Below are 72089 nucleotides of genomic sequence, written 5' to 3'. Positions count from 1 at the left end.
ACAATTAAAGAGCTCATGGGCTCAGGGCAAAAACAAGGTCCCTGGTATCCTGACTCTTGGGCTGGGGCTTTCTTCATCATGCACTTGGATATCATGTTGCAAAATCCAACCAGTGTGCACGTGCTTGGGCATGCATACACAGGGCAGGCGCATATGCACCCAGGCAGTGCATGCAGGCGCATGCACATACATGCAGACATACTTGCGTGTGTGCACACACATGCACACACATGCACACACACACACACACACACACACACACTCCTAATTGTATTTTCCTTCCTTATCTTTTAGAAGGCTTCAAATAACGGTCATGAGCAACATGTTAAATGAACACCTAAAGTCGTGACTTAACTGTTCTCTGCTCTATGGAGTGGTTTAGAGGGAATGGCGCCCCTGGAGAACCTGGAGTCCAAAATGAGAGCTTGAGCTACACAGACCAATTACTCCAAACATCGGAAGCCCCAAATGGAGTCCCTGGCATTAATGAAGCCTGACATAGCATACTAAGAGTAACGGCAGGCCGCTTGCCATTTTTCTTCCCCAATACATCCCCACACTGTCTCCAGGGTTTCCTTTATGAGATATAAATATGATATATTGCCACCTGGCTCAAAAGACTTGAACTGCTTCCCATTTCCCAGATAAATCTAAGATCTTCAGCATGGCATGTAAGATGATCTGCCCTCTCTAGCCTTCTGCAGATACATAGCCTGCCCTCCCTCCTGACGCCTGAGCTTCCCAGAGGACTGCCTCGCGTGGACGCTGGAACAGGCTCCTCCAGCCCTCCCACCTGGCCTCTGGGGCTGGTCTCCATGCTGCTTCTCTGCAGCTGGGACTTCTGTCCGAGCAGCATTGACCTACCTGATACTACAGCTTGTATCACAGGGAGAGGCATCATTCTCCTTAATTTCCCATAGCAGAACTCAGAGCTCAGATGTTAAGAGGACATATTGAAGACCCAATAATCTAAGCAAACAGAGAGAATAATTTAGCAGCTTCTAGACATGGTAAGTCTAAGGCCCGCTGATACAAATCCGATCCCAAAATCCCCACTCAAGTCCTGCCTAACTTCCTCTTGTCAGAGCAATTCTACCTTTCCTCATCACGTTTTCCAGGCATGACCACACCTATGAGTTTAGACCTCAGGTAGATATGTGCCTTGATCTGCTCAGGCTGTTGTAACAGAATACCACAGAATGGTGGCTTATAAACAGAAATTTATTTCCCCCAGTTCTGAAGGCTAGGAAATTCAAGATCAATGCATGAGTGTCTGGTGAGGACCTGCTTCCTGATTCATGGATGCTTGTCTTCTCACTGTGTTCTCACAAATCCAATTCTTCATGACCTAATCACCTCAAAGTCTCACCTTTAATACCATTACACCGGGGGCTAGGATCTCAATGTATAAATTTGTGTGGGGGGAGGACACAGACATTCGGGCTGCACCAATAAAAAAATCTGCCTACTTCTAAGAATCTTGACTTTTCTACCCTCCCTACTTCTAAGAATCATGACATTTCTTAATCCAGGATGAGTGACAGTGGGATGACAGCACCATTTCCTTCTAAGCCATAAAAGTGCAATCTGACCATCATCCTCACCCTAAATAAAAAATATTACACTTGTTTTTGGTATATTTGCTAAAGTTTGGATTGTTCTTTCCCTGTAGCCTGTCTCATCAGCTCAACTCTCAAGTTCCTGCACTTGTCTCCTCCAGCCTGAGAGGTGTGTGGCCTGAGTGTCCCTGCACTCAGCAGGAAACAGGCCACCTATTCCAAAGTTCCCATTTTACAGATGAGAAAAATGAAGCTAGACTGTGTTTGCCGAAGGAATCCAGCAAGTGAGCGGCAAAGCCAGGACTAGAACTCAGGTCGTCCAAAGTCCAAAGCACTCTTTCTTTTAATATGTTCTTGCAATCTCAATAAAGAGACATTTTAATTTCATATGAATATGAATATACACATGAGCAGTCAGCAAATGAACAGATATGAAAACCCTGGGAAGCACTGAACATATGGAAAATGAATCTGGGTCACAATACTCCTTGGGGACCCATCATTCCTTGGCCACAAACACAATAACTGAAATAGGGAAGGTAAATTTCAATGGCAGAGGTACAATACATATTGTAATTGATTTAGAAGATGTATTTAGAGACTGTTAATAATGCATGTAAGATGCTGAATATTACTTTTCTCATTATAAATATTTAAGAGCACCTAGTTTTTAATAGCACAAGATATTACACAGTGATCAGCTTCTATAAATGACTGTACCCACGGATTACATGAAGCCCTAGGAAAGATATCATCTCCTGTACCTGAAATAATCATAAGAGTGGAAGTCTGCAATGGAAAAATAAAATCCATTCTGAAAGATTCCAGAGTTAAATAGTTTTAATTCACAATGAACTATTATCCCTTGCCACAAGAAGCTGTACAGACTCAGTTTATGTCACGGAAACATAAATTTTCCATGTGATCCCAAGGGTTAGTTTCCTGCTTTGCATCTTTAGTAGGGTTTTCATAACAACAATCAATTTGGAAATTTTTTTGTTTCTTTCAAAGTCTTTGAAGCCTTTGCCTCTTTTGAGATGCCAATTCAGGGGAAGGTTATAAAAGAAGAAGAAGAAGAAGAAGAAGAAGAAGAAAAGAACCCAGAAGAATTAGCAGCTATTGGAGTGCTACTTAGAACTAATTATAAAGTTTGATTGTGCAGTCTGGTCAATAGAGTTGGAGCAAATTCTGCTGCGTCATGGCAGAAACCATCCCCAACACTACCTGGATGAGCTCTTCCAGACAGTCACTGCTCTGAATGCCTAGTGATTAATCAAATCAAAAGACAGCTGTCCTGAAATTGATATATAGCAATGCTTCCCCTAGAAGTCAACCCCACACTGTCACCCTGTGGGAAGAAATACAGAGGATAGCAAAGGGCCAGACACAGAAGTCCAGCACACTTGACTTAAGATTATAGAACCACTATTTACCAGCAGAGTGGCCTGAAGCAAGTTACAAGTCCTCCCTAAACCTCGGTTTTCATATTCATGAACTGCAGGCAGTAACATCTATATTCCATAGCTGTTGGAAAGATCAGAATCAATACATGCCCTGTTGCCCAATGTCTGTATACACCAATTATGTTAGCTAGGATCAATGGGTCATCTTTTCTAGTCATCGATAACTAGGGTCATCAGGAAGGTTATTCACACCACCTGATGCACTCGGGTATCACGCACAAAGAAGAGATTTAAGTTTTTTATTATTCTGGAAATAAGGGTCTGTGTAACCAAGGATGCTTCGTTTATTTTATTTTTTTAATCTTCTTCCCTGATGAGAACAGTGTGGGGACCTTGAAGACTAAACTAGCCTGCCATGTCTCAGACACGCTGCCTGCCTACAGACTGTGGTATTACAAAGCCAAGGGCGTGATCTGAATAGAACTAAAGAGCTCCATGGGCCACGTAGAGGGTCAAACGAAAATACCAAACACACCATCTAAAGAGATCACCAAGCTGAGGGTGTTAGATATCAGCCGTATGGAAAGAAGAGATAAGACAGGGAGAAGTGTGTGAACTGGGGGTTAAATATGAGTCAGGAGCTGAGATGAGAAGAAGCTTCAGGGACTTGATAGCAGGTACCTGCAATAAAGTTTCTCACCTTCAATGAGAGTGTGCAGGTAGCAGCTAATGACATGACATAGACCAAAAAGATTTATTTGCTATGGGCTTCCTTTCAATATTTAGTTTTTCAAACAGAATGAAAATAATTACTTCATTCCTTACGTTACCAAGTGAAAAAAAAAAAAAGGAAGGAAGGAAGGAAAGAAGAAAGAACATGTATTCATACTACTCAGAAACGTGCCAGTCTTTTCTTCCTTCTCTTGAGGGGTGAGGATACCTCCAGATGCCCGACTATGGATAAATGACTCAGCACCACAGCACACCACCCAGAAACATGACATCAGCTCTTGGTTCAAATTCTGCTCTATAATCCTACTCCAAATGCTCAAACCCAGCCAGTTGCTCAATCCATAGACTCCTACGGGCTGATCTCGCTGAGGTACATCAGGAGCTAAGATCCACGCTTCAAGAAGGGAAGGGGCGTTGCAGCAGGTGTGTGTCTCCTGTAGGCCTAGGAAGAGAATTGACTTGACTTTACCATAGTCACCCTGGATTCCTAGTTAACATCACGTGACAAGACATAGTATCAACAATGAGAAGTTACCCCTGAGAATGAATGGCCCAAATCTACCGAGTTCCTCCTGCTCCCACTCTCTGCAGGACAAAGTCCGTACTCCTCCACCTGGCATTCTAGACCCTTCACCACCTGGCCCAGCCTTCCCTGCCCTTCTCTTTGCTTCCGCCCGGAACCATTCATTGTTTTCCACATGAGTAGGTGTTCTTGTACCCCAGTGCCTTTGCATAATCCTGCATCTGCCTGGAGCTTCAGACCAAACTCTTTTACCATCCAATTCGAAGGCCCATTCACTCCCACGTTCATTCAGCAAATGTTTATTGACAGCCTAATGTGAGCCGCTCTCTGTTGTTCTGGGCACTGGTAACACAGATATTACTCAGAAACAAGACACAATCAGTACACGGAGGAGCTAGAGGAGGGTAACGAGGTTTCCCACAGGAAGGGCCGTGTCCTCCCCTGGCTCCCAGGAAGACGTCATTGCTCTCTCATGTGAAGTCCAGCACACACCAAATTTGCAGCCCTGTCCAAACGCTTATTGCGCCAATTACCCGACTCAGACTGAATGAGCCACTTTTTGAGTCTCTGAGTAAAATAATCACCGTCAGGGTCATCTGTTGCTTCTGAGGAAAAGCAAGGGCCCATTCTCAAATACAACTTCCTACCATGAGGAATTAATCCTTGACTCTGGGCTCTATTTATTTAGGCACCTTATTTGAGTCATAGTTCACTTCCCACGAATCCCAAAGCCAAATCTATATTAAGTATTATTCTCATCTCATTTCTTTTATCTCCCTGTTGGGGTCCTTTCAAAGGTCTGTCAAGTCACTTCTGACCTGACTTTCTCTGCCTGTTCCTGCATTTCTGCCTCAGCTCATCTGAAGGGAAGTGCCACCAAGCCACCTGCATCTTAACGACCAGCACAAAGCAAGTAAGGCGTTTGTCTTGGGTGCAAAATTTAACAGGCATTGAACACCTCAGTAATGAAAATAAGTGATATTTGATTAAAAATGAATACAAAAACTTCCATGATGAACAAAATATCGAAATTTTCAATGAAGTCAGAATTGGTATTACTGATTTTCCTTTTGCCTCAGGCTCACATATGGCTCGGCAAGGTGTGTCTCCAGTGACAGAGTGACAGTGCCGCATGGATGCTTCGCACAGCTCCTGGGAGATGCAGGACACATGTGTCACCTGACTTCGGTTAAAGGACTTGCTATTAGCTTTGCCAAAACTTCTCTGGACAGCTCAGCAGTCTTGGACATTCCCACCCAAATGTCTGCTCTCCACTTACATAGAAGGCTATTTTCTTGGTCTGCCCTGGCTTGACCCATTTTTATACATGCATTCTCCATAATAAAATCCCTGTGTATTTAATCCTGCCTTGGCGTGTGCTTCCTAGAGAACACAGACTAACATAAAAGAGAAGGATTTCTTTTTCTCTGAATGACAAGATTGGGATAAAGTACCCAAGCATGGTCTGGCAACCTGCCCGCCCCATGAGGTCAGTAGTCTGCCTTCACTCCTTCATTACGAGGAGGCATTCCCGTGTTAGGACCCAAGTCCTGAAGGGTGTGTATGTGTGTGCGTGTGTGTGGGTGTGGGTGTGTGTGCACGCGTGTCAAGTCTTCCCTACACGTAACCTTTGGCCATGGTCATGGATGTCAGAGACTGCGGGTTCAGCCACAGAGGTATAGATTTTGCCAATGAATTGCTTCCAAGGAATGGGGCTGAGGCAGGAATTTGTGGTTGTCTGCTCACATCCAGTCCCTCCCCCTGCCTTCCAAGCAGTGTCCCCTGTAGTTTAGTCACCTACCCCTCCCCACTGACATCCTAGAGAAGGAAAGCCCAGCCCAGCTTCAGGAGTGGTTCTTGCCATGATTGACTTAGGAATAGACATGAGACTTGATACAGGGTCAATCTATGTGAGAAAAAGTTTATAGAGGGCTCTCTAGAAAAGTTCCTTTTTGTTCTGGAAAATACCCAGGAGTGGCCATCTATTCTTTTTCTAGACATTTCTGTATATGGATCGGAAGGCCAAAACTGCTGCAAGGAAAGCAACCCAAAGAGAAAAGGCAGAGCCGAGAGAGAAAGAGTGAAGCTGGAATCCCTGGTTGTGTTAATTCTAAGCCTGCCTTTCCTCTGGACATCCAGATATGGAAACCAATAAATGTATTTAATCCAAATGAAGTTAGATTTTACATGGCTTTTACCCAACAGCATTCTAAATATTATAAGGAACTTTATCATTCAAGAGAATTAAAACCCCTCCCTTTGGGCTAACATATAGGAAAACTCAATGGAAGTAAATATTTGGAGTTTTCAGTCTCTAGAAATCAGATCTAATAAGTGACTCAAGGAAGACTGGCATTGACTCTTTCCTTCAGAAGAATTGTTGTGGGAGAGTAAATGAAAAATAAAGAATGACATCTTGATTGAGCTAGAATAAGAATGCACCTTCATTAGGAGAAAGGTTGTGAGCTTTGACCCAGGCTGCATGGACACAAAAAGAGAGAAGAGACATGTCTGGATGGCACTTCTTTTAAAGACAGGAAAGGAGGCTGTACAATCATTACTCCATCAGCACGGGAGACTCAGATCCAGGGAGACCTTGCAGAGCAAAGGCTGTCTGGAGTTGAAGAGGGAAATACATCACACCTCTCTCATTTTCTGAGTTCCAAACCTGACTGAGAAACTGAAACATGTGTCAGTTCAGGATAAAAAAAAAAAAAAAAAAAAGATGAGCGTTATTGCCAGAGGCTGTGGTTTGGAGAACATAGCTTTAATCTTGGCCACATACAGTTACTGTTACATCCCCACCTTTCCACCCTACGCAGTGGAAGTTACTTGCCCCGGCACAGGTGGAGAAGCTACATAAATTCAGGTGTCCTTCTTCCTGCCCCTCCCTTCCCTTGCAGGGACAGAATCTGCCGCTTGAAAGTTTGTTACATGGAAGAACAGAGAAAAGCTGAAAATTCATTGCAGTCAAGCTAGAAAAAGAACAGAGAACAAGCCTGAGGAAGAACAAAGCTTGGACACTGGTAACAGTGTCATTTGTTATATTAATCTTTCCTAAATGAAAAAGATGGACCAATAATGTCAGACTCCCGACATGCCACGAGTGAGCTAAATCACTCTTCCCCACTCAGAGCAGTGTAGGGGATGACAAAAGGGGCTGTAAGTGCTGTTCTAACAAGGTGTCTGGGATCATTCCCTCATGGACACATGGGGACAGGGAAATACTCTCCCCCTAACAGGAGAAAAGAACTCACGACTCAATTCCAGAGGGAGCCCACATCCTGATGGCCCTGAAAACTGGCAAAGAAGCTCCGTAGCAAGGACAACTGGGCAACCGACCCTTTAAAACTAGAAGAGCTATACCAAGTAGAAGGTGAGAGTAAGTAAGATTGATCTGAAGAGTAAATGTTTCCTAGACCCAGAATTCATTCACTTATCTCATTGCAGGGGAACCTGCTCAACCACAAACAGAATTTATAGGGATATGTTGGGAAACCAGACATCGGGCTCAAAAAGGAAGTCCAGTTCTATATGTGGCAGAAGAAGAACATGGCCAATTAACAAAATAGGTCCACATTTATAAAACTCTGCAAAGCCTCTTGAAAGGAACAGGAGCAAAACAAAGAAACATGAAACATGGCAGGACAAGTAATGTCTGGGAAGACTGCTTCTGCTGCTATCGAAGGAACAGAAGTTACTCAAATGTGGACAATTCAAAGGCCGAAGGAAGACAAAGTTCAGAGGAACAGGTGGCAGAAGGATACATTTTACTGTCATTAGCCACGACATGCTAATGTTGGATTCGCTGAGTGTGACTGTCTGGCTGAGACAAATATGAGAACAAGACAGAACCTACCAGAGGGAGCTGAAGGCTTTCAGAGAGGGAAGTGGTAGCAGTGACCGCTATGGCACATGGTTGCAACTGGATTGGGGCAAAAGACAGAGTGGGCGGATGCAGGGCCTTGATGGTATCTGCTCAAAATGGGAAAGAGCCATTGGTCTTCAGGAAGATGGACCTGCTCTCTCTCCCAGGGGCGATGAGTCATGATTAGTTACACCACTGGTGGATTTCTCATTCCCGTCGGTTTAGTTTGGGGGTGGCCAGGTATCAAATTCTGATCAGTGACATGTAACCAGAAGTTCACTGGATAGACCTTCTAGAAAAGCTTTGCTTTCCTTCCAAAGGGGGATGGATTTGTCTAATATGGCTCTTTTACCTATTTCCCCTTCCCTTCTTCCTCCTGGGAATGCAGACGGCGTGTCATGAGGTGCAGTGGCCAGTGAGGAGAAAAGCCAACGTTCTCAAAATGGCAGAGAGGAAACGTGAAAGCAGCCTGACTCTTCAAGGACTCGCTGGGCAGTGTCCCAGGCCTAGATGCTGTGCTGTGTGAGGAAAACGAACAGTTGTATGCCACTTTAGTGTCTTGTTTGTTGGTTTTTGTACCTTGCAGCCCAATGCATGTCTAAATGGAGCCGAAATACTGATTATTTTGAATGCCCACCTACTATCAGCCCACATCTCCATTCCTAGAACCGGGCTGACCGGGAGAGCTGGTTCTGGGTCCCGAGCGTTCTGTTTCCTTGAAGTTTTCTTACTTGTGTAAAGACACTCCTCACTCAGACACTGCATTTTGTATTTTCTGACTCAACAATGGTGAGAGTCCTACTTCTCACCTCAAAACACGGCTGGTTAAACTGGTCTGCAGCTCAGAAGGTGGAGGGAGCAGCACTGCCCAGGTGATTCATCACCAGTGTCAACCCTCAGTGTCCTGGGATAACCAGATAAGCAAAAATAGAACACAAGGCATCATCTTAACATCTCAGCAAAGGTGTGACAAAGGACAAGGTAATAACAACTCTTAAACACCTAAGACACTCTGGGTTTGGTATCTTCATACAGTGCCAAGTATGTGCCAAGCTTTCCTATAGCCAAGGGCATTGCAGGCAACACATGAAACGAACAAAAAAAATCTTTGTCCTCATGTAGCTCACTTTCTAATCAGGGGAGGGAAACAAGGGTAGACAATAAACAACCAAAAAAGTTGTATGTTCACATACATAGATGAACACACACACACACACACACACACACACACACACACACATTCATATTAGAGGCCTTAAAGGGTGACAACACTGTGGAGAAAATGAGTCAGGAAGGGAGACAAGAAGTCCATTTAGACATGTCCCATGCTGGTGACCTCTTGGGCCTCAGCCTCCCCCTCTGTAAAATGAGAGGCTTGTTCCAAGTACCTTTCGTCACTGGCATTCTGAGACTATAACACACTCCACCTGCGTATGGACTGCCCCATTCTTAAGTGCTTTCACAAGACACTCTCTTGTGAGTGAACTGCCTTCCCACCAGCCTTTAATTCACTTTGTAGGTCACCTCTCCCCCGAGTGGCTCCTGTTAGCACCACTTTTTCCTTTACGGCACTAGTCACAGTTGCAGTTTTATATTTGTGTGATTAATTAATCACAGCGTATTAATTAAGTTCTGTCAGCCCCATTGAATGTCTAAGCTCACTGTTATATACCAATGGCTAACACGGAGCTCGGTGCCTAGAACACGCTCAATAGAACTAGGATTGAGCGAATGAATGAATGAATGAATGAATGAACAAATGCACTCTATCTTGTCTTCATTGCTTCAATTCTAAAGGCACTTGATGTTTTTCTTTCCTTCAGCATTCCTTCTTCAAGCTCTTCACTGATATTTTCCTAAGACCTCTTTTCAAAATGTATCCTTTCAAACCCAGAGAACCTAGATACATATTCATTCATTCTCTAGACAGAGTAACACTTTGTTTACATACTATGGGATATGTGAGCTGAGGTGGAGGTAATAAATTTGTATACAGTAAACTCTGAAGACGCCTCCTTGCAGGGACTAGAATGGATCCTGAGTGCATGCACACACGTGTGTGTGAGCGCACACACACACACACACACAAATACAGACTTCCTCTATAATTTATAAAGGGGAGTGTAAGTATAGATGCCAGATTTATGTCCCGCCTCAGGCACAGGGCGGTCTTTCTGCAACCTGGGGCCTCTGTCTGTGGCCTCCTTTATACACAGTATATCATCATAAGGGGCTGTCCTGAAATGTGGACCCCAGCCTGTGTGGAGACAATGTTTCTCTGAGAATAAACAGAAGCATTAAATGGCAGGGCACTGCCTGAAAGCATTACATATGGGGAGAAATAACAAAAGACTGGTCATTTGGCATCTGGTGTCATAAGGGCATCTAGCCAAAATCCGTCTGGCCTATTCAGACATATTTATTATTTATGCATCTTTTTGAAAATCCTTTATAATTCATGTAATTATGTATGCACCAAAGCAGTACATACTTCTCATTTCACAATGTGGGTTTGGCCATTTTCGACCAATTCTAGTCATACTGAAGAACCACTCTGGGTGTTGTTGTATTGAGGTGTCTGGACGTGGTAGCCCCTTCTTGGCTGTTACAGTTAAGCTCTGGGGTGCTGGGTGGGGGGACTCTGCTCCACCCAGCTCTCTTATAAGATGATGCTTTTATTCTGACAGGTGGGTTGCAATACAAAAGCAACTAGCCTCACATCTGGTAGAAAGGAGAAGCTCAGACCCTCATGGTTTTCTGACAACAAAAGCAAAAATCCAACAACCATAAACCCCCAAATCGTCTGTGCTATCATTCCCTGCTAACAAGAAAAACAGGGTGATGGAAAAGACAAACCTTTTTCTATCAGCAAGCTTTAAGAGGCAATCATTACAGAGAGCCTGATGTAAGGAACATGGAACAGTGGAAAGGATACTCTCTTCAGGAGCATTTTTATAGAACGTACCATATAGAAACATCATTTATTCAGTCATTTTTTATATGGCCCCTCAATAAAAGAAATGGGCATCCTCTTAAATAGCCATTCTGAAGACATTTTGACAAGTGTGACAGTAATGGTAGGGGACGGATCGCTTTTGGCGATCTGACTTGATACGGGATTAGCTTGCTGATAATGAAGTGGAAGGGACAAGGCCACACTGACCATCTTAAAGATGGTTTGCTTTCTTGGCAAGGCTGGTGACAGGAGTTGGTTCATAGCAGTTCTAGAGAAAGGGCTCAGGTGGGGATCTGGACTGGGCCTTCCCACAGGCAGTACCCACTCCACTAACTTCTTCCTCTTCTCTTTCCCTCTATTAGCTTTTGAACTCTTCCAGCATCATTGTTTTCAGCGTTTCCTTTGTCTAGGCACAAAATAACTCCTGAATGGATCACCAAGAAAAGGAGAGCACCGGCATGGATGCTGAAATCTTGCTCCAAAGCTGGAATGCTCCAGGGCCTTACCTGGCTCTATTCTTACGGACTGTTAACTTGGGTTACTGGGCCAAAGAAATCAAGTTTATCACATTTATTACAATCACAGACTCTCTCAAATTCTCACACAGAGCAATTTGCAATGTTTGAGTCTCAGTGGATCAGATAGACCCTGCAATGGGGAATTGTGTTCCTTAAAAAGATTCATTTGTTTCCCAACCCCTGGTTCCTGTGAAGGTGACTTTATTTGGAGACAGGGTCTTTGCAGATGTAATCAAGTCAAGATGAGATCAGACTGAATTAAGGTAGACTTTAATGCAATCCTGGTGTCCTTGTAAGAAGAGGGAAATTTGGACACAGAGACACGCAGGGAGGACGCCGTGTCAACATGGAGGCAAAGACTGGAGTGATGCATCTGTAAGCCAAAGAACACCAAGGATTGCTGGCAACCACAAGAAGCCAGAAAGAGGAAGGAAGGACCCTCCCCTAGAGCCCTTGGAAGAAGCACGGCTTTGCAGACACCTTCATTTCAGACTTCTAGATCCGTGAGCTGAGTAAAAAAATCTCCTGAGAAAGTAGATTTCAGTGTGTTAAGCCATTCAGTTTGTGCTTCTTTGTCACAGCAACCCTGGCAAGCCACAGGCCCTTAAAAGCCCCCTAAGTATAACCAGAGAGATGTGTCAATGGGAAAAAAAAAAAAAAAAAAAAACTGGAAGTGCCTGAGATTGGACAGGTTTTACTTTTTCCAAGACCATGAATGTTTACGTATCTGCACTATCTAGTAAATATAACATCACTAATAGTAGTAACGATATACGAGCGTTCTGAGGTTGGGAGACCTACACTCTTCCAAGTCCTGTCCACCTCAGAAGGGTGACCTCCTCACACTTCCCTTCACCAGAAGGGAACCAGGACAGTATGACCTACCTCTTACCTCTCAAGAGCGTCATGAAGATCTGTCTCCCTGTAATGCGTGTCTAAAAACTTGGAGCTTCTGGGAGGACTGTCACTAGCTAAATATAAAGTATGTTATTATCCCCCCAAACCTTGGCAATTCTTTGTCATTTTCCTTTGGAGAAGTAAATTATACTTACCCACAGCATTTCATTACCACCTGAACTGTCTGTCTGATATAAATTTAGAAACCTAAATTTATATAACACTGCAGCCAAAAGCATTAGAGTTAGGAGCCCAGGGCACCTGTAATATTGCTATTACAGAAAATAAATTTTGGCAATGTCTTGCATGCCTATTCAGTCTAAACTGTGAATCATCTCTGTTTAGAGAAGTGCCCTTCAAACTATTTTGTGGGATGGTTTGCCGATCCTTGCCTATATTCCCTACAACAGGTTATGCCAAGTAGATCTTACAGACTTCCTGAGAATTGCAGTACCATCTATCTGCACATTTGGGATCCCTTTGTTAATACCCTTATGAATAGCAAAGTCCTGTTTAGGGGAGACACATTTACCTGGATCAGACCTTGACTGGCTAAGGATGTACACAGAATGCGTGCTATACGGCTGAAACGCCCCATGGAGAGAGCAAGTAAACCTTTTAGCAGCACTCTGTGAGGAGCAGGCAGAATCAACCCAGTTAGGTTGCGTTCCTTTCTTTTAGGCTCACATGTGCGTTTTTCCCAACCCCTAATCTCTCTGAACAGAGATGTGGACCCAGATGATAATATCAATCCTGTGTTCAGTGCATGTGCTGTTGCCTCAGTTTCCTCATCTATAAAAGGGGGAAATAACGCCTACGTCATAGGATTGCTGTGAAGATGATATGAGCTAATTCTGTTAAAGAAGTTAACGTGGCTCCTGATACGTGGTGTGTGTTCGATAAAAGTTAGGTGTCAGGGGGAAAAGGAGGTAATGGAGGAGAACAAAGTAGTTTGAAGTCTCTAAGTTACCTCTGGACGCCAGTGAGACATGGCTAGAAGAAAAGAATGCAGCAGCAGTAACAAATTGGACTCAACTTTGGTTTTTCTGTTGAAGTCTCTGGACATATCAAAAATGTCAGTCAACTGATCAACAAGCCAGGCAATCATTCTTTCAACTGCGCCAATTGTCCCAAGTGAAAGACTGAATGGTCAGGGCCATGTGGTCTAAACATCACGCTGCAGCTTCCAGACCCATCATCCACTGTGGGAGCAGAATAATGGCCTCCCAAAGATGCCCATGTCCTCATTCCATTCCAGGAACTTGTGTATGTTATATTGTATGGCTAGGCAAATGAAGGGAATACATGGAATTAAGGTTGAAAATCATCTGATCTCAAAAGACAGAGAGTATCCTGGATCATCCAGGTGAGCCCAAGGTAATCACAGGGTTCCTTAAATATGGAAGAAGGAGGCATAAAAGTCAAGGTCAGAGTGATGCAATGTGAGAAAGACTTGATCAGTGTTTGCTGGCTTTGAAAAGGGAAGGGGCCATGAGTCAAGGAAAGCAGGAAGCCTCTAGAAGCTGGAAAATGTAAGGGATGGTTTATCCCCTAAAGCCTCTGTAAAGGAACTCAGTCCAACTGACATCGTGGTTTGAAACCAGTGAGACCCATTTTGGACTTCTGACTTCCAGAACTGTAAGACAATAATTTTGTGTTGCTTTAAGGCAATAAACTGGTGGTAATATGTTACAGAAGCCATAGGAAACTAATACACTCATCAATAATCAGACTGAACTATATCCCAGCCAACCCCGACTCCGGGGCTGTGCACCCTCAGCAAACCCAGGAATAGGTCATCAGAGAGTTATCCGCTTAAATGAGCAAACAGTAGACCTTCTAAGAGCAGCAGAGTTCTTGATGAGGTGGACCCTGGAGGGACAGAAGCTTGCACTCACAAGAACAAGCACTTGACCTATTCCTTGCCCCCTGGACTCTAGAGCCCCTTTCTCCCCGCCGACACCCCAGGAGCTCTCCTCTGCCCCTCCTCTGGAGGCTGCTCATACTTGTTGGAGTCACCCTCTCAGAGTAGGTGGCACAAATTCTGGGAACCTGAGCAGTGGGAGTGTTCCTGGGGTGAGTTTGAGTTCTGTGCCTGGGGACTCCCATATCACGGAAAGGCTCATCGAAAATCTTCTTAGTGAAGATTCAGAGGACACTTGAAGATACTCCCATTAATGCCAAACCCTCGTTTCAGATATTAGATAGGAGAATATGATACAAATTGCCAGGCAAATGTAGGCGTTGTCTGTATTGTTAAAGGCTTAACTACTATTAAGTGGCATTATTATAATAGCAGCATAGAATGTAGGGGAATTAAGGGGATCGTGTATTATATTAATTAGAAACAATTGATGCTTTTACTAATACCCTTAATTATTAAAATCTCTGTCTTGGGGGCAAAGAGCTCGCACGAGTCTGCATGGCATGCCCCAGGTCTGTACGCAGTCATTCTGCCTTAAAAGCAAGTCTACCTCACTTTATACAGGGATTCTATATAATTAATTGCAACTGACTTCAAGGGAACATTTTAGAATATTAAGAGGAGGGTTGGTCTTATGGGAAATTCAGAGGCATTTACATAGAAACACACTGAACTCGAATTCCTCTGTGATGAACACTCTTTCAGAACCTCTGCCTTCCTCCCACCCTTCACCCCTTATCCCTAACCCCACCCCATCCCACTGCATTCGCAAACTTTATAGTGACTATTGTACGATTGTTTTAGCATATTAACATACTGTTTGAATAAATCAACACAAATGGGCAGAGCGTGTATTGTCATACTGTCATTACATGGGCAATACTTATAAACTATCACGTCATGTTGAACATGAAAAATTACTCTTGTAATTTTAAACTTGACCCACTGGAGGAGAGTCAAAACAGCCCCCCAGAAAAAGGGCACCACTCCAGAGCTATGGCGGCCCCACGTGCCACCCAGCTGTCCCCGGGCTGAGGAGATTAATGTTTTGGACCAGTTCTAACCAGCTGGGGCATGCCACATACAGCCTGGTTGGGAAGACCTGGGATAAACAGTAAAAGGTAAGACAATGGCCAGCCAGCACGGCAGGGTGGTAATGCAGTGAGTTCTGCAGTCTCATCTAACCTCTGCCGTTTCCAGCTCCGGGGCCTTGGGCAAGTTACTTACCATTCTGTACCTCAGTTTCATTACTTGTAAAGTGAGAACGAGAGTCATAGTATCTACTTTATAAAGTTATGACAACTCCAGTTGTAAAATATGTAGGCCACTGCCTGTGTACAGTTGAGTCCTAAATGAATGTTCAGAGTCAAAAGGCCTGAGTTCAAGTCTGAATATGCTGTACGACCTTGAGAAAGTTGTTTTGTGTCTCCAGGCTACATGTGCATTGTCTGTAAGTGAGCAAATATTTGCAAACTGTTTCATGGTTAGAGCACCTCATCCCAGTTCTTCTGGGAGAGTCTTATGTGTGTTGTTCCAATGCCCGTGTCCATTTGCTCTGCAAGAAGTTCTGCAAAGTGTCCCAGTTTGTTGATAACTGTCATCTAAATATCTTTAGCATTTTAATGCCAGTGAATCAGGCAACCAGGAGCTCACGGTTGTCCCTGGAAGAGAGCTTTTTTGAGAGGGGTGGGGACAGAAGCCAAGCGCAGATAGTGTCACAGTAAAGGTACAGAGCTGGAGATAGAACCGAGAGGCTAGGTCTAGACGACCTCCACTGACTTGGAAAGAGACATAAAGGAGGAAAATGAGGCACAAACTAGAGGGGAATGTGGTCAAAGGACGAGTGGGCTGTTTGTGTTTGCTAAAATGGAGACGTGAGTGTGTTTATATGCTGAGAGCAAAGCGCCAGTGTAGAGAATGAGGCTCAGAAACAGGAGAGAAAATGGGTGATTAAGGGAGTGAAATGCCAGAGGTGGTGGAAGGGGAGTGTAGGATCTCAAATCCTCTCTCCAGGAACCAGTGAATTGTATATTGGCAACTGGATGACTTAATTGAGCTCTCTGATTTCAATGATGCCCACGAAGAGATAAGCACATGTTAAATTCTAGGCTATCCCCAGCTGATTTCTGTACTGCAGTTGGTGATGAAATAAAAGCAAAATGATAGAGATTGATTTCAGGCTTCTCAGGAGGCCTGGCTGGCACTGATAATGCAGCTGATGCTATAATTACTCTGGGAGTCCTTGGGCCAGAGCCTCTGGAACAGACTTCTGAGTAATCTTAGGGGACTGTCACTCATCCCAGGGCTTCAGCCATCACACCACCTCCAGGAAAACATGCTCACCAGACAGATCCCCCGTCCCTGAAGCCTGCAAGTCTCTTAATGGAGCACTTCTAAAAAGGATTCGATTAACAGGCACTGCTCCTACAAACATGAAGTCCAAGGTTGCTCTTCAAAATGCAGGTCCCATCATGTCCCTGCTGCTTCAGGGTCTCTCCAGCTCACGCTATCAGGAGAGGGGACCTGAGTCATCTCGCTCTGGCCACTACCGTCTTGAGCTTGGCAACTGGTAGCTCCAATGTCTCTTGCTGCTGCTTTTTCTCCACCCTTCCTGTACCTGCAGATCTGCATGGTCCGGAGCAACAAGGGATCCATTCATTCACTGATTTATTCATTCATTGATTTAGCCTCCCACAAAGTATGTGCCAGGCGCTGTGCTGGGCACTGGGGACTCAGGTGAAGAAGACATGAGTCCTCAAGGAGCTCAGTGTGCCATGTACAGATCCCTCTTCCCGGGGGTTCCGGAGTTGCCCAGGCCTACAGAACCACTAGCAATTTCCTGAAGCACACTGGGCCTGTTGCCCTCCTTGCCTTTCCACATGCTTTTGTCTCTGCTGGGAGTTCCTACAAGTCTTCAGACAGCCTCATCACTAGGACGTCTTGTACTTTACCTGCTCTCCAGCCAAGTGTATAACCCCCTCCTCATATCAGTTAGTTTTATGCTGCACATAATAGAAAAGCCAATATAGCTCATTCAAATAATGAATCGATGATTTGGTTCACAGAACTGTAAGTCCAGAGGAAGAGCAGGCTTCCTGCTTACCTGGATCCAGTGTGTCAGGTTGCTTCTCTGCTAGTCACTCAGCCGTGTTCTCCTCCATGTATTGAGTTCATTTTAATGCTCATAGAGGCAAAACAGCTATACTATTTTTCGGAGGATCAGAGAGAGTGGGAAGCTACTCCCCAAATTTTCCAACACATTTCCCCTCATGTCTCACTGACCTGAAATGGACCATAAGATCATTATGAAACCAACCCCCAGGGGCCGAAGTCAGCCATGCATTGATCAATGTAAGTCTGTGTAGCCCACACCAATTACTGTGGCAAAGCAATAAGACTTCCTTGATTAATAAGGCAAATCAGAGCCCATTCCTGGGGCTGAGAATGGAGGCAATCCTTGAAATTTCATGGCTGCCCTATAAAGGGAGGAATGCAGAGTGGATATCAGTTGATCGTTGCTTGATGACATGAGCACAACATGTCATTGGGAACATTCACTATTGCTGTGACCTTGACATGAGTGGCGAAGGTGACTTCTGGATGCAAAGTCTCCGCAAGATCCAGGCTCTTGAATTAGCCGTAAGCTGCTCTACTTGTTTGCTGGTTGATTGGCCTCTGATGATGGCCCATGTTGAAGAGCCCACGTTTGGTGTGTGCCATACACTGTTTTTCACAGAGCCAGGAGACAATCCCAGAATCATCCCACGTTCATCAACTCATTTTAGTATAAAGGTTAAAGGAAAGACTCTTTCTTATAATAGAAAGCAACACTTTCTCATTACGGATGGCTGGAGACAGGAGCATGGGATTTCCGGACAAGAATCTGTGAACGGTCAGGCGATGAGCAAGACCCTGGGTGTGCAGTCCAGCCTCAGCACTAGCCCAGGAGAGTGGGAGGCCTCCACAGCATGAAGGAGCTTCTAGAAGGAGCTCTGAGTCTAGAGAGGCCTTCATGTAGTGATGATGAAAGTACAGCCCCAGATTATCAGAACAGGAGGAACTCTGGGGGAAAAACTAAAGCCAAGTGAAATTAGGCAGCTCCTCCAAGATGATTTTCCTCAGGGACCAGTCTGGAGGAGTCATAGATGAAAAGAAAATAGGAATGTGATTTGGCAGAATCAGAATGTTGTGGGGGCCAGGCCTACAACAGATCTTTGAAACTTGGGGTTGGCACTAACAATGGATAATGATGCTCAAACAGCAGGTTGTTGGAGGTCATTTCTGAGGGAGTCAGAAATCTTAGGTTCAGACACAAGGCCAATTCTGGAAAAAATGTGGGTAGCAGGAATCGGAGGAATTCTGCCAAGTGGTTTGTCTTCTGCCCCTGCCAGGTTTTATTTTAGTCTGCATCTCTCTTTTGTCAGCTCTTGCAATGAAGGTATCTTCAGGGCGTTTTGGTTTGCAGTCCTGAAAGATTCCACCCAGCAAAGGGAGGAAGAAGGAGGTAGGTGGTAGAAATATTTGGTGCTTGTTTTGTGCTCGGCACTGCACCGTTGACTGTGTCTGTATGTGCCATTCCTCCTCTCCCTCTTTCACAAACACTCACAAGCACACACTTTAATTTTGTTATTGTTACGAGTATGTTGTCCTTGAGTCTGTCTGAGTATACGTATCACACTCCAAATCCTCTGAGCTTTTCTTAGCAAAAAGGAATGAAAAGAATGATCCCCTTGATTGTTTCATTGAAGAAGGGTGGCCATGGTCTCTGGCACCTAGAGAGGTTAGGCTTGATATTTCTCCCTTGTTCATCTCACAAACTATTTTGAGCATCTGCTGTGTACGAGTTATCAGTCAGACTGGAGCCACAGATAGTGGGCTACAAAAATGATTATCAAGCAGCAAGGAACAGATAAACTATATGCCTACTGAATTCAAACACATGAAAGAACATGATACGTGTCTTAAAATGAGCTTTGAGGATACCAAAGAGGGAGAGAGAGCACTTGTGACTTTTGTGAAAAGGGGTGGGTCTTTAGGACTACGTCTTTAATGATAGGCAGAGACGGTTGTAGATCCCTGGGGTGCAAAGGCCCCTGGGTACAATGTGCTGAGTGTGCCTGCCTGCTCCTGAAGAATGGCAATTTCTCTGGTTTGGACACAGAAGAATGCTGAGAAAGTGAGACATGCTGCCTTCAGAGAGATCAGACATTCACCATGCCAGCAGGTGACACCTGGCTCAAGAAACTCTTCAGCAAAAATAGGATCAAGTGTATTTTGCCTTGTTGGTTGAGAACTTTTACAGCCAGACTCTCTCTCAGCAGAAAACCCCTGAAGGTCCCCATCCCGTTCCATTCTGCTCATCACAGGCTTCCCACCAGCATCTGGCCAGCCCTCATGTAAGCAGGGCTTTGGATGCTTCCTTCCTCTGCACATCTCTGAACTGATGCCAGTCTTCATCTTACATCCTCACCCACGCCTTCATCCACTCTCCCTGGACCACTCCCGCCATGTCTCACCTCCCCTCCCTGCCCCGGCTGTCCACGCTGGCAGCCACACTTCCTACAGAAGCCAACGGAGTGACCTTTCTGAAAATCAGTCTTGGTTGCATCATTTCCCAACTCCAAGCCTTTTCAGGGTTCCCTATAGAACACAAATAACTAATTAACAAGTTCAGTGTGTTCTGATAGCAGGAGGAACAAAAGTAGAACATACAGAGTGGAAGTCTCAGAGGATTTCAGTCAAATGGATGTCTGGTCTGAATAATAGAGAATTATTAGGCAAAGGACCTCCAGGCAAAGGACAACCGATGGGGAAGAGCGTTCTAACCAGGGCTCAGCCGGTGGAAGGGGTCCGGGATTGGGAGTGGCACATGCAGGGGACCCCCTGCACTTAGGGCCAATGGGGACAAAGGTAAACAGTGCACCTGGGAAGGAAGCCAGGTTCCTGTACCACCTCCATTCCCCCCATTCCAAGATGGCAGTGGTTACAGCTTGTGAACAACTAGTAAGACCCGCCCGGGAGCGTTCCTTTCACCTCCTCGGGCCCCCATTCCTCTCGTTTCTTGAATCTGTGATTCTTAGAATCATATTCTTGCCCTATTTGGAGGAGATCAGTCCCCTCAGTGTTTCTATTTCAGGCCTATGGCCTCTTCTATATTTGATTACACGTTCCTCTAAGGTGGCGGCAGAGGGAAGGCTTTGGAGAAAGCGCTTTCCTTGAAGACGAGGGCATTCAGAGTGCAGAAAGCGAAATAAAGTTCCATTGCTTGGCAGACCCAGGCAGGTGAAAAACATTTCTAGGAGCCTGAAGCACAAGTGTCTGTGATTCATGGAGTAATGTCAAAGCCCGTCATATGAGCCTCCCATGAAAAGAATTGTAAGGGAACCTGAGCTCCAAGGACAATTGCTCTGTAATGGGTTTCAGCACTCAACGCCATGGGCTTTCAAGATTCAAAAGAAAAGATTAAACCCCAAGGGTATAGGAAAACAGTCTCCATCTATTTGTCAGAGAGAATGAGCCTGCCTGCACCTCCCACCCCATGCACAGCAACTTTCAAGAATGACCTTTACCCAAGTTTGGCAGGGCTTTTGTTCATGTTCACTCCAGCAGCTGTCTCGATATTTTAGTGATTCGATTCCACTTAATTTGGTTCAGTAGATTTCCATAAAGCCCCTATGCTGTGCAGGGTACTATGCTTGGGGCTGAGGAGACAAAAATGGATGACACATTCATTCAAACCCTCCAGGAGTTCAAATCCTAATCAAGAGAGACAGACATGTCACTGGATCACAGATGAATGGCTTTCTTTTAGGAATTTTCAAATCTAGTGTATGGGAAACACCCACGCTCCCTGCTCTAGGCCACACCAGCTGCCTTGAGTCCCAGTTCAGGAGTCACATCCTCCAGGGATGCAGCGTTCTGCGTGGGGGCAGCAAGGTGGGAATCTGTAGCCTGACTCCTCCTGAGTAGAGAAGGCTGAGGTGCTGTGTGAGGAGATTTCAGCCTATAAGGAACCTGAGGGAGGGGGATATTTGGGGACATGGTGACTCTTTTTGGCATCACTAACAAATTCCCGTGTCGCTACTTAGAACCTAAGGCCTTTTGAACCACTGTCCCGGTTTTTCTAACTTTGTAATCCCAAGAACTAAGGAAGACTCATCATCACCACGTTACAGATGAGGAAACGGAGGCCTGGAGGAGGGTGATAGACCCAGAGTTACCCAGCAAGATGTGCTGAAGCCAGAGATGACCTGGGCCTCTCCCCAGTGCCCCCCAGTTGTTTCCTCAGCTGGTCTCTGGAGTCGTCTAAACAGCAAGTTTTATCCCCTGGGACAGGACCTGGACCATAGTAAGCAGGTATGTGGTAGCTGGTCTCAGTACCAGATGAGGTAGGGAATCTTAAGCTTAGCAAAGAGTGACATGACACAGGTTTTCTGAGCACAGGTCAGTCCTCTGTGCACTGGCCTTCCCCAGATACCACAGGCATAGTCTTCCGGGCTGATGTGAAATCCAACATCACCAACCCGGGAGCACTTTTCCATTCACTGACAGCTACTCTTCCAGCCTACAAAGGGAGCACTCTTTCCATTTTTAATGAAGCCTCAATTTAAAAAAATTGCCAATATTTCCCAGCGCTTCAAGCAGCATCTCAGAGCATCTGGCAAGGAGAGAGAGGCTTGACTGATGTCCAAAGGAGAGATGTCCCCAAGCCCACAAACCCAGACACTCGGTTGTCTAGCGCACCTTACATCACTGCACCTTCACTTTGCAACACGTCTGAGCACTTGATGGCCTGCCCTCACAGCAACCAGACCTCGGTTCAGCATTCGTGAAACCTTTGCTATATGTTGGGCCCTTGACCGGATGCTGAAGATACAAAGATGACAACTACAGGTCCCACCTAGCCATCCTAAAATGCACTGGTAGCCTTACCGCCCACAGCGGGCTGATGAGTTCCTTGAGAACAGCAATCATGCCTCTGCCCTCCCTGGAATGTCTCCAGGGCCAGGCACCATCCTGGGCACACAGCAGTGGGCTCGGGGTTCTGAGCGCCCAACACCAGGTCACTCTGTGTCTGCAAGCCCAAGGTTGCCCCCTCAGGAGTGAGCGGCACCAGCATCACTCAGCAGGACAACAAGCAGGACAGAGACCAGCTCTCTGACCGGGAAGCATCATCAATTAAATGGAAACTGTGAGACCAGGTCAGAAATACAAGCTCCTTGAGCCTTGTTAGGCTGCAAACTCCTCTGGAGAGTTCCTTCATTTTCGAAATGTATTTCCCTGAATGCCCACCTGTCACAGCTCAACAGACAGCAGCCCTTATGCCCGGATCCTGTGCTCACACGCTCCCCATTACTCAACTCTGGGCCTTTTGGTGAAATACACTAAGGCTGTGGGGAAGGAGAGAGTGGTGACTGCCCTGCGTTGGGTCAGCTGCTCCGCTTAAGAAATAGGCCTCTTTTAAGCTTCAGCATGTATGCCTGGAACTCGATCCAGAATGCAATATCCAGACACTAGTCGTTGTTCCCCCTTTTTGGAACATAATCACTTACATGATTTCATGGTGTTTCACTTATTAGTTTCTATGCACACGTTTTTAATCTTAACAAAAATATATTCACCAAGATCCTATTTATATTGGATCATAAAATCTGCTAGGCACATTTGCATCCACAATTTTATTTCACCCTCACAACGCTTTGGTAAGATGGACAGAAGTATTCCTAATTTGTGGATGTGAACTAAAAGCCCAAGGAGATCAAGTGGCCTGCCGAGCGTCACACCCAGGAAAGGACAGACAGGAATTGAAACTTAGGTCTCTGGGCCTGTAGGCGACACCGACCTGCATGGGTACAGCCTTCCCCCACCCAAGTCCGCGTGCAGGTGCACAGACAGATCAGCACAGTCTCTATCAATTCACAGTGAATCAACACCACCCAAGAACATACGAATGACGCTGGACTTTCTGCAGATTCGCACGATTTATGGCAAGCCGAGGGACGAAGAGCACAGGATTTTGTCCCCGGCTGTTCCATTCATCCTTGGTCAAATTACCAGCCTCCCTGCGCTCTGTCTCCTCGTTCATAAAACGGGACAACCATGATCTCAACCTCACGGAGAGTTGTGGTTAGATATAAAGAAATTAAAACAGGTCAACCTAGGAAAACGGTGCTTGGGACATGGTTCAGATCACCAAACACAGGATGCTTTACCAGGCAGCAGACACAGTGCCAGCAGCTAACATATGGTAGCTGAACTTCGTCTAACAATACTGCAGAAAAGGTAGTATCACCCTTATGTTTCAGGTGAGGAAGTGATTTAAATCACTTGTCAAAAGTTACACGGCTGGGACAAAAAGGGAAGAACAATTTCACCTGTTCTATGCAAGAGAACCCCAATTTCAAAGAGGCTGAGACGAGCCCTCGAGTTCTAATTACCAGCAAACGGGACAGTGTATTCACGTGAGGACCCATGAGCATGAGCCGTCTCAGACCGAAACCCCCATGTCCTGCATTTTTGCTCTTCAGACAGTTCATGTTCTTAAGGCTTCTCTTGCAAATCTCAGTTAAAAAAAAAAAAAAAAAAAAAAAAAAAAAAGACTATTCTTCCAGCCCCAGCATAAAAGGGCCTCGGGAAGAATTTCCCGAGAGTCTCTACTTCTCTGTGATTGTTTTCTCGAAAGCCTCAGAGAGTTTGGGTAACTCGGCGCAAAAACGCTCCCGGGCTTCATCCGATACGAATTCTTCATTAGTAATGAAAGAGTCAGCAGGCCCTATTCGGTATGCTTACCTGAACATCTGGAACGAAAAGGCTTGTCGAATGCGTTCATTTTAATGTGCACATTTCAAAGTATGGATTTACGGCTATCTATCCTGTAAAGCCTCAAGCTGGTCCTCATCAAAAATTACAACCTTTGGAAATTGATTCAAATTCCTGCTCCCTTCCATCTGCTACACCATCATCATCAAAATAGGGCTATTGAGGACCTATCCTATCAGTTCTTTTTTATTGAGGTATAATTTACATACAATAAAATTTATTTTTTGAAGCATACAGATGAATGAGTATTGATGAATCAATACAGCAAACATTTTCACCCCAAAACGTTCCTCTGTGCCTTCTTGCAGAGACCCCTTTCCCCAACTCTGTGGTCCTGACAATCACTAATCTGATTCCTGTCACCACAGTTTTGCCATTTCTAGAATGTCATATAAATGGAGTCATGTCATATGTGGTCTTTCGTGTCGGCTTCTTTCATGTAGCATAATGCTTCTGAAATCCATCTTTGTTAGGCCCACTAGTTCGTAACCCTCACTGGGCTTATGAATCTCTTGGCGTATTTCAAAATTATTCAGATATGTAGGCTCATCCCCCAGATGATCAAATTCGTTTTATCTAGGGTAAGGGCCAGTTTCATTTTGAAAACTTCCAGGTGATTCTAGTGAGCATCCAGGTTTGAGAACCACCAGCCTAGACCATACCCCCAGCTGTTTTACATGCAAATACCAATCCTCACCGTGAACTTGAAAGGTCCCATTTTATAGGCGAGGAAAACAAGGCTTGGGAAGGTTAACTATCTTGCCCAAGATCATACAGTGGTTGGAAAAGTGTGATTCAAACTTGAGCCTTTTTCCAGCCCCCGCTCCTATTCCTTCCCCTGTATTGCTTCAGGCTAAGGAGAAAATCTCCCACTGTGACAAAGAATCAGTTCTTGCACTCAAAAGAGACCATGGAAAATTTTTACTTAAAAAAAAAAAAACAACAGAAAAACAGCTTCTGTTATTTGCCTGGAGGTGGGTGGAAAGCATCTAAACAATTTCCAGAGTATGATAACTATGCTTTATGCTTCAACAGTATAAAAATGGCTGAGCAGAAATTTACCAAACTTTCATGAGGAGAAAAGAAATCACCTATGAGCTCAGAACAAGCCTAATAAATTTCAACCCAAAGGGTGAGGTAAAGAATGCTACAGGTTCCTGAGACACAGACTAGTAATAAAAATGACCGTAATATCATCTGTGATGATAACTACAGTGCAGGCGGTACCGTCAGACAAGCAGGCTGGCCTGGCAGGTCAGACGGGCTGGAAGAAAAGTTCCTGCCAGCCTTTGGTTTCTCTATATACATTGCTATCTAGGCTTGTCTGGGAAGAAGTTTCTTTCTGTGGTTGTCAGAGAGAATACTGAGCCCCATAGACATTTGAGAATGAAGAGTAATCTCTGCCTAGTGAGCTACCAGCCCAGGAACCATAGTTTTCAAAGTAGATTATTCAAATTATTTGAAACTGGAAACAGTCATCTTTAATCACCTTTGCACGAGTGTGTGGCCAGCGCAAGGCTAGGCGCTAAGGATGAAGTTGAAAGTTTGGCTCTTTTATACGTGATACTATGTACAGGATGATACACCAGCATTGTTTTTTTTAACCAGAGAAATGTCAACAAATGTCTGTTTTAATAAGTGAACAATCCCATCGTGACTGACTCATTCGTGGTTGCAACATGTCTACACTTCCCACAAGAGCCCTGAGAACCACTGAGCTCATCAGCAGGGGTGGCAGGAGCTCAGATGCGAAATTGTCTGTGACGCCCACCGACAGCCAGGGAGATGGCACTGTGCTCTTCAGCCCCACCCCGTGGAAGACCTGAAGGGCTCGTGAAAAGTCCAGCCCCCTGAGCCATCCCCCAGAGACGGTGCCAAGTAGGAGCTGGATGGGACTGTGTATTAGTGTCGCAGAGTGGCTGTAACAAAATACCACAGTGTGCCTTAAACAATAGAAACTTACCGTCTCACAGTTGTGGAGGCCGGAAGTCCAAGATCAATGTGTCAGCCGGGTTGGTCCCTTCTGAGGCTGTGAGGAAAAGTCCTTTCCAGGGTTCTCTCCTTCCTGCTGGGGGTTTGCTGGCGATCTTTGGCTTCTGCTGCATCTATGCCTTCATCTTCACACGGTATTCTCCCTGGGTGCGTCCAAATCTTCCCTTTATGACACCAGTCATATTGCATTAGAGCCCACCCTAATCAAGCATGATCCTATCCTAACTTAACTAATGATATCTACAAGGACCCTATTTCCAAATAAGGTCACATGTGAGGTACTAGGGATAAAGACTTCAACACAGGAGTTTGGGAGGGACACAATTCAACTCATAACAGGCTGGGACTGTACTTTCAAACAATTGCTCAGGTGAGCTTATCAGCCTAGTTAGAGATCCACTAACTTGCAGTGGAGACATCACCCTCTGATATACCCATGCCCTTCACATAGGTAAAAAAATAAAAATTCTTTTCCACCTAACTCCCTTCTTATTCCCCAAATACCTCATCTTTGTTTCCTTAAACCCGCTTTCTCAGACCAAAAGACAAAGCAGAGATTTAGAGGAGGTTATCACAAAGAGGGAACACACTTGACTGGGCACCAAAGGGCCATCTTTTCTACCTCCCCACTGGTGACCAGAGTAGGAGCCAAAGATTACTTTTGCCGAGAGAGTATCTCATGTTAGATGATGTTCAAAGTCTGTGAATGTTTGTTCTTGTCCCTAAAGATGTTTGCTATTCCAAACACCAAATAAAATTGGACATCAGTAAATAACATGTTCTTCTCTGTGACAAATTCAAAGAAATGGTATCTGCTCCTTTCAGGCACTTGCCTTACATTCAATTTTCTTGGGAAAGGGTACAGGCAAAAATCCAGCATATATTGTGCACATGTCGAACAGCATGGGGATCTCACAGACTTGGTGACAAGGAAGGAGGAAAAGATAATTTACAGCTATTATAATATTTAGAGTACCATAAACATTTGATCCAAACCAAGAGCATGCTATATATTAAAGACCTTTGTGTTTTTCCTGAAAGGGTAGTTACCTGAGCAGGGGGCTATGCAGAATTCTGGGTCCTTAGGAATCCAGCCTGCACATAAGCCCTTGCTGTGCCCTGGCAATTTCCTTGGCAGCTTCATCCAATCCTCGGGTCTCCATGTGGAAGCTGCCGCCTCTGAGGGCTTTCCCATCGCAATAGCTCCATCATCAGCCTTTCGCTATCCTACCCTGCTTGCTTTCTTCATAGCTCTTACACAGCTTACCATGATCTTGTTCCTGGATTATGTCCTGGTTCACTCCTCCTCTCTGTCGAATGTAAGGGGTATGAAGACAGGGGCCACGTCAGCCTCATTTCCTGATGTATCTAGACCAGATCCTTGTGCTGTTGAATGAATTAAACAGATGAGAAAACAAATTTACCCTTAAAGACAAAACTCTATCAAGTATTCCAACATGTTATCATGAAATAAGCATTCTAATCTTTAAAGAACAGGACTTATAATTCTAGTTAAACACTCCAATCTGCCATTGCAACTTAAATAGGAAATCTTTGTGATATTCACAAATGTCCTAGTAATCTCTTCTTTACATAGTCTCTTCATACTTGATCTTCACTTGCCATGGGGTGAAGAAGATGAGGAGAACAAGGATGGCTGAGAAGATGGGACCCGGAGCAGCTTCTTGATGCAATCGTGACATGTAGAATGCATTGGAGCCAAAGGTGGAGAGACTCTGATGGCAGAGAAACGGAACGAGGCTTTGCAGTGTCTAATGCAAGGGACTAATGAAGGGCCAGACAGGATGCCAAGGATGAATGAGCATGGGGACACGCCAACAATAACACCGGGTACATCAACAGAGGACTGGCTCCCTATTGGATTGGGATAAGGAGGGAAGCTGTAGAGTTGGGGCATTAAAGGCTAACCTACTGATTATAAAAATCCTGATCATAGAAAGCTAACTGCCATCACAAAACAATCCAGCAAATGCCTCTTCAAGAGAGACCTCCCTTCTTTTCCCAGTCCCTTCAGGAAGGCCAGGACTGGGGTGCGCAACAGCGGTGCCCAGGGTACCAACATTCAGAGAGACACACTGCAGGGTCCTGTAAGTGCCTCTTTAAACCACGCCGCCTGGAGGCCTCTCTTGTCTCACGCTAGCCCCAGTCCCATCATGCACGATGAAGCTCCTGAAGTCAATTGCACTTCATTCGGATCTAGTGCCCCATAAGGCACCTCATTGGCGTCTGAAGTACCCTGGGCCAGACTCTGTAGAGGAAACAGAGGTGACTGAGGACTGTAGTATGAATCAAGCTTCTGATCGGATAAAGAATGTGATGCAATTAGCTTAATACTCAGGAGACCCTGATGAGTTCTCTAACAGAGAGGTCACAGCACTCCCTCCCTCTTCTGGGTATCTACCCCCAAAATTGGAAAACATCGATCCATACATCTAAATGTACCCCTATGCTCACTGCAGAATTATTCATGGTGGCCAAGACATGGAAATAACCAAAGTGTCCTTCTATAGATAATGGGATAAAGAAGATGTGGTACATATACACAATGGAATATTACTCAACCGTAAGAAAAGGTGAAATACTGCCGTTTGTGACAACATGGATGTATATGGAGATTATTATGCTAAGCGAAATAAGTCAGACAGAAAAAAATCGAGAACCATATAACTTTAGTCATATGTGGGATATAAAACTGAAAGCAACAAATGAAAAAGACAAATAAACGAACAAACTCATAGAAACAGAGAATAGTTTAGTGGTTCCCAGAGGGAAAGGGGGTTAAATACATGGTGATGGAAGGAGAACTGACTCTGGATGGTGAGCACACAAAGCAATATATAGGTGATATATTATAGAAATGTATACTTGAAATCTATATAATTTTATTAACCAATGTACCCCAATAAATTTAATTTTAAAAGAAATTTTAAGTAAATAAATAAATAAAACAGGGGGCAGAGGTATATGGGAATTACATAGGGAAAGAAGAGCTCCAGGGGTTTTGGTGTGACTTCTTATAGGCTATCAGTTGGGAGGGACACTGAGGGGTGGGTACGACTTTGGCAGATGAAGCTGGAAGTTGAAATGATTCCCAGCAGAAAGAGAAATGTAAATAAACATGGTAAAAAGACAGGGCGTGAGGCAAAATTATCCTCAAAGCCTGAATGCAAATGTTTAAAGGGCATTTTGTTCTTAGCCTGTGAAAGTCTGGGAGTCATCAAAGCCAACTCAGCTCTTCAAGCCTGACAGTTTTTCTGTCATTTTCTTTCTAATGAGCACAGAAGCTAAGCTCTCAAACCTTCCGTTTCCTCCTCTGCCTGTGTTAACGATGGGATGGGCTATTAGCTGATATCAAAGGCAATGCTCTTCCATGTCGACCATTTAGACTGTGCTCAGGGTCAATTCCTTCATTGTATACTAAAGAAGAGTTTCCTCATCCAGAGGGAATGAGACTGCCAAGAAAGGTGCCAGGCACCAGCACACAGGCCAGGAGATGAAATGAACTAATTAAAATGTGATGCCACCCGAGCCACCCAGCTTCTCAAGGTCAGCAGTGCCAAGAAGTCAATGAGGCTAGAAGTGCAAGTTGGCGAGTGGAGTGAGGAGCAGGGCTCCCCGGCAGGAGGCCGGCGGCACAGCGCCAACCAGTCGGGCAGCTCCCACTCGGAGAGACAAAACACGTTCTGATGGCTGCATGTAACTCATAATAACATAATTTTATTCTTAGAAGCAATTTCCATTACCGGCCCTGTTTATTATCACATTATTTTCTCAATAGCGGCAATAAACACACTAAACTCTCCCTGTTTGCTCACATTTTTATTACTGCTCACAGTCATCAGGAAAGGGTAAGCTGTGAGGAATATGCTCATTATCCAGGAGCCCCCCGCCAGCTCCAAGAACCCCAACTCTGTGGCCTGGAAGGCGGCCAAGAGCCTGCGGCCGGCCCGAGGGACCAGCGAAAACCAGGGAGGAACTGGGCAGAGATGCCCAGGCTGAACAGGTCCAAGACTGACCACCAAGGAATGTGTTTCAATCCCTCCATGTGTGTTTTTGACCTAGTAGAAAAGATGAAAATAAATACCACGAGCGAATGTTTGAGCACTCTGTGGAGTGTTTTTCAAACTGCAGGCCACAGCTCTTGGGCGGGTTAAAAAAATGAATTTAATGGCTCATGACTAGCATTTTAGAATAAAATAGAAAATAGATGCATGACAGTAGACAATTACTTTTTTAAAAAGGTGTTTGGCTTGTATGCGTGTACACGAGCATACGTGTGCGGACACACACACTGACCTATGATTTCTTATCATGGGTTGATGTCAAAAATGTTTGATAAACACAATTGATGATTCAGGCCCTCAGGGAAAATGGCAAAGTCATGAAATCGAAAGAGTAGTTGGCTTTAGAGTTGCAGAGAACTGGGTTTGAATCCCGACCTTTCCACTCACCAGCTGTGCGACTTTGGGCTTACCACTTCTAATTCAGCTCCACCATCTGACAATGAGAATAAAACACTGGCTTCATCGGGGCTGTTGTGAGCATGTGATGGGCTGACCTGCGCAATGGAGAGAGCGCTGGGCCTGACCTCAGAATCCTGGTCATCTGCTGAGCTCGGTGCTTGTTCACCAGATGGAGCACTCTGTCTCTTTTGGCTTCAATCTCATCACCTGTCGTGTGGGCAATGACGTCTACCTCACAAGTTGTTGTGACAATTGATGAGATAAAAGGACGTGAATGTGCTTGGTGAATGGAAAAGTGCCATAAAACGGGAGGGCTTATTATTTCTACTTTTCTCTAACCCTATGCGGGAAGGGGACATTGTTCCTGGCGGACAGAAGCTACGGGCTGAGGCCACATGTAGCGCAGGGTCCCCAAGAGCGGGAGCATGATGAGTGACAGGGCCTGAGGCAGGAAACCAGCTTCTGGAAAAGTCTCCCTGAGACGTCAGAGCATCTGTTGATGAAGGGAAAGAGGCCTTTCCAGAGGAGACGAGCTGGAAGGTAGGCAGCTAGCCCTGTAAGAGACTCCACATTAAATGCATCAGATCATCCAATTAGAAATCTTCTCTCCGCTGACTACAGCCTTTTACAAGTATGCCAGTCTGCTTTCAACTTAGCCATAGGACAACAGTTTCCAACACTTGCTGAGTATCAAGGTCATCTGCACAACTATTTAAAGATTCCCAGGCTACTCCATGGAGAGTGTGCCTCTTGGCTTAGCATGGCACTTAGTGATGTGACCTTTCTTAAAAGCTCCTCAGGTAAGTGTGCTAACACATCCAGTTTCCAAGCCTCTGCCTGGGGAAGGGAGACAATGCAGTCATCCTGAGACTTTAGATCCATCCTCCTTAGGGACAGAGGACATTTCCTTGCAAGGTGGTTCTTAAGAATTTCCCCCAGGGAGTTATCAAATTGGCAGGCTCCTGGGCCTCACCCTCCAGAAATTCCAGGTAAAGTAGGGCCAAGGATTCCTCAAGGCTGATAAGTGCCCCAGGTGCTTCTGAGACAGGTGGAACAGAAACCTGCCCTTTGAAAAACACTGCAAATTACTGGCTATTCACTTCACCTCTGAGCTTGAGCCATCAACTGCAAACTGAGGCAATTCTGTATGTCTCCCTCACAGGGTTTTTGTAGGGCTGAAAAATGAGGATGGTAATGTGTAAATTGCAAAAGGCTGTGCAGGGTGCTTATTGTGGCTAACCAGACAGCTGTGTAACTCAGAGCAGACAAATCTGCAGGGCAAAAAAACACACGTTTCCCATTGATCCCAAACCATACCCTTACGAGACAAAAGACCACAATTCCCTTGAAAACCAAACAAGGTAATGGAAAGAGCAAGCCAAGCTTATTTGGTTTCTCATTCATTCAACTGCCTGATTCTTACTGAATTCACCATGATTTCTTTCAGCTTCAAGCCTACGGCACAATGCTCATTTTCAAGGACTAGAAAAGATACACATTTAAAGCCCTCATGAAAGATGTATAAATTAAAAATGTTTCACATGTGCAAACTGTTGCTGGTAAAAATACATGAGAGCTGAGAACTCAGTCTTCAAAGACTGTGATTTGGATTAAAACTGGGTCCTAATGCAGCCCTAGATTCAGGCTATCAGAGCTGGAAGCCATCTAGAGTCCTTTATATACTAGAAAACGGAGACCCAGAAAAGGTCACACCATCAGGGGTTACAAAATCCACCTTATTCGACTCCTAAGTCACTGGTCTTCTCACTACAGCAAAGCCTGATAATAAACATGTATTGGATGTCCACCATATTTTTTAAGTATGCACTTGGGATTCAAGGATGGATAGGTTTGGGGACAGAGCCAGGAGTGCAGTTTCCAGGCTCTCGGCCTCACGTGGAAAGGTGCTGGCTCAGGTGGTAAATGGCCATCAACTGTGATTGGATGGCCATCAGCTGTAGCTAGTTGGCCGTCGGCTGTAACCAGTGAGCCACTGGCCACTAATATAACTGTCGTGGCTATGCTAGCAGCAAGTGGGGGCTAGCAAGGAGATGGTGGCTGAGCTAGCAAGCACGGATTGCAGTTAGCACGGCGGATTGCAGCTAGCAAGTGGGGTTGGTTGGTTGGCAGAGAAGTGAACGGCAGGTTGCGGATAGTGTGGCTCCTGCTTCCTGTGTCTCCAACCCAGCCGCCAGCGAGAATATAGTGGTATGACTCCCCTATCTGTGGCTCCGTGGGTGTTCGTTTTTGGCCTTACCACATCCTGCGTTCTGATGTGGGGAGCAGGACCAGAGACGCCACCTGTCACCCTGCGTGACAATAGGATATAGTCCTTGTCTTAAACGACTTTACTGTCTAAGTAGGGAGACAAGAAAAGAAGTCCAATGGTAACAACTCCAGGTACCTCGAGCAACTCACAAATCGGAGCAGAAAGATTAAGTGCTAGTGATGCAGGGCGAGTTGGGCTAGCCAGTGTTTAGCTGGACTTAGAAGTGCCCCTCTGGGCAGGGACTGGGGGGCCATGCCAGCCAGACACAACCAAACAAGCGCTGCTTAGGAGGCAGTGAGAGAACAGAGGTCACTAGAGATCTGAACATAGCGAGGATGCCAAAAAAAAGTATACACGTGACATGCATTCATCTTTTATTATCAGTATATATTGAGTATTACAATTTTAATACTTTTTTTTCCTTTCTTAAAATGTGTATACATTTGTTTTGGCACCCTCTGTGTAAAGGCGGAAATGGTTGGAGAGAAGGCTGGGTTAGATTATGATGAGCTTTAAATACCGGGTTGAAGAATTTAGATTGCATGGGGGACCATTGATGGTTTTTGAGCAAGGAAGCAACTGGGTTGGTGCAAAAGTAATTGCAGTTTCAAAGGTTAAAAATAATTGCAGAAAGCACAATTACTTTTGCACCAACCTAATAGTATAGAATCATGAAATGAGAGCTGAAAGGAATCTTAGCAGTGCTTCTCAAATTTCATAGTATATTGAATCACGTGAGTTTTTTGCAGATACTGATTCAGCAGATCTGGAGTGGGACCAGAAATTCTGCATTTCTGATCAGATCCCAGGTTATATGACGCTATTGAGTAGCAAGATTAGTGCTCATTATAGCCCAGGGAGTTTCAACTCTGGTTACGTATTAGCATCAACTAGAGAGCTTTAAAAAAAACTATCAATACCTATGCCTTACACAGAAAATCAATAAAATCAAAATAGCTGGGGGAACACAGACATTGAACATAGACATTGTTTGAAGCACCGTTCAGTGATTCCAATGTGCAACCAGAATAGAGATCCTAATTCCAGAGCAACCTCTCCTGACTGTAGAAGAAACAGAGCCAGAGCAAGAAAGACACCTGCACAAGATCTCTCATTTTGTGGAAGAGACTGAAAGAGCCTTCCCATACTGTTACACAGCCTTTAGTGCAACAGTCTTCAAAAGTACAGTTCAAAAAAATGGCAGAAGCTGCAAATCTTATTTGGAGTATTTTCCCAGCAATGGTTTTGGGTGGCATTCTGTGAGGTTATTCTCATCTATCGGCCTTTAATCTTTTTGATTAACGAGTGAAGAGAAACCCCTATGAACTCCCATTCTGTCAGCTGCGGGATCCTACAACAAAGTGTGCAGAAAGCTTAATAAGAAAAACTGGCAATGTGTTACAATTATGCTTGGCTGGCTAGAAATTGAATTCCACAAGTGCAAATAAGTTAAAATTTAAAGAAGTTGGTGACTGGGGTTTTCACTTAGGAAAAATAAAAGTGAAAATTTGCCCCTTTGACGTCTTTGTTTTCTCATCCCCAGAGGCAGCATTGCCCTGGGGGAAGAGTACTGGACTGGGCTCTACTTGAGGCTTCTATAACTCCCTGTATGACCTTTGAGCAAGTAACTGCAATTTTGAGCCTCAGTTTTCTCATCAGTGAAATAAAGAGGTAGAATTAGATGATCCCTACCCTCCTATCCAGGACTGCTACAGTTCTCAGTAAAACGTAACTCAGTGGAGAAGAACGGGTACAGCAACTTCAAAAAAAAAAAAAAAAAAAGACACCAGAGTAATGAATTAAAAAGTGAGCAGAAAAGACAGTGAGAAAGAAAAACTTTGATTCTGGCAGATAGACACTGCTAGTTGTGTTCTAATACCCAAGTTCTTTTTCTTCCTTCTGATCAGAACTCCAGCTATGTTTGAGGGAGCAACGGGTCAAGGTAAAAAGTATATTTCACAGACTCTCTTGCAGCTAAGATTGACCATATGACAAAATTCTGGCCAATGAGACATCAGCAGAAGTCAGCAGAAATTTTCTAGGAAAGTTTTGCTTTTGTAACGTAGATGTCACCTCTTTCTCCTTATTGTTTCTCAGGGTTTTGGGGTTTTTTTCTCTGCATAAAACATATTTATAAATTTCCAATCTATGGTATCCACAAATGCTTTCAAGTAGTATTAACCTGCTGATGTATATAGACAACTAAATTGTTACCAGAAAGATCACTGTAACATTGCTTATTGTGCTCATCCATCAAAATCTCCACGCCAACCGATTCACTAATAATCATTATGATTCATCAAATGATCAGTCTGAATTATTGATTCACACACAAAAACAACAACAATGAAAAAACACCAAGGTTTCTATTAACCAATTATAAAACATACACCAGTTCTGGTTCCTCTGAGGATGGCTCATGTTAAGTATACTTTAAGTTTGCAATATTTCGTATTTTGAAATTCACCTGTCAGGCAGGTCACAAATGTTAAATATTTCATAACTGTAGGATAGTTTTATTTTACCCAATGTGTTTTCAATCCACGTTACTGCCATTTCTACTTAGTTGATTTACTGACTTGTTTTCATGATTGAGGGAAAAGAGCTGGTACTCGATTGAGTAGGGCACCAAGACTGGGAATATTTCACTTATTTATCAGTCTATATCACACATCCACCCAATCAGTACACTTACACACGTTACACACTCCAGGCCCTATCCACACAGACTCGACTTGTTTAGTCAGGCTGACAGATATGTATTATGACACTGGAGACTCTGTGAAAGGAATAGCCCATACAGAAATTATACAGTACCAATAGAAATAGTGAAAGAGACACAGCACATTAATGTCCTATCTTGATAAGTGGGTGTCATTTGAGATGAGAAACACAGTGTTGCTATATTCTGTATAATGCATGATTTACAAAATGTATTCAAGAATAAAACAAAGCTTCTGTGTCTCTATGGACACGCACGTTCACGTGTGTGAATGATAGCAAGGCAAGTGTGCAAAGGCACTGGTGCTACATCCTTCCCAAGCACAAAACTCCTGGTGTCCTCTGTACAACTCCCTCATTTTCCTCCTGTTCAAGAAAGTAAATTCATGGACTGAGGAAAGTAGGAAAGACAGGACATTGGATTTCAAATGCACTTGGGGAGACAGTCCATGCAGTCATTAAAATCTTGACATTCACGCTATACATTACAGTGAAATTCAAAATTCACAAAATATATTACAAAAATGCACAGAACATTAGGCCAGCCTCAGTGAAACACCAATAATTGCCATAAACTCTGTAAGTGAATAAAAAAGTTTGTTTGTTTTGGGAGTTGTTATCTAAATACTAGGTGAATAGATCCTTTAGCAAATTGCTCTATTGGTCATTTGCTGTTCTAGAATTTAAGTTGGGCCAATTGATCATTTCAAGGTAAGTAGTAAACTATTCAGCAAAGTAGTCTACAAGTGAGATCACCCAGGGCCTCCCATATCTTGAGATTAGCATTATTAACAAGTTATTTTTAAGCATTATAAGCATTGTGATTATAATAACAATGGCATTATTTTTTTAAAGACTGTTCATTAATGAAAACTATTCCATTGTTTGATAGGCCTGGTGTTAAGACGTCCAGCTAACTGATATTACATTGTGGTCTTAATATTAGCTTCACAATTCTCCTAATTTATGTTGAAAACTCTTAACTAGAATAAAAAAAATTCTCCCCTTTCGGTTGTTCACATCCAGCAGGTGATCACGTGTGTTACACACCATTCTTGTCCCACACAACCTACACTGAAATGGTGATACCTCTTTAAGGCTCACTGCATAACAATAGAAAGGATTTTGTTTCTCGCTGTGATTGTTTCAAGTTCTCACTTTAATGTAGAGTGGTCATCAAGGACAGTTATTTAAATATGATTCTTTGAAATGCTAGGCGCATTTATTTCTTCAGAGAGGACTTGGAGGTTTCTGTCTTTCTGTGTTCTGCATTCTGCAGTGTCGGGGGGGTAGGGTGAGCATGTGTGAGTGTGTGCGTGAGTGAGTGAGTGTGTGTGTGTGTGTGCGTGTGTGTACATACGTGCACACCCATATGCATGGCAGGATGCAATGGTAAATCAAATTCATTCTGATAGGAAGACTAACATCACAGTTGATTCCAACTGAAAAGGAACCCCCTGATTGTCAAAAGCTCAGTCCCTCTCCCCTCCTACATGACCCTGTCAGTCCCCTTCCCAGCTGCAGCAGGTCAGGGTTTCTGTTTAAACATTTTATACACAACGTCCTTCCGGCTATGCCATGACGTCAAAGTTAGGAAGGAGGAGATTAAAAGTCTTCAGTTATCTCTTCATTTATCCTCCCGTGTTTCAACTACCCCATGGGACTCTCTACTTTAAGCCTTACTCCTTTACAGTCCTCAGGGTTCATCTTTCTAACTTTAAAATCCAGATTCGCCACTGCCCTACCTAAAAACCTCTGACGAATCCCCATCTGCTACAGGATAGAGGGCAGACTCCGTAAAATAGCAAACCGAGGATCTCGGCGCCGAAAGGCTCCTTATCCCTGAAAGACCACTCCCATTCCTGCAGGATGCCTCCCTACTCTTCAGAGTTTGTTTAAGCAAGTCACCTCCCCAGCGGACCTTCCCAAAGCAGAGTTTGGTGCTCTTGACTCCATCCTCAACTTTAAGTATTTCTGTTGTGGTCAAGAGCAATGTCTGTACGGGAACCCCAGCTGCACGAACCGTAGGACTTTACACACCTCACTTAAACTCTCTAAGCCTCTAGGTGTGGTCTGTAAGATGAGGATAATAGTGGTGCCCAACAATCCATTTGTTATAAAAAAATAAATAAATAAATGATAATACCCATCCCTGAACACGTTTTGCCCAGGATATTAGTCTGAAGCAGTCACCAACTCAACAGCATTTAACCCCCGTCCTAATATATGTGGATTCTAGATTAAGATATCCAGTTTCTAAAGAATCTTAGATGAGAAATTATTTTCAAGGAGCCATTGCAATCTCTCTCCTGCTAGGCACAAGACTTTCCAGCCCCTATCATGGCCACCCTTGCCTGGGGTTTTGCAGGCAGCATAATGCTTAGCAGACCATGCAGATGCTCCCGTGGTGCAGCTTCTGCTGGACTAAGATCTGGCTACATTCATGCAGACCCAGATGGAGCTATGCTGGGGCTCTGAAATGTACAGGAGCAGCAGTAATACAGATCTTAAGGGGTGTATGTCATAGGTCCTTGCTAGACTTCTTCTTAGCGAAAGGAGAAGTGTGATTCTTATGTTTTTAGGGCTTCCTGAAGCTTCCACCAAACTTAGCCATGACCTTGGAAGGTCCAAACTCAAACTCGGCTTTTATAATTAGCCAACACAAAGGTTCTCTTGCATGTGATTTCTTTTTATTCCTGCTTATTTTTTAAATTATGCTCTGCACAGTGTTGGACACATAGTACCCGGCAAATGCTAACCATTAATGTTATTATGGACTGCAAGCTCCTTGAAAGCAGAACCTGTGTCTTTTTTCATCTTTTAATTCTGATACAGTGCTTAACACAATACCTGGTACCCAGAAAGACCTCAATTAATGTTGTTTGTGCTAATAAATAATGGCCATAATTAAAAGTTGTATAGTAATTTATAATGCATAGAGAACTTACATATCCACCCCCTTAATTAGCTTCGAAAAAAATGTTGTTACATAATTTGCCTTATTTCTACTCAACACCCAGAGACTCAGAGAAGTACTATGGCTTGCCAAGTCTATAAAACTAATGACACCACCAAAAGTCAAATGCACATGTCATTTTGCCTTGTTTTTTCTTTGTTGTTGTTGTTGCTTTGAATTTAAACTTGATAGTCTTCTCACTATACAATGATTAATTCATTGACTAATTTTGACATGGGCATGTTATTCATATAATGGCCCGCCCAAAGAAAGGCTTCTGATTTTTATTCTCACAGGCAATTTGACGGGAGTTTTCATCCGCCTCGGAAAATCCCACATTACCATGATTCAGATTTATAACTAAGCCATAAACTGTGCTAGAAAGAAAGTGAAAGTAAACGTAGAAGTCGTTATCTGCAAAAAGGAATAGTCTGAAATCACTTCTATCAAGTGCAATGCCAGAAATCTCAGCTGAATTTCTGGAGGAACATATGTAATTGGATAGATAGCTTCCAAGAACATTCAAAGTTATAACACTCCCAACATTTAATATAAGGGAGTATGTTATTCTTTCAGTAAGTCCTGACTGTATTAAACTTTCAGGTGATGAATGGATACAATGAAAGCATCTCTGAATGCCCCTTGTCATTTTTACTACTTACCCGTTCAAAGAAGTTTCAGTGAAGTTATTATTTTGTGGTTAAAATACTCTCAGACATTAAAGGTTCCCCAAACCCATGCCTCATTCTCAAGAAAACGCTTGTAGTTTAGACACAAGGTGTTTTTTTTTTAATTAAACATATAAAGGTGCAAAATTTATAAACCTCATAAGAACCTTCTTGTTTCTGCTTCCTTTGTATCTAACTTGCCACCTTCCTCTTCATACTACACAACCATGGATGCCGTTTTACATAATGGACCCATGCAGAAGGCAACCTGGGTGATTTCAACATCTTTAAAGCCTCTTTTTAACGTGAGAAATGTATCCTTTTATGGATCTAACTGGTGACCTTCTCAGAAATAAAATCAGACTGCCAGCTCCCTTTCCCTGTTCCATCTGGCTCAGGACAGCGAGCAAGCCCACTGCACAGATGAAAAGGGGGGATTGCAGGAGGCTGTTTTCTTCAGGTAAAGACATTTTTTCCCTCTCTATTAGCATCTTAACAGTGTATGGATTAGAGATAATTGAGATGCATGGCTGTCAGGTCAAGTCAAAGCTGCCAATACAGAGACAGACAACTTGATGAGAAACGATGTGACTGTCCTCATAAGCGGATGGGAAAGGCAGTCACCCTGCAAGTACCACTCCCCCACGACACACTCCAAAAGCCTTAGATGAATCTTCAGTTGTTTCAGACGGAGAGCTGCTAGTGCTATATAGGGCTCAGATCATTCAGTAAATGAGACAATGTATATGAGACCACTTTTTTATTTTAAGAAGTTAAAAAAAAGCAACAACCCAGGTGCAGAGAGTCATAACTGTTATATGTAAATTATAAACTATTCTATGAATTAAGGTGAAATTATTGGTATAATAAGAAGAGTGTTTCTTCTCCCTACTATTCCCTAGAACCATAGAGAGGTTCTATAGATGGGGAAATATATCTTTGCACCTCTCCCTTCCCTTCACCGAGACGTGTGAAGGGAGAAAGTCCACACTGAGAATTTGGTCTGGCCCTCAGAAAGATGGAACGAGAAATGGAAAGCATGCTCCTGCTCTTTGCATAGCTAATTGGGGGGTGACTGGAGCTAAACAAGAGCCCTTTGGAATGACGGTTATGAAGCCCATTTTATATGTCTAACTGGGACCCTTGCCATCGACCAATGCCCAATGGAAATGAGAAAAGGAGAAAAGGGAAAGGAAAACTCCTTCCGAATATAAAACACCATCCCACCAGGCACAGAAAAAAATCCTTGTAGACTGTATATACTTTAGAAAACTGTTTTTCTTCTATTTATGTAGGCTGTATTGTCTCTGAGAATTATTATCAGTCCTGGGAGCAATGTGTGTACAGGCATGGGTGGAGGGGCCTGGGGGGTGTGTTCAGCCCATGGTTTATCCACATGGGATCAAAGGTCCCCCCCAAAAAAAATGAGGACTTGTATATTTTTTCATTCTGGTAGACAGATGTGAAAAGCGCCTGGCCTTCGCATTCAATCACCTGTCTTGAACTGTTCAACAGAAGTTCTATACGTTCTTGAGAGAACAACTCAGAATTTGGGAAATGCACACTGTCGTGAATAATTGTGGCTAATGTTTGCTAAGGTGGAGGGAAGAGGATGGATCCAGAGTGAGACCAACCCCTGAAGATGGATACGGGGTTTCCCTATGGGGAGACTGAAACCCACACTCTGAAGGGTTAAGAGACTGGCTATCACTCTGAGATACTCACCCATGATAGAACCCCTGTAAGTATTAATAATATAGCTTATTTTCATCCCTCAGTTGGTGAAAACAATCTTTTTAGCTTAAGAGGCTTACTCCCAATGCTGTTCTTTTTTATTATCCCCAAACCTTATAAAAATTCTTAGAAAATACAAGAGAATTATATTAATAGAGATATATAAAATTAAGGGCACAGGCTGTATGGGTGGACCACATAAAACATCTTTAATGAGGCCAGTGTAATAGTGGCAACATCTAATGGAAAGAAAACAACCCAGAGTTCCAGTTAGTGAGCAGTAGAAAGTGAGCATACGCTCCTAGTGACAAGAGCAAGATGGATTTATATTTCTAAAAGAAGCATCTGCCTCATGGATAATTCCTGAGTAGATATTAGGGCAAACCCCTCTTTTCATAAATACTCTAATGGAAATTTTCCCTTGTTTATGTTATTACTGCTTATTACGATTCTAATGATCATCAAACTATTTATTCCATAAATATTTATGGAATTGAACAAATGGAATAATTTATGCACTCTACAAACATTTACTAAGCGTTGACTTTCAGCATACACAATACTTTCGCCCAAACCTGTAATATACCTTCACATCTGCACACTCATGCACACGTACTTCCATGCCCTCCCATGGGGAAGTATGTGTGTACACACTCATGCATACACACAATGTACACATATATACACATGGATTATACAGAATACACACCCCACGTACTTGGAAGTTTGGGTATCAGTTACAGTGCTGATGATGGAAGACCCCAGACATTAGCCCAGGCAGCACTGGCAGAAGCAGAACCTTCTGGTGTCCTCAAAGCTGGCCCACCCCCAACCCCAGTTTTCTACTCCGGCTGCAGAAATCCAGCCCTAGTTGCCCCTTTTACTGATGGGCCTGGGTCCTCCAGAGAACTACTAACTCTGAATAGTCAGAAACCATTTGCAAATACCTAGGTTTTAGGCAAAAGATTGCCAGGTTGGATCAACCCCTGTGAGATCTCAGTTACATAGTACCTCGGTTTTCTAACGTCTCCGTTGACGAACATTTCAGTTTATCGACGCCGTAAACCTGGAAGTAAATGCTTCGGTTTTTGAATATGCCTTGGAAGTTGAACATGTCACGCAGCTTCCACTGAGTACAAAATCCTGAGGCCTAGCTGTGGGCTGTTTTCAAACGTTTCAGAACTCGAACAGTCTTCTGGAATGGATTACGTTAGAAAACCGAGGTACCACTGTATTTCCTCCGCGTGATGCTCTAACTCTATTCTACATTGCCTATCACTTGGTGGGCTGTTGGGGCACACACAAGGAGTGCATGGCTTGGAGGGCTGTTAAGGCACAACAAGGACCAAAAGAAGATGCAACTGAAAGAGGAAAGATAAAGATAAAGGCAGGTAAAGACTCCTATGGAAGAGTAAAATGGAGATATAAACAGTAGGTGAAAAATGAGATCAAGTGTTGATGGATGTGACAGAATGGAGACAGGATTAAAATACAGAACGAGTCAGATCTGAAGCTTCAGAATCAAGCTGGTAAATGCCGAGAAGCAATAGGGGCATTCCTTGCATACAAAACTCAATGTGTCTTGCCAAGGTAGGCGCAGCTCCTTGAATACTTCGGTGAGCAGACCCAGTATTTAAAAACAAAATGTAAAAAGCATTTTAAAATGTACATAAAACACAAATTAAAAATAAGCATTAAAAAATTAAATATACGTGTGTGGTCAACAAGTTTCCTGTTCTCATACGTGCAAATACTGAACATCTCGCAGAGTAGATTGGGTATTTGTCTGAAATAATTCTGTTTTTCTTTGGGTTGGGGGTTTGCACAGGCCCAGTATCTGGACACACTTGTGTACTGGAACAACCTGGTTAAGTAAACCGGAACAATCAACCAGAAATAGAACGGATGGCATTTCTAACAGGGAAGAACAAATGACAAAATTGGGGCTTTCTCTTGCAGCATACAAACATGAATATGTTACATTCCTGTTTTTTTTTTTATTTTGTTTTGTCTTGTTTTTTATTTTTTTATGGGGGGGTATTTGTTCTATTTGAGGGAACAGTAATATTTTACCTAAGACATTTCTGTACGTAATGGGCTAATTGTTTCTGGCTCAGCTTCTCTATTTTGGGGGAGTATTCACAATGACAAAATCATTCTTCATTTGTCTGACACATTCTTTTTTTCTACAGTGAAAATACTGGTGATTCTACTACGGTTATAAATATGATCAATGGTGTTATAAATATGATGGTGATAAAATAAATTGTTTTATTATCTTTAAAATGGTCTATATTCATTACTATGTAATTAGCAAATAAAATACTTATCTGAATTTAATATTTTTAAGAAACAAAAATGAGCATTTTTATTAGTTGTCAATGTGGCTTAGTTTAAGGTTTTTTTTTTAAACTTAAACTCTTGAGTATCTTTTTAAAGTACTTACTATCTATTACCAGAGAGAGCTTAATCCTAACCATTTGACTCAGTCAACATGGCTATTAACAACTATTTATTGATTTCAGAAAATGTTAGAGGCTGTGCGACAATTTATAAATATTTTTCATATTAAAAGGAAAATACCCAAGGGTTTATTCCCTACTCTCTTATTCAAAATACTTGTGAAGTGTGGTGTCATAGAGGCCAAGCAAAAACAAGTATTCCACAGTTTGCAAAATCAAACACCATGGAGAGCTCAAGTAAGATAATTTCTGAAAAATTCTCCAGGATCTGGAAAATAGGAGATCATTAATATCCTCCTGTGAGGCATTTCAAAGGAATGAAGAGAGTAAGATCGAGGTTACAGAAGGTTGAGGAATGATAGGCAGGGAAGTAGAAGAAGCTGAGGGCAAATTAAGAGAACAGTTTTTTTCCAGCTGTATCAGTTAGCATCGTCTAGGTTACACTGTATAACAAACAATCCCAAAGTTTCAGTGGTTTACTCCAACAGATTTATTTTTCATTTATGCCTCATGTCCAGCATGGGTCTGCAGGAGAATCTGCTGGTTGTACACAGGCCCCCTGGCCCTCTGAACCGCCCTCTCAGTAGATGCATCCATGTTCTCCAAGTAGGGACAGAGAACGTGGAGTCAAAAAAGCAATTAAAAGCTTCAACCTGGGAAAGACACCTGTGATCCTCTTGTATCAAAATAAGCATGCCTGCCCTGTGTGTTTTGTGCCTGCATTAGCATAGTTACCCCATTCGGCTTTAGATGTGTGAGTGTGTATTCATATGTGTATCGGTCTCTAGACAGTATCTCTTTGAAGGTAAGAAATCTGCAAATCTTCAACTTTTTATTATTCCATTGCCTACCTAGCAAGATGTCTGTCTAGCAGCATCTGTCTAGGTGTATTTCAATGCAAAGCTCTTATTTTATTTTTTTCCTCTTTAAGTCATATCACATCGATTAGGGCCCAGCCACTGAGCTGACAGATGGCATTGTGTATAATCACCAGACAGCACAGAATTTGGAATGTCAGGGAGAATTGCCTTCACATCATCAGTGGACTGAGTCAGACCTTCGTGGGTAAAATTGTGACAGTTGCTTAACTGGCATGTCCCACCCCCATCTTCAGATCCACCCCTCACTCCCATCCCTACACCTAACTCCCCAAATTCTTAGATTATTGCCATAGCGGAAAGCGTTCTTTGAATCAGAGAATGTCAATTCTGGCAGGGATTGTAAACATCTGTAATGCTCTGGTTCCCAATTTTAGTTCTGAGGAATTCGGAGCTAAACAGAGCTGATCTGCCACTAAAATTAAATGGGATACTTCTAAGGGAGCTTCTATTACATGTCAAGCAATAAATGAGATACTCTCACACATTATCCCATTATATTCTATAAACAAACCCCTGAGGCCTTTTCCCCAGTCCTCATGGAAAACAGAAAAGCTACTGAATATAGCTGCTTAATTATAACATTTCTTTGCACTAATTCTCATGAACTTTCACTCCTTCGATTCCTTTTCTGCTGACAAGCAATTTAAAAACAGTTGATAAATATCACACGTGATATTGAGTATCTGTACTCAGCCTGGCAGTGTCACCCTTTACTATATATGTGGTAAGTAGATGTAGATTGTTTTTGTCTTGCTCATATGTGTTTCCTTAAGACTGTTTTATGTGGTATTCCCATTTGAGATTTAAAAGAATAAATATAAAGAATACTGTCTGCTAAAAAAGGTATAGGAATTATAATTGCCTTGCATGTGAAAGAAGAGAGCCCAAACTCCCTGTTGCGCTCCCCTCTAAACAAATTTGAGAACACTGCTATGTTCCATGCCCTCTGTTTATAGACACAGAAAGGGATTCTTAAGAGAAGGGACTATTCATACGGCTCATAGTGTGTCTGGTATAAGATTAGAACTCAGCGAATCCATTCTCTTGAATCAAAGTCCAGTCCTCTTCACTCCTACAACACAGAAACAGTGTGTTCGTGCTAAGGGCCCAGCTCTGGGTTCTTGTAGTTATTTTTGAGCACTGAAAATATCTAATTATGAGTTCTGAAAAAGCTACCTGGAGGCAAAGGTAGTTAAACAGAGCAAGTTCTTTCAAACTACACACAAGTGAAAAAAAAAAAAAGTCCAAGTAGCAGAAAATTCCCATTAGTGCCTAGAAGGAATATACACAGAACAAATCCATAAATTTTGTGGTCATTATTGTTATTATGTGTATATGTTGGTCACCAGTGAGAACCACCCTCACCAATGGATGAAGCACTCACCCAGCAGGACACCCAGCACCCATTGCAGGAGCTACAGGTATAAACAGGTAGGCTCAAGAAGAAGGAGATAGAGTTAGGAGTCACTTCAGGACAAAGGCCAGTATTCATGTCTTTTATAATTCATCAGAGTCCCTGGATTGGAGCACCTGGCAATTTAGCACCATCACCCATAGAGTGCAAACATATGCATGAACTGAAACATCCAAAGGGAAATGGACCTGGTTTCAAACAATCTTGGGATTAAATCCCAGCCGCATTTTCCAGCTGTATCAATCTGGGCAAGTGATTTGAACTCTGTCAATATCAATTCTTTACAACTTGGAAATTATAAGATTGAAATGAGATGACGTATATGAAGCTTCTGCACAGGTGCTTAGTGACTATTAATCTCCTACTTCTCCCCGCTGCTGCAAAATCCTATGTGCATCCTGAGTGTCTAATTCCCCTCTCGGGCTTTCATACTGTTGCTCTGGGATGTCCCTTCCCTAAGCAACAAGTTTCCTCCCACCATGGGCATTGACCGTGGGTCCACACAGATGCCGCCCTTTACACGAACTCCCTTCCAAGCTAGAGAGCCAAAGGTTCGATGCACAATAACATACCAGAAATCGAAAGCTGACCCAGCAAAAATCAAACGCTCTTTCCTGGGTACAAAAGCTAGAATAAAAATGTCTGTTAGAAAACGCTTTATTTTTCAAGACCCAGAAACCTCACCTTCTGAAGCCAGCTGAAAAAGCTGATGAAAAATCAATAGCATTTGATTGTAAACCTGTCAAAACGATAGCGACGGCAGTGCATTAATGGTGGCTCCCAGGTATTGATTCCTTTCCCCTTCCTTTCTCCATCATCGCACATCACCGTCATACTAATAACAGATTCTTTTTTTCTAAATTAATCTCTGGACAAGGGAAATCAATAGTATTCATTGTGTGTAAATGTTCCTATCCTCCAGAGCCAGCAGTTCCCACTGCTTTGAACTTGAAGAGCGCTGCCATTCATCGCACACACTGTAAGAGGGGGTTTCTGACTGTCCAAATGTGTGATTTTCCGGAGGACTAGGGCTGTACCAATCCAACAAATAACAGGGAGAAAGAAAGGTGCTCAAGGGCTCCCATGTATATTTAAATGATGGAAATATGATTTTCATGTAAAAAAAAAATTTTGGAGAGGTTAAAGATGCCAGTCAACCAACGTCCAGTATTTTCTGACAGAAAAAAAATTGACTAACTCGTAGGTAAGATTTTCTCCCCCTTAAAAGCCTCTGAATTGGGCCAAATATTAAATCTGGAGGGGATATGAGAGAATATGTGGTTCTCTGAGTTCCATCTTTGGGATGTGGTTTGAAAATAGAGAATCATTTTGCATCTTTTTATATTTTTATTTTTATTAAATTATTGGGGTGACATTGGTTAGTAAAATTATATTGGTTTCAAGTGTACATTTCTATCATACATCATCCATGTATTGCATTGTGTGTTCTCCACCCAGAGTCAGTTCTCGTTCCATCACCATGTTTTGACCCCTTTTACCCTTTTCTACCACATCTCCTCCCCTCTCACCTTCTGGTAACCACTAAACTGTGGTCTGTGTTTCTGTGACTTTTTGGTTGTTTGTCTCGTTTGTTTGTTGCATCTCTTTTTAAACACAATATCAAATTTTCATTTTAAGTGACACTAAGGAAAAATGTGAAGTTTATAAAAGTAGAAGTGACATAGTTTTCAAACATTTGAGAGACACCAATCTGGAAGAACCCCTCAGCTAACAGTGGGGAAGCTGATACAGAAAAGAAGGAGTCATCAAGTTCACATGGATGGTAAGTGATAATTACTTCACGATACCAGTAATGGTCACATGTGGTTATATGACACCAGTAATGGTTATAATAGTTATCATTTATTGAGCATTTACGTCTATGGCCAGTCTGAGTAGGCACTTTATGGAACTATTTCTAATCCGCAGAGCAATTCCACATGGTAGCTACTATTACAACGATTTTCAAGCTGAGAGGGAGGCTCAGAAATGTTAAATAATTTGTCCAGGATCACGCAGCAAATTAGCAGAGGATCTGGGATTTAAAGCCTAGCCTGTTAAGCGTAGCTCTCCTTTCGACTTTTAAGAGACATGCTGACTTTGCAGACCCTTATGGAAACCATGAGTGTTGTCCTGTGCTCAGCACCAAAGATTACCTAAAGATGGTCGTATTAGGAGATAAGACATGACTATATATGGAGGTGAGTAATATCATTCGGCACACATATTTAATTTCTCAGTGAGTGAGGAATTAGAGTAGGTAGGAGTAGCAGGAAAGGTGTTTGGAAAGATTGGAAAGTTTAGGATAGAAAGAAAAAGGGAAAACTATTTCGAATAGAAGTGGTTAATCCAAACCAGAGAAAGGACAATGAGACAAGATTTCCTTAAAAATCTAAGGAAATTCAGGAACCGTCAGGTCCATGTAACAGAAAAGAGATGGAAAATGAGGGTGAGATGCATTGGGAAGGTGGCCAACCCTTCAGCTAAGAACTTACGATGTAGAGGAAGAGTGTGGTCCGTGAGATGCAAAGTTAAGAGGAGGCAGGGAAATTCCCAAAAAAGTGATTTCAATGGCCTCAATATTGCCCTATAAGGACCTGGACTTCAGGGGGCTAAAAAAGAAGGACAAATGGGAAAGACATTGTGAAAGAAAACTTGGATAGAATCATGAAACAAGAGGGACTGGAGGACAAAGGAAAGGCAACCGTTGTAAACATTTCATATCAATGGAATGAGGGTTATTGCAGAAACATTCGCAAAATAATAGCAATGCTAGAAAGTCTATGAGACCCCTGATCTGTGTAGTGGTTTTCTATTAACAAGTGTGTCCTACACATCTCTTGGAATGTTTCTGAAAGATGAGCGAATTAGATGTTACTCTCATTCTGAAATGAGCTCTCAAGAACCCAACGTTATGGGACCTTTTGATGTGAAATCTCTTAAAGAGCTCAAGTAATCAATCCTGTGAAATAAGTATAAGGTAACAGAACGCGAAACCCAGGGGCTGAGATGGACTAAAAGGCACTCGTCATCTCCTGCCCAGCGAAGCTGAAGTCCATACAGGATCACCACACATCTTGTCCTGAGAATTAATATTGTGGTCCATTGCATCATGTCTCCTTCCCCTGATTTGGGCAGAGGCCTCCTCACAGGCCTCCCTGCTCCAGCCCACGGCCCTTTCAGCCCACCCTCAATGCAGTAAGTAGCCAAAACAAGTCTGCTGAAACATGTTATCTCCTGTCAGTCCTCTGCTCCAAACCCCTTCACCTTCCCTCTGGGTACAATCCAGAGTCTGAGGTCAGCGTGTCGTCTGCCCTGTGACTCCCTCCAACCTCATCTCCTCCACGCCCGTCTGCGCTCACTCCATCCCGCAAACGAACCTCCTTGTTCTGACTCAAACCCACCTGGCCAGCCCCCACCTCAGAGCTTTGCTCCAGCCACTCCCTCTGCCCAAAGCACGTTCCCCTGGTTGTTCATAAGACTCACTTTTTCACACCAATCTCCTTCTCAGCCTTCCTCCGACTGCTCGCTTTAAAATAACAACAGCCCTGCCACCCTGATCAGCTTTATTTTTCTCCAAAAAAATGTATCCATCTTACATATTGTACATTACACAGAGGGTGCCAAACAATGTATACACATTTTAAGAAAGGACAAAACTGTATTAAAATTGTAGTACTCGATATATGCCAATAACAAAAGATGAATACAAGCCATGTGCATACATTTTTTGCCTCCCCCCACCCCGGGTTGTTGTCCAAACCCAATTCTAGAATATCACCTGAATGAAAGTAGACTTTTTGTTTTTGCTGTTCACCACTATATCCCCAGTACCTCAAAGAGTTTCTTGCATATATTAGAAACTCAAAAAAGTATTTGTTGAATGACTAGATGGACAGATTTTACAGCATTGTGAAACGTTTTGTTTGTTTGTCTTAATATCGGATTGGTATAACTCTTGGGTGGCCAGGAAGCTCAGCTCTTTGTCACTATGTCACTCACCAGTACTCTGTGACCTGCCAGGATCTATTCACTGTGATCCCTAAAATTAACCCACGTCTGTCTCCTCCTACCCACTCTGCATGCCATCTGGGTGAAGCAGGACTTAAAGAAGGGACACGCACTAACTCTATATTTAGACTTAGTTTCCTACTGGCTGTCTTCACTTAAGCATCTGCGTCACCAAATCTGAGACCCTATCAGTAACATAAGGATGACAGCAGCTTCCCCATGGGCTTGAGAATTGAATGGTTGTACACTTAGATGTGATCAGAGAAATTATATTTACAATTAGTGTAACCTATGAGGCCTGCACTTTAAATTAAACAAACACACAAAATGTCTTTTAAGGCAAAACTCTTAATTATAGAGTTGCTACATATGCAGCAGCACTTAGCCTGGGTTTTGGATTCAGTCTGGAGATTGATACTCTGCATTCCTTCAGGAAATGAAATTCTGTGATGGGGATCTTGCCCAGACTCTTCTAAATTACGACTTCATTTGATGTGAAGCATTTCTAGGATCGCACTGCCACATGCAAACATAATCAGAAAAGGTCTATTAAACAGTCAGATATGAAGATTTGGTAATCATTTGCTCTCCTGAATTATCAAATCAGCCATGCTTTTTGGAAGAATGGCTCCTTGGACCTTCTTCAGAAAGCCTGCTTTCAACAAACATTTACCAAGGAATAAAGTGCTCTGTTTTAGGCTCCTGGACATCTCCAACGAACACCACCACCAGAAAACTCAGGGAACCTCTTTTGGGCTGAAAATAACTGGAATCAAATAATTTCTTGTGTTGCCTTGTGATTATTTGCTTACGTGTTTTATGTATCTATTTCCTCCAATACACTATGATTTCTTAAGAATAGGACTTGGATTTTCCATCTTCATAAATTTTGTCCCTAATTGTGATTGACATATTGTAGCTGCCCAATAAATTCTTGAGGAAGAAAAGGACAGAAGGAAAGAAAAGAGGAAGAGAGAACCAGAGGAGGGGAAAGAGGAAAGAAAAGCAGAAGGGAGGGAGGGTGGGACGGAAAAAAGAAAAAAAAAAAGGAAAGGAGGTTAGAGAAGAAGGATTCTACTTTAAAATTTTTAATTTAGCCATCTTGGAGAGAAAAACTTCATGAGATATTTTTCATGGTTCGTAAATTATACATGCATTTTGGAAAAGCTGCAACAGACAACATGAAAAATATTCTCTGCCATGCCCCCCTCTGCTGACACTGAAGTGATATTGCTAAAAGCAGAGATATTTTAAATTAGGAGGCTTCCTTGGTATTCCATGAAATTTCCTTCCCTCATGTGAGCAGACATTAATAACACTGAAGTGTCTGTCCCTGTAATATCTTTTTAGCACTTGTAAAAATGAGACTTTCCAGCTCATTAATTTGCTTACGCAAATAGAGCCCACAACCAGTTAACCCCCAAAAGTGACTATTCTGTTTTTATCTTATACTGACGTTTTCATGCATGGACTTCAGCCTAAGCTAGATAAACACTCCTCTTTTCCCACCTGGGCTGCTCAAGAGAATCTACAGGGAAAAAAAAAAATCTAAAGCAGTGGGGCGGGTCTTGGTCATTTGTTTTCCTGAAAATGGCAGAGGACATCATTATTCAATCACAATGCAAGACCACAAGCAGCCAGGTCAACATGGTGATCAATCAACACGGAACAGTAGCAAATGCTTCAAACGACATTCCCGAGAGCCATGATCAGACCGGGTCACTTATATGTACGTCTGTAAGACCTTTCTAAAGGCTTTTATAAAGTATGTATGTCTCTTTTTAAGTATGTATGTCTAATGGCTATTAGGGTAAAAAAAAAAAAAAAGCTGCCATTGTTTAAATATGTTTAATAACTCTGTTCTTTAAAAGGTAGAGATGCCAAGAGCAGATCATTTATTGACAATATAATAAGTGCAAGCTTTTGCAGTTCTCACTCTTAACACCCATTACCTCTCCATTTCCTGCAGCATGAAGTCCACAGTCGACCCTCCTTAGTATAACATTCATGATCTTAAGATTTCACCCTCAAGCCAGTCAGTGCCCCACTCCTAAAGCTCATGACCCCATGTCCCCGACACCCACCTCCCACTGACAACACTCCAGCCTTTGATTGGGGTGGCCTTGTCAATCATAAAGACCATCCCCCATTTTCACCTTTCAAGCCCAGGTCAAAAGTCTTCCACGGTTAAATAAAATTAACTTCTCCATTTCCTGTTCTCCTACAGTGCTCTGTGTTTCTCTTCAATACATGTTTCTGCTTCCTGAGTTAATTATCCATTAATTACAACTTGTCCTTAAAACTGGGTTTTCACGTTCAGTCCGATAATTGAAGAGCAAACTGACTGAATAAACTCCTAGTCACCTGGTTGTGACTAAACTTACTGTCAAATGTGATTTCACCTGACTTCAGCCTAGTCAGATTACTGATGACTCAGAACCAGTTCCTCCAGCTTCCAGAATCCTGATCTTCTAGGGGTATCCAAGGCTGATATACTGATAGAAACATTTTTAATTTAAAAAAAATCTTAATTGTGGAAACCATTGCAACCATTTGTTCCTTGGAGCCAATATTATTAGGTTCGGCCATCTTAGAGTAAACAGATGAAAATAAAATAATCCAAAAAGTAAATTCCCAAGTTCCCAAGTTAGAAGGGTACCCTCCTCTCCCCCAGCCGCTGTGCCTGTGCACACCTCTGTTTTGATTCTCTTGTTTATAGAGCCATCTCCCCTTGAGAAAGCAGCTCCAGGAGGGCAATAGGGACTTTTTTATTCATCTTTGTATCTCCACTGCTAGTGTACACAACAGGTGCTCAGCAAATGCTTATGAATAAATGATTGAAACCAGAAATTGGACCTACTAGGGAAAGTATAATTGATTTGCCACAATAGAGCAGGAAGGTCTCTGGGCTAAAAGTGGGTGGTCTGTGGAATGGCTGGAATTATGTTTATTGAGCTCTTACTATTTTCCCAGCACTGAAAATGGATTACCTTAATGAGTCCTCACAACATCACTGAAAAAATAAAATTAGACAACATAAAGAGCTTATCCAAGACCAGACAGCCAGCAATGGCTGAGTCAGAATTCACACCCAGGGCTCTCTGAATCAAAAGCACAAACACTTCAACACTACATCCCACTGGCCACTTTCCTGCTAACTTCTTTGTGGCCTCAGACAAACCATTACTTTAAATAAGTCTCATTTTCCACACTGGCAACATAAGAGGTTTTCAACCAGCTGTTCTCTAATATCTCATTCAGTTGTGATATTCTACAATCCTATCAACCAAAATTAAAAAACATTTGCTTTTAAGCCAGCTTCTGTGACAGAGGATAAAATAGTTACCCCTTTATGGATTCCTCCCTCCCAACCAAATAGCTTGTTTTGCAGTGTAAAAGCTTGAAACCTCTTTCTGAAATCCTTTTGATTTCTTGTACAAAAGGAGAGGCAATGATTTTTCTTGCTTGCCTCTAAAAGGACTCTGTGTGAGAGAAATGAAAGCATCTCTAAAGAATAGGGTGCTTTCTCTAAGACACTCTCTAGCTCCCATGAAGGTAGACCCTTCCCACAGAAAGAACTCATGCTCTGTGTCTAACCATTTTTGACAGGCTTATCCCTAGTGCACAGTTAGACAAACCCATGAGAGTGGAACAAAAATAAACCATTTCCACCAACACCCGTGACAAGTGACTAAACAACTGGATGAGTAATTCAAGTGAAGTAACAATTGAGCACCTACTATATATAAAATGTTGCACTGAGTGGTAAAAAGTGGGCAAGGAGAAGAAAATAAAATGGGTACAAGTAGGGCAAGTGGGAAGAACCAGAAAACAGGACCCAGTCCCAGGAAGCAACCTGGGCCAGGACGCCTCTTTGTCCTCTTGGGTCAGAGACTCTCCTCCCCTACCTGGAGATACTGGGAAAGCCTGAGGGGAGGAGGGTCAGCGTAGGCCTCAGCAGGGGCATCCTACCACATCCTTGTCCAATGGAGAGATATCTATTGGCCTGGGGGGGATATCCCTTCCACCCCCTTAGGCAGGACCAGCTGGTACCAAGGGGGGTCCCAGTGTTACCTACTGACCTAACCAGATCAAGATAACACTGCACAGATTCTGAAAATCAATTGCCCGTTGGGACCATATAAGTAGACCAAAACTCACATGTGAAATCTAATCAGAGTGACTATGAAAACCAAACATTTAAATAGAATCCAGACTCCCCAAACATAAACAGAATGTCCCGAATATGATAGAAAGTCATCCAGCACACCAAGAACCAAGAAAAAGCACAGGTGAATGAGAAAAGCTAATCAACTAACACCAACAAGCAAGATAAACCAGATGGTGGAATTATCAAAGATTTTAAAGTAGTACCATGGACTGAATTGTGTTTAGCCCAAATTCATATGTTGAAGACCTATGTGACTGTATTTGGAGATAGGCCCTTTATAGAAGAAATTAAAGTTAAATGAGACTATACGGGTATGACCTTGATCCAACAGAATTAGAGTACTTATAAGAAAAGTTAGCAGAGAAGCTGCTCTCTCACTCTGTCTCTCTCTCTGCCAAGTGAGGACTCGGCAAGAAGGCAGCCATCTGCAAGCCAGGAAGAGGGCCCTCACCAGAAACCAAATCAGGCAGCACTTTGGTCTTGGACTTCCCAACCTCTAGAAGTGCTAGGGAGTTAATTTCTGTTGTTTAAGCCGCCCAGTCTATAGTATTTTGTTCTGACAGCTTGAACAGACTAAGATAAGCAGTCATCCAAAAAAAAAATGCTTCAATCATCTATTACAAATTCTCTTGAAACAAATGAAAGAGTAAAACAATCTCAGCAAAGACAAGGAAGTTACAAAAACAACCAGATGAAAATTAAAATGAAAATGAAAAAATGAAAACTTTAAAAATCAGATGGGTTCTATAGCAGAATGGAGATGACAGAATATGATGACTTTAGTGAACTTGAGGACAGAAGAATAGAATTCACCCATCTGAACAACAGAGGAACTAGACTAACAAAAAAAAGTCTTGAAGATCAGTTGAATAAAAAAGATCCAATATTTGAATCATCAGAGTTCCAGTAGGAGCAGAAAGAGTGAAGTAGAAAGAGTATTAGAAGAAACAATGGTTGAAATTTCCCCAAATTTGGTAAAGACAGCTTCCTTTACATTCAAGCTGAGCAAACATCAAAGGGGATAAAGTCAAAGAAATCTACGCCAAGACAAATCATAATTATACTTTCAAAAACTACAGAAAAAAGTCTTGAAAGCAAATAAATGACACATTACTGATAGAACACCAATTCAAATGACAATGGATTTCTTATCTGAAACTATGGACAGAAGGAAGTGACACATTATTTTTCAAGTGTTGAGAGAAAAGAACTGTCAAATATGAATTCTACATCTGGAGAAATTATCCCTCAGGAAGGGAGGAGAAATATCAACATTCTCAGATGATGAAAATCTTAAAGAATTTGTCACTAGCGGACCCACGCTTAAAGACTTGCTAAAAGGAAGTTCTTCAAACAGAAAAGAAGTGACAAAAGAAAGAACCATAGTATATTAGGAAGGAACAATAAATAGATCAACAATACGGGGAAGTACAATAGAATATTCTTTTCCTCATGAGCTTTACAAATCTTATATGATGATTAGAACCAAAATAACACCATATGACACCAAAGGCAACGATATTTAAAGCGCAGAAGATAGAAACCCAAATGGAAGTAAAGCTCCACACTTCCTTCAAAGTGGTAAAGCGCTAAAAGCAGTAGACTGTTACGAGTCACATCCATATATTGTAATACCCGCAGCAACAACAATGGAATCTACACACAAAGATATACTCAAGAACACAATAAAAAAATCAGAAATGAATCCTACAGAATTTCCAAGGATCCCACAGGAAGGCAAGAAAAGAGAAACATAAGAATCATAATCAGAGAAAAGAAACTTTGAAAAATAAAATAAAATGGCAGACTTAAGTGCTAGCATATTGATAAATTATCATAAATGTCCAACTACATCAATCAAAAGACAGCGGTCTCTAATTTTGAGCCTCTGTTGCTTGGTGTGTACACATCGAGGATCTTTATGTTGTCCTGGTAAATTTATCCTTTCATCATTATGTAATGTCCCTCCTTGTGTTTAGTCAGTTTTTTTGCTCTGACGTCTACTCTAGCAGATACTTATATAGCCACTCCTACTTGTAAAAAAAAAAAAAATACTCTTTGCATAGCATGCTGTTTTCTATCCTACTTTTAGTTTACCTATGTCAGTGAATTTGAAGTGTTTTTTTAAAGCAACATATGGTTGAGTTGTATATTTTTTATCCACTCTGCCAATCTCCGCCTATTCCATAACCCGCCTACCACTCACCCACCTCTACTCAAGGCCACTGTGAGTTCCCCACCTGTTACAGGCAGACCTCGTTTTATTGTGCTCTATGTTATTGCGCTTCACAGATGTGCTTTTTACAAATGAAAGACAAGACCCTCCATTAGAAAACAAACTGACTCAGTTTATTGCAGTGCTCTGGAAGTGGACCCATAATGTCTCTGAGGTATGCCTGTAGCATATGCCCTAGAATTATTTTCCTCCATTGCAAATGACACTAATCACACAAAAAAGGCGCTATTTTTAGCTAAAATAATCAATGAAATGCATCAACCTATTTTTAAAATCTAAACTCTTGTCTGGATTACTAAAATGTGCAAAGGCTGACAATCTCAGGGGAACAAGAGGCGGTTAGAAGGAAGACATGGGCTTCTCCAGGCACTGCCTCTATGACCAAGAATCTAATGACCGAGAAGCATCTCAAAGATTGTTTGGTCCATATGAGCCACTGCTGATCATCCCATTGCATTGCCAAAGCAGCTTTTCTTTATAATATCTGTTCCATTTCATTTTCAGTGTGTTGTCAGACCTCCCTGGGGGTACATGTTCTACTCAGTTCATTTATTTTGTGAAATTCTGCATCGCATTTTCTTTTGTTTTCTTTGTAGTCTCCCAATAGCTTCGGTTTCTCTATTAAAGAACAGTAATAAAAACCCTACGCTAACAGAAATGATTTCCGTCATCCTTTTCTTTACTCGGATCCAATGAGCCTCCCAGAGGCCCATCTATATAAATAGGAGAGGCTTTAGATATGCTGGCTGCTATCATGGGTTCAAATTTAATTTTTTAAAATATCTCCATCCTGACATGCTCTCCTGTATTTCTGAATTTTTCATTGGGCTTTAAAATGATTACAAAGTTCGCAATTATCTCAAGGTAATTTCTATTTATTACCCAGGGGTTTTCTTGTAGAGGTGTTTTCATAAATGTCCAAATTTGCTTCCTCCAGGTATTTCTAAGACAATGTAATTTTCCATAGCCCTTTACAGTATCTTGAAGACTTTTCAGACCTCGCATGAGTACATGCGCCCGAGGGTGTCTGTGTGTGTGTGTGTGTGTGTGTGTAAGAGAGAGAGAGAGAGAGAGAGAGAGAGAGAGAGAGAGAGAGAGAGAGAGAGAGAGAGAGAGAGAGAGAAACATGGTGAATACGCAGGCCCTGGTATCTGCTTCTCTTTTTGGCATTTTAAGCCTCAGGGGCAGCTCGACTATGTGGACGCTAAGCTGTTATGTTTACCATCCCTGTGGGACTTCATTTCAGAAAGAACATGAACACCTTCAGATTTCCTTTCTACATAATTAGGGTTTCACACTTACCTGTTTTGAAACATATACTACAGCAATGAAACCTAAAACTTTAAAATGTCACACAAAGTCATGCATCTGAACCTGGATTTCAAAACCAAATGGACCCTCGTTTGAATGACAGCTCTGTCATTCACTAACTATGTGAGATTAGGTAAGCTACAACTTCTCTTTGAGCCTAGTTTTCTTAGACATGAAAATGAGATAACAACAACTCTGAAGCTAATTAAACGAGATAATTCGTATAAGCATTGGGCAGAAACCAGATGTTCCAGAAGAAGCTAAGGCTGTTTCTTTCTCTCCTCTCGCTCACCCACCCCTCCACACACATACAGTTTTCAAACACTAAAATTTATCCATTGTTTTACATTTTTAACAACTGTTATCATGTGCGTCTTCTATCTTTAACTCATGGATGACATAGTTAGATCAAATATTTTAGCTATTACAGAAATATAAACAGAATGAAAGATTACTTATTGTGTCTCTACCTTGTATTAGACATTAGACTTAATTTAATCCTATAACATCCGAAGGATAGGATAGGATAGAGATGACTTCTCCTACTTTTATTGAAAAAGAAACTAAATTCAGAGAAGTAAATTAACTCAGCCAAGAAGACAGAGCACATAGGTGGCAGAGTTCGCCCAAGGACACATTTCCTGCCTGCACTGCTATTTCCATGACAATGTGTAGCAGGGTGCAAATCATGGCTCTAGAGGTCTGGGTTCAAATCTAGACTCTGGGCTGGGTTAGTTGTGCTATTAGAAAAAGTAATGTAATTTAAATTTCTTCACTAGAAAAAGAAGATTAAAAATTGGGTCATGTCCCCAGGGCTTTTGTGAGGATTAAATGTGTTAATTCCTCTAAAGCTTTGAGCACAAGGGTATATGGCACATAGCAAGGGTCTGATAAGTAATATCTATTAGCGATTTTACAAAGTGGAAAGATGGGTCATGTCTTCTGAAGGTCAGAGTGAATGTGATTCAGATTTTAAAAAAATAAAAAACTCATATTTTTATATGAAACACCTTTCCTTAGATACCTGACACCTTCTTACCAGAAGCAGAGAACCACATTGAGCTCCTGATTTCTGATCAAAACTAAGGGAAGTTATCCACATCATTATTCTACTTCCCCTCCTTTTCATTTCCCCATTATGAGGTGGGAGTTATATGGGTAACACACAAAAGTTAATGGTAATCATCAAAGAGATTTTGAACAAAGAAATAAAATTTGGGTTTTAGATAGAGTTTTACACAGTGGTGCTCAACTGGCGGCATTTTTTGACCCCAGGGAGCATTTGGCAACTTCTAGAGATCGTTCTGGTTGTCATGACAGTGGTGGAGCTACTGGCATCTAGTGGGTAGAAGCCAGGGATGCTGCTACATATCCTGCAGTGCACAGGACGGCCCCCCACAACAACAAAGAACTATCCAGTCCAAGATGTCAAGGTGACAAGGTCAAGAAGCCCTGATCTAAAAGACGTAGGAAGGGTGGCTTCGTAGAGGGGCATAGAAAAGAGGAAGGCAACCCAGTAATGTGTTGTTGCAGGAACCCAGGAAGCAAATGATGAACCTAGGACTAGAGATGACAAAACGCAGGAAGGAGGTGAACAGGAGAGAAGCTAACAAAACAGAACTGGCATGACTTGGTGAATAGTTAGCTGCAGCAGGTGTATTAGTTGACAAGGGCTGCCCTGAGAAAATACCGAAGACTAGGTGGCTTAAACAACAGAAATTTATTTTCTCACAGTTCTGGAGGCTGGAAGTCCAAGATCAAAGTATCAGGTTAACTTTCCTCTGAGGCCACTCTCCTCGGCTTGCAGATGGTTACCTTCTCACTGTGTCCTCACGTGGTCTTTTCTGTTTACGTGCATCCTAGTGTGTCTCTATCTGTCCGAATTTCTTCTTCTTATAAGGACACCATTCAGATTGTATTAGGGCCCACCCTCATGGCCTTATGTTAACTTACTCTTCCCTGCTAAGGCCCTATCTCCAACCCAGTCACATTCTGAGGTACTAGGAGTTAGGGCTTCAACCTTATGAATTTGGGGGGCGGGCGGGCACAATTCAACCTATAACATCAGATAAGAAAGGAAGAGCAGTCAAAATGTTTTTTGTTTGTTTGTTTTGTTTTGTTTTGTTTTGTTTGACTAAAGGAACCATTATCAAGAAATTACAAGCCCTGTTTCAGTTATCCTATAATAACAAACCAATCCAAAACTCCGTAGCTGAAAACATCCATTTACTATTTCTGATGATTCTGTTTGTTGGCCAAATGATGCTTCTGCTCACACAGAAGGGACAGTGGCTGCGACAACGAGTTTGCTGGATAATACAACGTCCTCATTCACAAGTCCCACAGTTGGTACTAGCCACTGGGGGGGAGCTCGGCTGTGTGTCTCACGCAGAGGCCTCAACTTTCCCCGAGAGGTCTTCTCCATGTGGCTATTTGACCTGTCTCACAGGCAGTGACCAGGTTATGAAAAGGAACATTCCAAGAAGACCAGACCCAATGTGCAAGTGCTCATCAAGCTTCTGCTTGCGTCATACTAGTCGACGTCCAATTGGTCAAAGCTAACGGCATGGACTAGGTCAGAGTCAATGTGAGAGGGGGTCACATAAGGAGTACTAGAAGAGATAGTTCACTGAAGACATCAAAGTATCAGTCTACCACAAGTCCCTAACGCATCTTGTTTTCATCTCTGTCATGTCACCCTTCACATTTCCCAACTGTATTTGCTTACATTACCATATTCTCTAGTAGACCACCCTGTCCAAGGGCCAAGGCTAAGTTGTATTTATCAGATCCCCTCCATAGCACCGGGGGGAAAAATAGGTGTTCTATAATCACTCAGTAAATCATAGAAAAGGATGAAGGAAGAAATTTAAACAGCAAGGAAGACAGGCTCGAAATCTCAAATATTCCCATGCCTTTTATTTCTGAGTGTGATGATTAATTTATGTGTCAACTTGACAGAATCACTGAGCAACCAGATATTTGGCTAAACATTATTTCTAGGTGTGTCTGCTAGGATGTTTCCAGATGAAATTAGCATTTGAATCAGTGGACTCAGAAAGCAGTTAGCTCTCAGTGTGGGTAGGAACCATCCAATTTTTTGAGGGCTTTTTGCAACAATGGAGGAAGAATTCAGCTCTCCCTGCCTGACTGCCTGGGTTGGGACATCAATCTTCTCCTGCCCTCAGGGCTCCTGGTCCTCAGACCTTCGGACTTGGACTGAATTATACCACTGACTTTCCTGAGTCTCCAGCTTACAGACAGACAATAGATCATGGAACTTCTCAGCCTCCATAATTGTGTTAGTTAATTCCTTATAAATAAATATCTTCCTTTCTCCATATATATCTTATTAGTCGGTTTCTCTAGAAAACTCTAATACATTGAGGTAGAAAGAAAGGACAAGTTATTTTGTTTCTAGTACCTTCCTTTTTAAAAGATAAAATCCCAATTTGTGCCATAAGAAAACCTAAGTTCAAAGTGTCAAACTGGTTTAGATCAAAGCAGGTGATTACCTGTGAGTCTTAGAGAATATTTATTCATTCACTTCTATGATCCAAAATTATTTCACTCAAAATACTAGTTTGAAAATATTGGCCCAAATGTGATCCAAACTACCAACTACCAAGAGTGTTGGAGGCTGAGCACACACAGTCCGGGAGTGAGAGCCAAAAATGTCTTGCTTTGGGAAGAATTTCTTTACAGAATAAATCTAGCTCCTGGCACTTACACTTTGTTGTCAGCCAAAGTCTGCCCATTGGGAAAACACCCGAAGGCTGTGTCAACAGTGAATAAGATCCGAAGTTTATGACTTATAATTTCAAATAGAGAAGCCACTTAATCCAACCCTCAGCCTCCTTTCTCTGCTATCACTTGTTCTTGGAAAGCTCAATCACCCTTCCTCTCCACTTCCAACTATTTCTTACATGCTGGTGACACTCAAATCTTTATCTCAAGCCCAGATATCTCTTCTCAGTTCCAGACCTGTCCTATCTGACTTTCTACAGGACATATTAACCTGAAGGACCCACAGGCACCTCAAATCCAGCAAAGCTAGAACTCAGTTCATCACACACACACACACACACACACACACACACACACACACCAGCATCCCACACTAGTTCCTTCTTCTGTATTACTAATCTTATTTAGCAGCATGACTATCTACCCAGATAACTAAACTAGAAATCAGTGAGCTATACCAAACTCCTCCCAGCCCTACTAACAACTGTTAGTTAAATTCTACAAGTTTTACATCTTCACGCAGTCCATCTTAATCTCCTGCCAAGGTAGTTGCAACAGCCAGACAACTGGTCTCCTGCCTTTAATCTTTCCCTTCTCCATTTCTCCTGTTTGTAGACAGAATGATTCTTCTAAAACTAAAACCTATTCGGATTTCTCTCTGCTTAAATTTTCCAATGGCTCTCCCAATCTCACAAGATAGTTTAAACTCCTCTAGTCCTAGAAGGTTTCTTGAGATGGGCCTCTACTTGCTTCAGTTTCCCCTTGTACTTTACTCTCCCATCTAGAGTCTCTGAAAATGTCACATTGGCCCAGAGTTCCAAGAGTTTTTGTTTTATTTTGTTTTGTTTCCTTCCATGAGAAAGGATTTCCTTCTCTTATCTAACTTACTCCTTCCTACTCATTCTTTAAGAATCAACCTTGGGAACACAAGCCACATTAGAACCCTGCTGTCTTCTAAGCCCACCAGCACACATTTAACTGTGTTGTGTATGTTTTACCACTTGTGTGTCTTTCCCACTCGGCTGTACATTTCCTGGGGGCAGAGATCGTGTCATATTCATCTCTGTGTCCTGCTAGCTCAATAAATATCACTTCAGTTTTACAGAAACAATGTCATTGTTATGACACTGAACTCTGCAATTGTGGAGCCAGTCATCACAGCCAAAGCTTAACAAGTGGGAAAAGAACTCATCCTATGAAATCCATCCTCCACTGCCTGGAGCAGAAAACCTCACCGCAGAATCCCACCTGGCAGAGTTTCATAAAGGGGCATTGATGCCACACAATAATTAGCCTCTTCCTGAGGGTAGAAGGGATGAATTTTTTTTTTCTGGATTTAAAAACATTGGTCATTTATCCTTTTCATTAAGTCACCTTTTACTTGGTTGAGACTTAATTTTTTTTCCCAAAACTCTCATCAGTGCTCCCCTTCATCAAGTCATCATGTGCTATCAAATGTTTTGGGGAAAAGAGTTTCTCTGCCTTGCAGCCATGAAGACTTCTCCACTCACTCACCTGGAGTATTCATTACTCTTCACCTACCTGCACTGCCTACCTCCAACTGGTAAACAAGTTTTTCTCCAAGACCCAGTTCAAGGATCATTGACTCTGAGATGCACGCCCTCAACTTTCAAACCTGACTAGATTGTTCCTTCCAATGTGTACCCTCACTACACTGTGTTGTATGCCCCAGTCTATCTGTTTTCTATATGAGACAATGGGCTCTTTGAGGCTAAGGACAGGGTCCTGTTCATCTTTGAATCCCCACTGCTTTATGTGGTGCCCAGAATATAGGAAACCCTAATAAACGTGTGTTAGAATTAACGAATAAATGAATCTGAGAATAAATAGTTTGATGAAGGAGGTGGAGAGAAACATTCTGGATATATGTAAATGTTGGAGGGTTGAAACAAACAGAAATTAATATAAGCAATAACATATTTATTCATGTGTTAAATATATTCATGTGTTAAATTTATTCTCTGAAGTTATTATGATTATGATTAAATAGAGACTCATTATTTCCTTCAAGTGAGTGTTGAGAAATGGTAAAAATGATACCACCTCATACCTGTTAGAATGGCAATCATCAAGACAAGTAACAACTGTTGGAGAGGCTGTGGAGAAAAAGGAACCCCCGTACACTGCTGCTGAGAATGTAAACTGGTACAGCCACTATGGAAAACAGTGTGGAGGTTCTTGGAAAAATTAACAATAGAATTACCATATGACCCAGAAATCCCTCTTCCAGGTATCTACCCAAAAAACCTGAAAACATTTATCTGTAAAGATACAGGGGGTGCTAAAATATGTATAAACATTTTAAGAAAGGATACAGCTGTATTAAAATTGTAATACTCAATATTACTCAGTATTAATATTCAATGTCGATAACAAACGATGAACACAAGTCATGTGTATACATTTCCCTGGCACCCCCAGTAAATGTACCCCTATGTTCATGGCTGCATTATTCACAGGGGACAAGACATGGAAACAACCAAAGTGTCCTTCAATAGATGATTGGATAGAGAAGAGGTGGTACATATACACAGTGGAACACTACTCAGCCATAAGAAAAGTGAAATACCGCCATTTGCAACAACATAGATGGATCTTGAGATTATCATGCTAAGTGAAATAAGTCAGATGGAAGACGTCGAGAACAATATGACTTTACTCATGTGGGATATAAAACTGAAAGCAACAAAGGAATAAGACAAACAAACAAAAACTCATAGGCACAGGCAACAGTTTAGTGGTCATCAGAGGGAAAAGGGGGTCAAATATATGGTGATGGAGTGAGAACTGACTCTGGGTGGTGAAAATACAATGCAATATATAGATGATGTATTGTGGAATTGTACACTTGAAACCTATAGAATTTAAATGTCACCCCAACACATTTAATAAAAATTAAATAAATAGATAAAACTGAAAGTTACTCTTCCTAAGCTGGAATTTCATTTCTGTAACTGGCGATGGCTGTGACTAGGAGCAAGTCACTTAACTTCTCAGGAACCGAACTTCCTCACCAGTGGGATGAGTATGTGAAGTTGAGCATCACCAGAATTATTTCCTGCTCTACCATCTGTAAGCCCATGATCTTACTGTTCTTTTCACCCATGTTATTCCCCACCCATTTAGCCCACACAGCCCAGCCGTCACACTCTGTCACCACATCCCCGCACACACCTCCTCCTACCCTTCCCACTTGTCTCTGCTCCATCTGATTGATTGGCCATATCTCAAACCCCACCCACCCGTTCAGTGGCACCATGAGTCTATGGTACTGTCTTGCAATCACCTCCTACTTTAAATCCAATGAGCTGTCTTCCTCAAAATATTTTCCTCCTAGAAATTCATATTTATCCTGAACCACTCTCCATATGAATGTGATGTGTAATAATATCTCATCATTAATTAGTACATCCTAACCTTTCCATTTCTATCTGCATCTATCACCTCATTTGCTTTTCTCAATAATCATATAATGTAATTAATATTATTAATCATAATTTTGCAGGAAACTGAGTCAAAGGGCTTAAGTAGGTTGCCCAAAATCACAGTTAGATTATGGAGGAGTAAGGATGTGTCTCGGGTCTTCTGGCCCCAGTTTTTGTATTATTTCCACTCTTTCCAGCATGTCTCTCACAACAGAAATTATATATACAGAACTGAAAGCAAAACCTTTACATATAGTGAGTAGTAAATGCTGTTCAATCATTTGATTAATATGTGACAGTCTTTACAGCGTCGAGGTAAGCCCTATGTAAAAGGCACAAGACATATGAACTGCCCAATTTCTCAAAGCAGCCAATGGAGAAAAGAGGCCTAATGTAGTGATGCCAGCTGGTGAGGATGCTTGGAGGTGTCACCCAGGAAGGAGCCATGAGTAAAGAGCTCCCAGCTCCCATGGTACTCAAACACAGTCTTGCATTATTATGAACCTAAAATATTTATCTCTTCTTAGCTCTTTAAACAGCTACATCTTCTGCCAGAAATGCCATTTCTTACCCCACCCACCCCCTTCTATTTTTATCTGAAAAATTTCTATTCACTCTTCAAAACCAAGGTCAAGTTAACTCCTCTACTGTTTTCCCTGAACATCCTTGGCTGGGCCCTGTGCCATTCCTCAGGGCTCCTCCAATGGATTTTTTTGTTTGTTTGTTTGTTTCCATACCACCAAGAAATTAATTCAATGCTGACACTGTCTACCTAGAAATAGTGTGAGAGCCCACAGGTTCAGGACTCAGTCCTGCAAGATTACCACCCCCTTCAGATACCAACCTTCAAGGTTGTCACCTGTGCTTCTGACCAACTGGCCACAGATGAGAGGCTCCCACAACCCTCTCCTAGGGTTTCATTTTCTAGAATGGCTCACAGAACTCAGAGAAACACTTTACCTACTAGATCACTGGTTTATTGTAAAAGGATATAACTCAAGAATAGCCAGATAGAAGAGATCATGAGGTAAGGTATGAGGGAGTGGAGGTGGAAAGGCCATGGAGCTCCCACGCTCTCTGGGAGTACCACTCTGCCTACATGCATCTCCGATGTTCGCCAACCTGGAAGCTCTCTGAACCCCATCCTTTTGGGTTTTTATAGAGACTTCATTACACAGACATGATTGATTAAATCATTGGCCATTGGAGACTGAACTCAATCTCCAGCCCCTCTTTGTACCCCAGAGTTCAGTGGTAGGACTGAAAGTTCCAACCGTCTAATCATACGGTTTGTTCCACTGGCAATCAGCCCCCATCCTTAGGTTACCTAGGAGGTTTCCAAAAGTCATCTCATGAACATACTTCTAAGCTCAAGACACCTTTGTCTCTCTCATCTCTTAGGAAATTGCAAGGGTTTTAGGAACTGTGACAGGAATGGGGACAAAGTCCAAATATATATTTCTTATGATAAATCACAACATCACAGCTCCCATAACTTCTTGTGCCTCCCTCTATCATAACATGTCTCACCCTGCGCTGTGTCTACTGTTATGTTCCCCCCACCCCGGACTCTGTGCCCCTTGAGAGAAGGGGTGATTTCATACTCAATTCTGTTTCCCCAGATGCTATATGAATGCCTGGGACATATTAGGCGCTCAGAATGTTTGTGAATAAATGAATTAATTAATAGAAGATTTTTCTATTTAGATCCCACAAGCGTTGTTTTCTTTCTCTGCAAATCTTATTCTGCCTATGGAATCATTTCAACCGCAGTAGAGTAGGAGAAAGAGTTTTGCAGCTGACATATTTGCAAACTCAGAGGCTAGGATGTACTCCATGATTTGTGCAACAGAAAACAGCAATGTCGATAGCAAAAGGTTAAAAAAAAAAAAAAAGAAACATACGCCTGCCAATGAAGTATGTATCTATACTAGACTGAGATAGACTTAGAAATTGAGACAGAAAAATGGAAAAAAGTCTGACGTTACTGGCTTGTTGAAAATAGTTGGGTGTGGGTCACGGAAAAGCATAAGACACAGAAGTAATTTAGAGGGTTTCAAAGACTTAAACCAGATAAAGAAGTAGAGACCGTGACAGGATCAGGTCACAGACAAATATCTATCCCACCAATTCCCTAGTAAAGTATTAATAGTTAACAGTATCACCATACATTGTGTTATTTGTAATGCTCTTTAAATAGGTATCATAATTTGATAATTTTAGATTATGTTGTGTAAGTTCTTCTGCACTTATTTCTTATTGCCTTTTTAAAAGCTCAAGTCAAGAAGCTCTTCAGGAACTTTTAAGAAGAAAGGCATGGAGGGGTTAACTGATGATGCCAGTCATCTCTCGTTACTCGGAGGAAGTAGCAGAAAGAAGCATCATCTCTTAAAGGATGGAGGCTGAACAGAGTCGGCCCCCATTGGAATGGGAGCCGCTTACAGCAGTGGCCTGTGACACAGGCAGGCAGGCCAGGTCAGTGATGTGAGCTGCTTTGCTGGGGCCTGGAATCTGCATACGCTTTAACTGCCTGGTGCTGCCATACAGAGTTGCTGGCTTGGTTGCCAGAAAGAAAACATGCAACATCAAAGGCCTGGTTATTGTTACAGCATGAAAGGTGGCTCTCGTTCCCATTTTGCAGAGTATATGATTTCCTCCTGATGGGTACTGTCCCCTGACTTCAATTTCTTGACTTCTTGATCCTAACGTCAACCCTACCGCCTCTCAATTTGGTGTTATCAGTCTTCTCAGCTCAAGAGTACTTTCCCCTCTTTCCTTTAAAATAGTCTTATCCTGTCTCCCAGCCCTAAGTTCATGGAGTCTCAAATTCCATGCTCTTTTCCCTGACCCAGAACCCAGCCCTGATTCTGCCCAGATCCCTCTGCCCAGATCCTTCCACAGGGAAAGGATTCGGTCATAGACCAGCCAACCAAGAGAACTTGACCTGACTAATAGAGAGTGGCCAGTGGTGGGATATAAGCAAAATGTATTCACTCTTCTGTCTTCTTAGAAAAATCAAGACTGACACCAAAAAATACAAATGTAATCATTATGTATATATAAAGCAGGTCTAAATCTTGAATAAGAACCCTCACAGGAATGCAAATGCTCCCAAAGCACTAGGTTGGTAGCGTCTGTCTCATTGAAACAGAAGGACAACCAGGGTCATCTGGTACTTGAAACTTTGTACTCTCTTTTTCCTTGTTCTTGATATTGCCAGAAGGAACTGTCAAAATATCAGTTTTCTATGTCACCAGGAAATGGCTTGAGTTATCAATTTCCCCAGAAAAAGTTGTTCCTCTGAGTGATTTCACCACAATTCCAATATCCTGTAGCTATGGGAACTCAGAGCCAAAAGGGAAGCTGAAGACCCTTGAGACAGGAGGACTTGACTCTTCATAGACCCACCTGAGAGTCTGATGAATGGCACAGATGTTCACCCTACAACACTGCACCTACACAGGACATTTTGTATGTAACTGTTGCATACATATCAGCCCTCCAAGCACCCCGCCCCCAACCAGACAGATTGAATCTAATAATCTGATCCAACCCACTATCTTATTTATGAAGATAGCAAGATCCATGATAGAGGTGACTTGCCAAAGTGACACTTGCTTGTCTCCCTGTCCACTTTCTTTCCATCCCAGGGTGTGACCTCCCAATGAAAACCGCAACGATCAGAGCAATTTGAATAGGCAATGGGCATTTTAAGGATAAAACCTCAGTTATGGATATAAGACTTTAGTTTGATAGAAGGTTATAGATCATACTTAAATCATTAAAATGAAGCTATCTTAATAACATAACAATAACAGCTATCATAATAACTATATACTGAGCAACATTCAAAATACATATAATACCTCCCTGCTACAGTTATGAAGCTTCTACCAAGGGGCTTAATGACTTGCCCAAGGTTACACAGGCTGTAAGTGACAGAGCCAGGGTTTGACCCCTGAATCTAACACCATCATATATGCCTGGAACCACTGTGTGATCCTGCTCTGTCACAAGATGAATTAGTAAAACACACATAAATTGTAAATAGGATTCTTTTTTAACGAAGTATACTTTAATTCCTGTCAAGAATCTACAGGGACTCCATTTAAGCAAAGCGTGTTCTCTAGCATGTATTAATTAGTGGTTAAGAATGGTTTGCAATTAGCCAATCAATTTTTTGTATCTAAATCCATGCTCTTCAAGGGCTTCAAATTACTTGAAAGTGTTCTCTCAAGCATTTTAAACATTCTCCCTATAATCCCATTGACTCTATTCATTTGTAAAACTTATACAGAAATTGTTTTTCTTGACTGAAGTTTTCATTTCTCCAATACTTGTAACTAAATTAATATGAATCATAGTTGGCTTTTTTTAAGAGCAAAAAAGGATCTTAAGAATCCATTAGTCTGACCCCTAATTTTACAATGAGGAAACAGCCTAGATATATTAAAAGTCATATTTATGAAGGTTTCATAGCACGTTGTTAGAAGTGCAGAACTAAAACTCAGTTCTGCTTTTCTAGAGCCAGCCACGATACTATCCCACGTCCGACTACAGCTCTCCGAGGTTTCAATTTTTTCCCAATGTATACTTTATTGTTTTCAAAAGAAAAGCAAACTCAACTAACATTAGAATTTTTAAAGGAGTTGAAATTGCAGCTGATTTGAGTGGTGAATCCACTGGCAATAAAAAATATATATCATCTTTCACTTTTTAATTTTTACAATAGATGAAATGCATAGTTTTTCTTAAAGCCTAGTTATCATATCAATCATCTTTCCTCATAAGTGTAAAATGAGAATTTCAAAGCATTATCTTAAATAAAATTTCAAAACAACAAGAACATAAACATTTGCCAGCATACTATGAAATCTTACAACTAAAGTTCAAAATCAGACCCAGAGCAGAAAGAAAAGAAACCTCCCTCAGTTACTGCTCTGACACCCTGCCCAACCTACCCAGAACTTGAAACCCACTGGATGTCCGGAGCCAACAGTCTCAGCTCGACAGGGAATGAACACGGCTCGGGGCCGGAGGAGAGAGACCCTGGGCCACACACTTCGCAAGCAGCATCTCATTCCACACACGCGGCAACTATCATGCCCACTTCTCAGGTGATCACACTGAGGTTCAGAGGGTAAAGGACTTGCCCAAATCTCACGTGTTGTAAATGGAAGATAAAATTGGGGCCTGAGCTTAGATTTGCTGATTTCAGTGGTGTGCTCTTTGCACTAAAAAAATACCACCTAGGTATCATGGGCTATTGTCTGCCTTCAAGGTCATTACATTTGGTTGAGTGGGAAATTCTATAAATCTAAAGTTATTGAGAGGGGATTTTCACCTCTAAAGTGACAGCACATAACGCTGTGTTTACTGAAGGAACCCAGTAAACACACACAGAAAGTGTAAAGAAAGAGGAAAGAACAGAGCAAGGGAGGAAAACACTTAAAGCCAAGGAGTCTACAGGCTAGTTATGCAAAGCATGGCCCAGGGGTCAGCAGCAAGGAATTCATCTGAAGCTTGTTAGAAAGGCAGACTCAGTCATTGTGTTGTTTTCTACACCTGTAATTAATATAAAAAAAAATAAATAAATGAAAAAAAGAAAAAAAATGAAGACTGCAGGGCCTGGTCCAAACCTGCGCATCAGAATCTGTAATCTAGCAAATCCCCCAGGATTTGCATGCACGTGACAGTCTGAGAGGCATGGTCTACACTGAGCACCAAACAGCAAACACCACCAGATTCCACATGTGGAGGCAGCAGTGATAATCGGAGAGGGCAACTTGGAGGCCCTCGAATTGGAGTTAATCTTGTATGAGATTATCGGTAGAATTCCTATTAGATGTTTAAATTTCCCTGCGCAGCAAGGAGCAAGAGAAAGGTACAGGAACGAGTAGGTTTGCTGCAGGAGAAGACAGCAGATCATTCTGTCCAAAGCAAAGAGAACCTGGAGAAGAATGTTTACAATTTTCCTTTTGTGTTCTGTCTGCACCCTTTATATCTCCACTAAGAGTGTTTCTATCTACAGAAAGAGAGAAAATTGTTAAAATAAAGTACCTTTGGTGACGGAAGGAGAACTGACTCTGGGTGGTGAATACACAATGTGATATATAGATGATGTATTATTATAAAATTGTACACCTGAAACCTATGTAACTTTACTAACCATTGTCACCCCAATAAACTTTAATTAATAAACTAATTAAACTAAATTAAACTAATTAAAATAAATTAAACTAAACTAAATTAATAAAAACTTTAATAAAGTTTGTGCATTTGGTATCTGGAAAAGGTGGGTGCTCTTGGGGAGTTGCAGACAGCTGGATTCTTCTAATATGTGTGCTCATTCTGACACCTGAGGCCCGTCTGCAATGTGTGTCCGTGAGCGCCACGATGCAGTGGGCAGCCACAGGTTGGGGCTCTGGCTTCCTGCCGCTCAACACACTTGACAAAGCTTTGCGACGTTATGTGTTTTATTGGCATTGAGAGGTTCTGAGTGCAGTATCAACGTGCTGAATGTGGCTGCTAGCCTCATAATGTAGGCGGCATGTGGTCACTGGTTCACTGAAGGTTAACATGTCCCAGCACTTTCCTCTGGACATAGCAAATTTTACCAGAAGGAAGCTGAGTGCTGTGCCCTAGTGATTTGCTGTGATCATGAACTAAATGCTAATCATCTGGAAATCCAGTGGGTATATGACTGCCTCTCTGAATCCACTTGCTCAGGCAACAGACCTTTAGTGGGGTCAACCTCATGTGAGGGCTTTAACATCTACTTTGGATTTGGGATAGAAAACAAATGGTCCCCACATTCAAGCACCTTACAGTCTACCTTGCGGACAGCTAAAAATTAAGATCCTGGGAGAAGTTTGCTAACGGGTGCGGTGGAGGGGGCTGATTAGCAAGTGTTTAGAGGAAGGAAAACCCCAGTCAGCCCAGAGCACTGAACAAGGCTCCACACCAGAGGCAGGAATTAGGCTGAGGGTTGGTGGGCACGTGCCAGGTAGGGCGGGATGGCAACTGGAAGTGTTGACGCTGTGGAGGTTATGGATAAAAATACAGATGTTGCAATCTAATAGTCCAGGGTTCAGATAGGCTTTGTGACTTAGTACAGACAGATCCTCAGAAACTATGTGAGATAACAAATATTTGTCCTAAGTAGCTAAATTTGGTGGTGGAAGAGATAATTTCTTACACCACTAGGAATAATGAAAACACTGTGAAACTAATGAAGCTTCCATTTCAGGGCTCCTCGCTGGCACTGAGCTCTTACAAAGCCCTAAGAGGAAGGGCAGGATGGGGCGTTCCCTCGCAATGTGTTCTCGGGGTCACAAGTTTTTGTCAATATGCAAATGAAAGATATTGGATTTTTTTATGTTTGAGG

The sequence above is a fragment of the Rhinolophus ferrumequinum genome, chromosome 13, assembly GCF_004115265.2.
Source record: "Rhinolophus ferrumequinum isolate MPI-CBG mRhiFer1 chromosome 13, mRhiFer1_v1.p, whole genome shotgun sequence".
NCBI lineage: Eukaryota > Metazoa > Chordata > Mammalia > Chiroptera > Rhinolophidae > Rhinolophus > Rhinolophus ferrumequinum.
The sequence above is the reverse complement of the archived record's forward strand: the minus strand, read 5'-3'. Positions refer to the sequence as shown.